This window comes from Mesoplodon bidens (genome assembly GCF_964165515.1).
Source record: "Mesoplodon bidens genome assembly, chromosome: 11".
Taxonomy (NCBI): domain Eukaryota; kingdom Metazoa; phylum Chordata; class Mammalia; order Artiodactyla; family Ziphiidae; genus Mesoplodon; species Mesoplodon bidens.
Genome location: NC_138167.1, coordinates 20,402,397 through 20,474,485, shown reverse-complemented (window position 1 = coordinate 20,474,485; position 72,089 = coordinate 20,402,397). Strand labels below are relative to the sequence as shown.

Below are 72,089 nucleotides of genomic sequence, written 5' to 3'. Positions count from 1 at the left end.
AAACAAATAAAAAGCAAAGATTCTTTCTTGCTTTAGCTCCTAAATTGAAGAATCTAATATTTATGGGAGAAGCTAAATTATATTGTCACAGGATTTTAAAATTTTATTATGAATACAAAATAAGCCAAACCAATAAATAGTCAGTTTCTTAATGTCACAAACGTATATCAACATTTGAATGTGAAACAAGTCCGTATTTCCTTTCTTGAATTATTCATTTTTGATTCAGATATAATGTCTGGTTTATGCAAATCAATGAAAATTTGTTTGCTGTGAGTACATTCTTTGGTGGTATACAGTTAGCCCTCCAGCGAAAGAAGCTATAATTTTACTTCTCAATTTTGATTTTAATCCACATAATTAAAGAATCCCCTAGATTATTAAAAGCAATTACATGTTCTACTGGAGGATCTATTGAGTCATCCTTTTGAACACTCATTATGGGAGTAGGTAGTGTTAAATCACAGCTGAGTTTAGGTACTATTTTTCACACAGCATTTGCATCTTTAAGTAATGGTGATTGTGAAAAATGCCTATTTTTGTTCATCAGAGTAAATGTCTTCGACTGACTAGTTCAATAACAGATCTGACAGGGCCTTTGGTGACTGAGTTCTCTCAAGGCTCATGCAAATGTTGGCTTGATGGGCTCCTCCCCTCCTCATTATTTTGAAAGCCTATTTGTAAATTGCAGTCTAACTCTATAACAGCAAATAACCTGGTTCAGCATGATCAGAATCTCGTATTTCTTGTCTACCCAAATCTGCCCTTTAAAGAAGAGGGCACATTCATCCATCCCTGAGTTGATCAGAATGAAAGAAGATTGTAAATGAATAAAGGTATATTTGAAAGATCTTATTTCCCCCATTAATTTTGTAACAAAGCTTAATGAACAGTATTACCTATACTCAGCCCTCACATATATATGCTTCTAATGTCACCTCATAAATGCTTTATGTGTTTTGGTTCCTGCCCTTCTTCAGATCCTCCTTAGCAAGTGTCTGATAAGTGCAAGTGCATCTTAAATATAACTCTTAAGTTCATTGCTGAAGTTAATTTCGTCTTCATTTGGCATTGAGTTTCTCTGGGGAGGGGCTACCTCTGCTATTTCCTTTACAACTTTCCTGATAGCAAGATACATGTTTGCAGTTGGGACTCAGTGGATATTACCACCTGTTTGCCCTCAAAACTTTATTAAGAAGAAGCAAAGAACTGAAAAATAAGGTTGGTTGGAAGCATGGGCTGAAGCCAAATAGTGGAAGGCCTTATCTGCCAGGCAGATTTGGACTTGATGACGTTTTGTGAGCAGGGTGAGTGGAGCCACAGGAGCTGTGCCAGAGGCAGCCAAGCTCGGGAGGTGGACGGGCCGTGGGGTTGGGGTGATGAACCAGGCAGTGCGCAACTGCTGAAGTTTAGGCAGGAAGAGTCAAAGGCCATAAATATAGAGTATAAATATCACGGTGAAGGAAAGCCTTGATCATTGAAGTCTGAAGGAAGAGGTGAGACTCACAGAGTAGAAAGAAAATATTTGAGCAAAAAGAGAAAGGGAGAATATTCTAGTATGCTAGAGGCATTAATGGAATTTCAGCGATGAAAATATTTTTGACAAAAAATTCATTTCTTCCTCACCAGGCTGAATAGTTCTTATTTTCCTCCCTCCCTTCCTTCCTTGTCTCTCTTCCTTCTCCTCTTCCTTCTTCAACAAACACTGCCAACAAATCCTACATTTTATTTCCCCTGGTTTCATCCACTTCTCATTTCCATGCCCCTTGGTGTCTCAGTATGATTTTGTTGACTGGAAACTGCCTTCCTTTGTCCTATTCTTTCTGCAAAATACATTATCAGACCTTAAATGAGTGACACGGAGAAGCTGAAGAACTTCTTCCCCGGAGATTTTTTTCTCAGATAAATATGCAGAATTTTACTGGATTTTTAAAGACTCCTTTTTTGTTCCGTGATTTCCCTGAACTCCCTTGGCAGAGGTCAGGAAGTTCTTTCAGGCTCTTCTATCTAAGATTTATGCCTATTAAATAACGCCTAAATCTCTGTAAATGTGACCTGAAGGGAAGTACGTGTTGCTTGCTTCCGTCAGCATAACCTGCTTCTCTTGCCACACCTTCCTTCCCTGCTCTGTATGTGCGTGTGTTTGTGAGGACGGGAGATAGTTTGGTGAAGGTAGGGTCCCTGGGCCCAGAGATGGGAGGCAAGTGAAGTGTCATTTATCAAAAGTATTAGCATATAGGGCCAGAGGACTGAACACACTCTTGTGTGTCCTAGTCTAAATTGAGTCACCAAGCAAAAAGCTCCATTAAGAGAAAGAGTTTGATAACCAAAAATAAGGGAGGCAAGGTGGCATCAGGAGAGTGGAGCTCTACGTATAGTGGATGCTGGTCTGAGAAGTTCCAGAAGAGTAATGCCTATATTGGAGTCATTCTTTAGGAGAGACCAGTGTGACTCAGTGAGGTGGCTAAATTTACTTAAAGGGTTGGAATGGAGTGGAATTGTCTTTCCTGGTCCAAAGTCACTGAAGTAATGAAGCTTAGGAAAAGCACCTCTCCAAAATACATCGTTTTTCCTCTGCAAAAAAAGGGGAGAAAATATTCCTTGTTTTATAACTCATCAACTGCTCTAAATCTTTAATCAGCTTTATTCCAGGAAAGGGGGAACTGATTGAACTGTATGATTGTCAAAGACAGTATATTCTTGGCAAATTGAAGATATATAGCTTTATGGTCTAAAGTTCAGTATCTGGAATCAAACAAACCTGGGTTTGAATCTTTGTCTGATATTTATTAGCTTTATGATTTGGGGGAAGTTGCTTAAACTCTGTAAGCCTCTGTTTAATAATCTATAAAAGGAGGCCAACAATAGTACTTATCTCTTAGGATTTGGGGGATAATTTAATGAACTAATGAACATAAAGTGCTTGGAACTATGCCTGACATACAGTAAATGCTCAATAAATATTATCTATTGTTATCAGTATGATTATTTTCAATCTAGTTTTTCCTTCTCTCAGATTAATATTGAATTGCTTCAAATGTCTTTATTATAAAGAGAGAAATGGGTTAAAAGATCATGTATACTCCCAAATAATTTTTTTCTTCTAATCTAACATTTGGTGGAAATTGTACAAATAAAACACTTAAAATTCAACACAATAGAACAAAGTATATTTTCTAAGTGGTCTACTGTTGGATCTGACTATTTCCAGACTCCATGTCATGGAAATAGAAATGCTATTCTTAAATGAATGTATTGATTTCTTTCTCTAAAATCTCAATATACTAGAGTCAGCTGTCTAATAATTTAGCAATACTTTTTCTTGTTTACTAGGTACAAATGACTTTAGCAGATGCTGTGTGAGAGATGAGAAAGAAATGAAAAATTGAATATTGTTCATGGGGCTCCTATTGCCAAGTTAAAGAGATAGAAGATAAATACACAGAAAAATAGAAGAAAAAGTGCAAATGAATATTTTAATAGATGAAATAATTTGCTATTAACTGGATTAGTAAAAGGAAAATAAGTGCTGTTGTTGTTATTATTGTTAACATTAAAAAAAATTCTGGTTAAATTACCCATACTCATGGAAAATGGAGACAGAACACAAAAGTGTACACTGATGTTCCAAGAGCCCTTCTTTTATTGTTTACTTTCCGTTTCAGGAACTTCCTTTAGTCATTCTTTTAGAGTAAGTCTATTGGTAGACAAATTCTCTTTGTTTTACTTCCTCTTATAATGTTTTGATTTCCTCTTCATTACTGAAGGATACTTTGGTTGGATGTAGAATTCTAGGTTGATGGGTGTTTACTTTCAGCACCTGAAAAATGTTGTGCCACTTCCTACAAGCCCTCATGGCTTCTGGTGAGAAATTCTGTCATTTGAATTGTTTTTCCCCTGTAGGTAAGGCATCATTTGTCTCTTGCTGCTCTTTGCCTTTGGTTTTCAAAAGTTTGACTATGATGTGTGTTATTGCAGAATTCTTTGAGTTTCTCTTTGGAGTTTGCTCAGTGTCTTGAATATGTTTGCATTGTGTCAAATTTGGGAAATTTTCAGCCATTATCTAAAAATGCTTTCTCAGCCCTGCTTCTTTCTCCTGTCCTGGAACTCCAATGACACAAATGTTAGCTCTTTTGTTGTAGTCCCCCAGTCTCTGTCCTTGTTTTTTTTTCTTTTCCTAGTCCATTTTCTCTCTGTTGTTCAGATTGGGTTATTTCTATTGTTCTATCTTCAAGTTTACTGATGTTTTTCTCCATCCTCTCCATTCTCCTGTTGGGCTTATCCGTTGAGTTTTTCTTTTCTTTTTTTGTTTATTGCATTTTTCAATTCTAAAATTTCCATTTGTTTCTAATTTATATCATCATTATAAAAAGTGCAACTTTCTATTGTTTTCATTTTTTTCAAGCATGTTCATAATTGTTGAAGCTATATGGCTGCTATAAAATCTTTGTCAGATAATTCCAACATCTGTGTTATCTCAGTGTTGGCATCTGTTTATTGATTTTTTCTCCTTCAAGTTGAGATTTTGCTGCTTCTTTTATGACAAGTGACATTCAATTGTATCCTAGACATTTACAGTGTTATGTTATGAAACTCTGGATCTTACTGAAATCTTCTGGTTTAAGAGACTTTATCTGACACTGTTCCAGAGGGGAAGTGGGTGGGAAGCTGCCTCCTCACTGCCAAGTGGTGGTAGATGTCTAGATTACCCACTTGGTCTCTATTGACACCCAGGGGACAGGGTGGGGGGGTAGTCCTATAACTGATAGGTGGGCAGAGGATTCAGGCTCCACCTGTGATCTCTACTGACATTGTGAGGGAGGGGCATTGTTATGGTCAGGCTGGGATGAGATTCTTGACTCCACTAAGGGAGAAGGTGTGCCCAGCAAATCTATAATCCCCTCTCAGCCTTTGCTGACAGTGTTGGGAGTGGGGCTGCACATTTTTCTGTCACCACTGGGGTGGTGTCAGTGGAGGCCACTTGGACTGCTACCCTCACTTTGTGGTAGCAAGGCACCTCTCCCCCATAGCACTGATGGTAGAGACCATGTGGGGAGCAGTAATGAGGCGCCTCTTTCCCTCAGGCCAAGGTGGTTGGGGTAGTGGCGGTTATAGTCTAAATGTTTTCTATCTTGCTTGGCTACTCCTTTCCTAGTCCTTTGGTTAGAGGCAATTGTCTCTTCTTGGGGCTTTTTTTCCTCCTCTTTGTGGGTGCCCTTTGGCACTTATAGGTGACTGCTTCTCTAGCAAAAAGAAAACCCAGGGAACTCACTTCAGTGTCTTTCCCCAGGTCCTGTGCTGGTCTGCCTCCTCTCTACCTTTCAAAGTCTTCTTATGTTTACTTTATATATAATGACTAGAGTTTTAGTTGAACTCCTTCTGTGCCTATCTTTGAGCCATAACTAGTGAATGTATAAATTGGTTCTGACTGTTTGTATTATAAATGATTCTTCAGTGAACATCTTTATGTCTAAAACCTTAGGATAAATTATTAGGAAAGGAAATACTGACCTGAAGTATGTGAACATATTTAAAATGTTTGATATATTTGCCAAATTGTTTTCCAGAAGGAACATACCCACATGTACTTTTACTAGCAATGTGTAAAAGTATTCATTTTAAAAGATACCCTAGCCAACTTTAAAAATTTCCTAATTTTAAAGGTGCAAATTGGTATGAGTTAAATTTCTACCATGGTTTTGACAGATATGAAGGATTAGCGTGATTTATTATAAAATAATCCACCAAAGAAAAGGTATAACAATAATATCACTTTTTTGAATGCTTAAAAAGTGCCAGGCATGCTGCTGAACCTTTAACATTTTATTCTCATAACAACTTAATGAGGTAAGTATTATGATCTTCATTTTTATGAGACTTGGAGAGTGGAGGTAATTTGCCTAGGTCACATAATTAATAAGTGGTAGACTTGAAATTTAGTCCAGTGTTCTCCAGCTCCAAATCCCTCGCATGGATTCACCGTGGGCAGCAATAGTGAGCTGATTTGCTTAAATGATTCATTCATTGTCAGAAATGAAGGACAGCATTAGAACATTCCTTCGTTCAGTATCAGCAGATGGTGTAAAGGAAAAACCATTCAATCTACTGATTCCAATTTCGATATACAACTATTAATACGTGGTGATGGAGAGAATCAATCAAGTATGCCAGATCTTCACCTTAATTGCAGGCTATTAAAAACCTTCAAATCAATATCTATGAATGATTTCTTTTGTGAGAACTGCTCTCTGTAAAAAGTGATCAGATCTGGCAGAAAACAAGCTCAGTTCTGTCAAATTGGGGTTTGGGTGGGGTTGGATGTGACTAATGCTTCAGTATTCTAAGGGATTAAAAAAAGATCTTTTGCTTTTTAAAAATTTTTACTCAAACTCTTTAAGATGGACTTTGATTACTATTAAAGCTCTACTCTGATGACAATGCTTTGAAATACTCAGCAGAATGAGCCAGCAAGATACTGCCTTTCCAATCGCATCTAATATAATGATTACAACTTGAATCAGAGCCAAGGGGATTATAACAATTGTCCAGGGTCCAATGGCAGGAAAACCGAGTTTTATTCCTCACATTTAGGCTGTCATTAGTGAAACCCTGTGGACAGTCTTGAGAGTTCAAAGAATGTCATAAATTACTGCAGGTGATCTTATGCAAAGTGGACAGAGGTACACAATTGCTGTAAAAAGAATTTTTATCTAATAATTTGGAAATCTTGTTTGAGAATATGTCTGTACACATAGATAAATTAGGCCTGAAAATTCCAGTTCAGCTAACTTACCACAGCTGATTAAGTTGACCCTAAATAGGGAGAGATCAGTTATTTCCAGTTGCTGTTCGGTGGTATCATTTGAACAGCCCAGATTTTGCCTTTATGTCACTTGTTGAAAGGGATGGTGTGTGGAAACGATAAGGCCTTGTTAGACATAAATCAGATTATAATAAAAATACTGGAATCCAACTTTAATGCCTGTTGTTACTTGCAATGGGATTTTGATAAAACACAAAGCCTATTATATCTAAAGTTTGAATATTATGTTAATCAGAATTCCTGCTGCTAATTTCTATTTTTTTATTGAATTTTTGTTAATTAATGCACAGTGTGTTTATTTAGAGAAAAGACAATATCTTATTAAATAGCTTTTTCATACAAACACAAAGGGAAGATTATTTGACAATCAACCACAAACAGCATGTATGCATCTGAGAAAGTGTTTGGGGGAATCTTTTGCCCACAAAGTATTGAAAGAGTGTTTGTTTATGCATATATTATATATAAAAATATAAATATATGTATATATACATTTGTTTGTTTGTTTATTCATTTATTTATATTGCTTGTTCTCTGTTACTCTGGAAACGATTAAACATTTTCTCCAGGTGAGGAAGCCTGTTATCTCCAATTCTTCATGAATTATTGAGAAAAATGATATGAGTAACACTTCAGTTATCAACTCTATGCTAGGATGACATACAATGCAATTTGTTGTGACCTTGAACTGAAGGTTATTTCAACCCTGATAAAATTTGTTGAAAATAAAATTAGGAAATATAGTCAAAGCATGAAAAATGCTAAGAATCTGATTAAGTTTTGCTTCCTCTAAAGAGATGAGATTTTATGTGTAGGAGCGAAAGTGATTTACATTCAATACATATGTGTTTGTTGCACTCAAAATTGTAAATAAAGAATTTATTTTTGGAAAAATAAGGAATGTAAAATTTGGAGAAATAATATATACAAATAAAATGACTCACAACATATTCAGTGGCAGAGCATACCTGTCCGTAGTTCACAATACTTGTGTACCGTTGAGATATATATGTGTGTATATATACACATACTTTTAACTTTGGAAGATGAGAAAATTTGACACTATGTTTTGTTATATGTATTTTAACCATTTTTGGAGAATCAAAATATTGGTGAGTATAGCTGTAGAAAAAAAATTTATTTCCATGCTATTGGGAAAATAAGTGAACTACTGGGAGAATATATTTACAACTTACATATTATATCACACTTAATATAAAAGAATACCTACAAATTAATACAAGGAAAAATAATCCCATTGAAAAATGGGCAAAATATATGAGGTAATCTGAAAAAAATTGAACCTCAACTGTAATCAACTGTAATGAATGAGATATGATATATTGCCCATTGAACTGGTCCCCAAAATGTCTAATATCCAGATCTGCTTGGTGACAGTATAGGGACATGGTTGCTGTTGATATAAGTATAAAATAGTATAGCTTTTAGAAAACAATTTGACAGTATATAAAAAATGTAAATGTATATACCCTTTAATCTCACACTTGGACATAAAGAATTTGTCCTATAGAAGTATTCATATACATGCAGTAAGTTATATGTATATGAGTTTCATTGCAACCTTATTCATAATACAAAAAGGAGTGAAAACTAAATGTTCATTTATAGGGTAATGATGACAAAAATTATGGTTTTATAGACTGCTATGAATTCATTAATCAGACAACTTTATATTAGGACCATACAATTTATTGTCCAAACTAGGCTACTTTTGATAGTGAAAAAGGGCACTGTTAATAGTTAATCCAGGAAAATAAGATAAACCCAGACAAATGTCCAAAACACAGTGTTAGGTAAGGAAAAAAGAAAGAAAGACAGAAAGAAAGAAAGACAGAAAGAAAGAAAGAAAGAAAGAAAGAAAGAAAGAAAGAAAGAAAGAAAGAAAGAAAGAAAGGAAGGAAGAAAGAAAGAGGAAGGAAGGAAGAAAGAAAGAAAGGAGGGAGGGAGGGTGGAGGGAGGAGGGAGGAAGGAATATATATTTGAATCTTCCAAAACTAAAACTCTGGGTGTGCATATCTGTATAAATGCATAAAAAGAAGCATGGAAAAATACACACTAAACTGCTAATATTTGTTAACTTCTGGGAAGGACCATGGAATTAAGAAGAGTGAAGGTAAACTTATTCTTTTAAACTCTATCTACATATGTATTTTTTTTACAGTGAGCAATCATTTATAATTATAAAATGAAATAGCAATAAAAACCTTCCAAAACTTGACTATTAAAAAAACCCTCCAGTTCTGTATGCATCACCCAATAGTTTAGTTTTGTTAATTGTGAGGATTGCTTTGGCTGATATGGTCACCTCCAAGTGAAGATCCTACAATGTCTAAGTACAAAGCTGAAGGCAGTGGAATCACTTTCAACAAAAACCTTCCTCGGTAGTAATGAACAGTGAATGTTTTGTTGCTCTCAGATAGACTAGAAAGGTACAATTATGAATAAGCACAAATTTTATATTATGTTGAAGAATTTAACACAGTTTTATAGGCATTAAATGCCAGGTGAAAACTGTTTATAACTTAATTATTCTTATGAGCCAAGTTCTAATTATAGTGCCTTATATGAACTTCTGTGTTGATGGAAACAGTTCAGACATATCTGACTGTGCTAGTGACTTCCTGATGGAAAAAACAATAACTAACTGCAGGGTTCTTTCCATAGTAATGATTTTGCTGGTCAATCCGTTAGGTCTTTGGAACACCACAACTGACAGTTACGCTAGACTAGAAGTTTATTCATTCAGTCTTTTACCATGTGCCTGGTACTGTTTTAGGCACTGGAGGTACAGAAAAACATTAAAAATCCCTGCCCACGAGGAACTTATTTTCTAGCTGTGGGAAAGTGGGAGACAGATACTAAACAATAAGTGAAATAAAAGTCTATTAGATTGTGGTGAGTGTTATGGGAAATGTAAATCGAACAGAGAGTGGTGAGAGGGAGGGATGTTTTATTTTTAAATAAAATGATAAGGAAAGGAAAATATCTGAAGGAGGTGAGGGAGCAAGCCAGGAGGATAACTGGGAAACAAGAGGAGCAAGTGCTCAATGTGCAAGCGTACCTGGACACTTAGGAACAGCGAGAAGGCCAGCATGTCTGCCCCAAAATGGGGGTGGGGAGGGCTTCCCTAGTGGCTCAGTGGTTAAGAATCCACCTGCCAATGCAGGGGACACGGGTTCAAGCACTGGTCCAGGAAGATCCTACATGCCGTGGAGCAACTATGTCTGCGAGTCACAACTACTGAGCCTGCGTGCCACAACTACTGAACCCTGCATGCCTAGAGCCTGTGCTCCACAACAAGAAAAGCCACCTCAATGAGAAGTCTGCGCACAGCTAGGAAGAGCAGCCCCTGCTCGCCACAGCTAGAGAAAGCCCGCCCATGGCAACACAGCCAAAAAAAAAAAAAAAAAATGAGGGCAGGGAATGGACTTGAAGAACTGAGGTCAGAGAGGCGAGAGCCTGCTCTTGTAGGGCCTTGTCAGTCATTATAAAGACTGACTTTTAACAGAGCAAGGTAGAAAGACACTGAAAGATCTTAAGTGAGAGTGAGATGATTTAACTTACATTTTAACAGGATCACTGTTCAAGCTCTTTCTTCTATCAACTGCTTTCATCCATTTAAGAAGCCAACTCTCTAGGGTTCTGATTGGTTATTAAATTCTTTTATAGCATGTACTTCCAGGGAAGAGTAGATAAAAGGTATGTTTTAAAATGTACTTATATTTAGTTCTTAATCTCAAATAACCACAAATGAAAATAACATTAGACGATTTTATCCAGTTCACGGAACAAGAAAGTGAAAAGGTTTTACTTACATATACTTAGATTCTAAGGAGAAATTCAAAACAATAGGCATGTTGTATAGAAATTAAGAGACATCAAATCTCTTAAATCCATCTTTATTTGTTTATTTATTTTTTCATCTCTATTGCCTCAGCCTTGGTTCAGGACAACGACATTTCTTCCCTGGAGGATTGTGGTAATCTCTTCCTAACTGGTTAGGGTACTTTAAACTAAACTTCCCTTCTGTTGATGCCATAGTTCAGATATCATTTCTTTTCTAATGTACTATAATGGCTTCTCCTAACCTGTTTTTCTGCCTGCATTCTTGCTCTGCCTTCAGTACTTTCAATTGTGTCATCACAGAACTTTTTCTCTTATGGAAATGTTATTCTCAACTAAAATTTTTCAGTGGTTATATAGAGGGTTCAGGTTAAAGCTGAACTCCTTAGGATGGCAGAGAGGCTTAATGTCTAGTCTCACACTATCAATGTTATCTTTAAAGAACTACTCAAAGCTTCCTGAATGTGCTATGGTTTACCTTGATTTCATGCCTTTTCACATGCTACTTCCTTGGTTCACTTCTACTTGTCATTCAAGACTCAGGCCATGTGCTGCCTCTTTTTGGGAAGTCAGGGTTACCTGCCTTTCCTATAGGCAACCACAGTACATTTTGTAAATATTATAACTGTTGATTTACTCCATTGGTTTATATACTATTTGAGGGGAGAGTCTAAATATTATTTGCCTTTGTATTTCCAAGACCTAACATGTAGCAGATGGTAAATAAATGATCGCTGCAGGAGATAAAGTACCATGAAGAAAGTAAAGAGGGAAGATTTGTATGTAACTTAAACATGACCTCTGTCCTGGATTATAAAGAGAAATGCAACAGAGATGCCAAAAATTGACTGAAGTTATATGAGGCAAAAGAAACTGGGTCAGCACTGTTCCTTGCCCAGAGTTCATTAGCTACTTAAAATAAATCAGAATATTGAAGCAGAACTTGCAAGTTATAGCTGCCTTTACTATTATTGTCATTAGTGTTTCAAATGAAGGTTTTTACAATTCATACATACATCTGTTAGATCTACATTTTAATGTAATTTTTTTCCTTAAAATTCCGAAGAGTATCATCACAGTGGCCTCTTGATAGATTAGACTAGAGGAAGAATTGCTCCTCTAATAGCTGTTGCTACATTGATTGAAGATCTTTCAGTAGATTTGCAAAGGAGATATGGGAAAGTACTTCTTGTGATAGTCAAAGTCTGTGACAGTTAAATGGAGTTGGGTATAGATAACAGAATGCATTTATTTAATTTAACAAATATCTGACCAGCTGCAATGGGCCAGGTGCCGACCTACGTACTGGAGATACAATTTTAAACTAAAAACAATGCTACCCTCATGTAACTTGTATTAGAATGTCTTTTCTAATTTCCATTCTGTAAATGAGTATGGGGGTAGAAATTGTGTGAGACCAAAACATTCAACAGGTCTGGTTTGCCCTTGAAAATGGAGGAGAAGTGGAAGGAATCTAAAAGCTTAGCTTTCTGTCATACCCCTGGCAATTCTGCAGAGTCAGAACTGAACAAAAGGAAACTTCATTCATACCAGTTTCCCCTGTGGGCGTGCTTCTGTCATGAAACAGAGACATGTTTACTTTCAACATAATATTTTGCAATTCTGCTTTGCCAAAGTTCCTTCTCCCATATATGGTTTTTGGTGTCTGTGTTGGAATTTCCAGAAACTCTTGGTTTTTTGTTTTTGTTTTATGATTTTTCATCTTCATGAACTAGGCCACTCTATATTTGTGTTAAAATATTTGAAAAGAGAGTAATACTTCCAGCTAGTAGAGTGACATATTGAGAACTTATTAAACTTGCTTAGTTTATATTGAATTCAGTGTGGAACTCAAAATGCTAAATAACTTATAACTTATGCAGCTAAGTTATAGGGTAAGTGAATAGTCTGTTATGGTACTAAGAAATTCTTTGTCACATTTTCCCAATTATTCCTTTGGCATTCATAAATATTCAGTGTACAAATCCAACTAAAGTAGGCAATTGCTAGGTCATCACCATAGCAGTAACTGGAAGTTACAGACCATGGGTTAAGTTAGTGAACGGGTACAAAGATTTGGTCAATTCAGTTGGAGGTATATGAAGTGAATTTGATTTTAGTCTTTAATTTCCAGGGAGAATCTGGTGGGATATTGCCAAAAAAAGGTTGAAAAGAATGATTCAGAACTAGGGTCATAAATAGCAAAGTGTTCTGGAACTGGTGTTCTTGGCCTGAAGGACAACTTTTATTGCATTACAATATATTTTTTCTATTACTCGAATATTTTTCTGTTATTATTACTACCTATTTCTATTTACTAATATATCTCTCTCCATATATATATATCCATATATGTGTGCGTGTATATATATATGTATGTGTATATATATATATACATATATATATATATATACATTCCCATTATTAGCCTGTTAAGATAGATCAATGGATTTTAAAAAAATGTTCCCAAATTTACCTCTTATTTGAAAGTGTTTGACATCCCACTTATTTTTGTCTCATTAATTTCTCAATCCATAACAAAATTTGCTCCCATGATCTTAACAATTGCCCATATTTATGTTTTAGTCAGTTTTCTCTCTTGGGCTCAGAGCAATACTTTTTGTAGCTTATAGGGCACCTCTGCTTGAATAGCCTACAGCTACCTCAAAACCTACCTGTGCAAAATTGCATTCATTATTATCAATCCAACCCCCAAAGCTGTTCCCATCTCCTAAATTCCTACTCTCAGACTTCACCATCCATCAGTCTACCCATAACCCAACTGAGAGTCATTCTTGAATACTACCTTTTCTCTTATTTCCCATATCCTAATGGCCAGAGAACCCTATAGATTTTAAGTCTAAACTGTCTCCCAACTCTGTATTCACCTCTTCATTACTACTGATGTTGCCTTAGTTTAGGCTTTACATGTGTACTCATACCTTTTTGCTTTTGCACAAAATCTTCTGTCTGCTCTGTGTACTTTTCTCCCTTGCCTGCCTGGCAGACTCCTACTAATTTCTAAAGTTCCAGATATCCTCTTCTGTAAAGCCTTCTAACTTGCTTCCACTAGTCTGCTACCCACCAGAGTTAGCATCTTCTTCCTTTCTGCTCCCATATCTTTTTTAAAATTTGAAGTATTGTTGATTTACAGTGTTTCAAGTGTACAGCAAAGTGATTCAGTTCATATATATATATATGACTATTTTTCAGATTCTTTTCTATTATAGGTTATTACAAGGTATTTAATATAGTTCCCCGTGCTATACAGTTAAGTCCTTGTTGGATATCTATTTTACATATAGTAATGTGTATATGTTAATCCCAAATTCCCAATTATCCCTCCCCCCTTCCCCTTTGGTAACCATAAGTTTGTTTTCTATATCTGTGAGTCTATTTCTGTTCTGTAAATAAGTTCATTTGTATCATTTTTTAGATTCCACATATAAGTGATATATGGTATTTGTCTTTCTCTGTCTTCATTTACTATGATAATCTCTAGGTCCATCCATGTTGCTGCAAATGGCATTATTTCATTCTTTTTTAAGGTTGAGTAATATTCCATTGTGTGTGTGTGTATTTATATATATATATATATATCTCACATCTTCTTTATCCATTCATCTGTCGATGGGCATTTAGGTTGCTTCCATGTCTTGGCTATTGTAAATAGTGCTGCTTTGAACAGTGGGGTGCATGTATCTTTTCAAATTATAGTTTTCTCCAGATATATGCCCAGGAGTGGGATTGCTAGATCTTATGGTAACTCTATTTTTAGTTTTTTAAGGAGCCTCCATACTGTTCTCCATAGCGGCTGCACCAATTTACATTCCTCCCAACAGTGTAGGAGCGTTCCGTTTTCTCCACACCCTCTCCAGCATTTATTATTTGTAGACTTCTTCATGATGGCCATTCTGACCGGTGTAAAGTGGTACTTTGCTGTAGTTTTGGTTTGCATTTTTCTAATAATTAGTGATGTTGAGCATCTTTTCATGTGCCTATTGGGCCATCTGTATACTCCCACATATTTTGTAACATACTTTTATATAATACTTACCAATTAAAATTATAGATACTATGGCCATACAGTAATAAATTACTATAAACTTTAGTAAGTTAAATTTTAACAACTCAGCCCCTGGCTACTAAACAAATACTTGTTGGGTAAATTAATGAATTAATTAACAAATCTGGCAAGTTGGCAAGTTGTTCATTCTTGAACAGAAAAGAGACACTAGCAAAAGAAGAGGGAAACATCTTTAGGAACTAAATTTTTAGGCAGGAAACTCGTGAAGTGTAGGTCCTGTTTCCATTGTTTCTTTTTCATTGGAGTAGGACATGTGAAAGATAAAGGAATCTCTGGGAAGGGAACTACTGGCAATGCAGTTAGTATTGATGAAATGGGCTTAGATACCTGTATCATGACTTAATATCCTGGAAAGATAGGCTCTTGGCTAGAGTGAGATGCATATTGCAAAATGGGGAAGAACAAACATGTTTTCCCAGAGGTTAGCTGACCTGTTCAAGAAGGTTCTACATTGAAAATGTAGAGAAAGCAAAATAAATTCCCAGATAAAGCCATGATGCTGATTTCTTTGGAGGAGAAAAGATAGGATATGGAAAGAAAAACAAGACTGAGGGAGCTTCTCAGTGATTCACATGAGAAAATAATTTAAAAAGACTGAAAATATTACTTAGAAATTCAAATACCAAAACACATGTAAAGCACATGGATTGTAAATAAAACGAATGCACGTTGCAAAATGTATACACATATGGGAAGTACTAAGACTTGTTGGAAATATTTTTATGAAACAGTTTATCTCATGCACCAAATAAATAATTACTAAAAATCTGATAGGGAATGCATAACAGTATGATATGTCAAGAAAATACACCTTTAAGGATATCCACAAAATATATACCTTACAAGTGGATGAAAGAGGCAGAAGTGATGTTGAACTGACTTTACAGAGGAAACAGATGATGTGTTCTTGATATAGTTTACAAAACTGTCAGAGAATCAAGATATAGTAGTAATGGGGATATAATCTGGCCATCTGCTGGAAGCCTTAGTCAGCCAAATACAGAGCATCTGACAAGTTCTTGACTTGCTTGATGAAAATTCTGACTCCCAGAGAGTGAAGGAAAATGTCAAAACTCATCCTTGAAGTCTCAGAGCCAGTATGCTAACATTTTGTATTTTTATAAAAAGGAAAAGAAAATGTATATGATTATGTGTTGGATGCATTTTAATACTTATTTTAAAAACCTCTATAGGGACACAGGGGGAACTGGTAACACTGGCTGCCTCTGGGAAAGAGGGCTGGAGGCTGGGGAACAGGGATAGCAGAGATACTTTTAACATTTTTTTTTTTTTTTTTGCTTTAGAAATTTTGAAGTGTGCAATTCTATTGCTTATTCCAAAGGTAAATTAAAATGATCAAAGACACCCCTAAAAAGAAAAAGTTCCAAATTAACATTTATGCTGGGTAACAGCGAAGGATCCTTTTAAGATAAAACATAACATTTTGCATAGCTTTTATTAAACCATTTATATTGTATTGCAGTCATATAATATGAGTAGACCTCTTAAGCAATTTACCAGATTAACCAGAGAATTCCCTGCTGTCTGGAAAATATACTATTTGATACTGAAGGCGCACTGGATGCTCCCAGCTGGGGGTCTCCCTTTCTTGTACTCATGCCTTTGCCTCTCTCCAAGTGGGGTGTGTGCTTAACAAGACTCAGTTGTGTGTGTATTCAAACCTGATTATGTCCATTATACTTGATATTTTAAAACATGTAATTTAATTAAATACTAAACTGATGAGATTTTAAGTGTGGAGTGAAAGAGTTATTATTTCTTATAAACTTATTTGAATGCTTTCGAAAGACTATAAAAATAAGATGTTAAAACAAGTGCTGTCAGGATAGATTTTGAGCAACACAACTGTAAAAGACTGGGAAAAGAATCACAAAAGTCTACATGGTTTTAGGACTCCAATACTTCTACAGTGTTGTTACCTTTTTACTCTATTTTAAATGAACTGAAAATAGAAATGATAGATGATGTGTTATGGCTCCACAAGAAAGACAATGCCAAATTCCAATCAGCAATCGAACAAAAGGACTTGATCCTCTGTGTTAAAGTTGGATGAGAGAATGTATATTTAAAGGTCTAAGTTAAAAATGTACACTTCAGTGTTTTATGTGTTATGATTTTCCACTTTAATAGTTTCTGTTTAGCCCACTGACCACAGACCTTATCCTGTGTTGACTTAAGTACCTGACTCTTCCACAGAACTCTTAACTTTAGAAGAGGGGCCATATCTTGTTCATCTTTGTAACCCTTGTGTATCATATGGATCTTAGAACACAGCAGATGGTCAATAAATGTTTGTTGAATAATTACTGTGCCAACAGAGTTGAAAGTGGCATATGTTTTTGCTTAGTCCTGATACTGGGGAGTTACCAGGTCTGTCAACAAAACTTGAGAAGAGTAGAGTAAACAGCCCCGGGGGAAAACTAAATTCAGGAGCTGAGTTAAGAGAAAGAATAACCAGGTTAATGGAAGGAGCTGGATAATCTCATCTTTGATCACTGTAAGAACTAAAATATGAAGAAAATTTAGTCAAAGCCAACAGAAAAGGACAAAGAAACAAGGGGGAAAAAATCAATATATTAGGAGTTCTGAAGCAAGAGTAAGTTCATTTGAAATGTTATGGCTCTATGCTTCTCAACATTCCTCTACTGACCTTCAAGATGAAATACTCAGAGTGAGCTTTCAACAGATGAAATTCTGGAAACTGTTAAGCTAGACCTAATTCTATAGGAGTTTGTCGGTAAAGGGAAATCAAAGTTTTCTTGGGAGAAAATAACTCAGTCATTTTAGAGTTTGTGATAACCAGGGAGGGGGAAACTTTTCTTAGATGCACACAGTAGACCAGAATTTCCCAAAGTGTGTTCCTTGGAACATGAGATTGCAATATTCTCTGTACTGCACAGAGTACATTTTCTTATTTATTTATTTGTTCTCTATTCTCTGTCTCTCCTTCTGGAATGTAATCTCCACAAGAGAACTGGCTCTTCTGGCCTGCCTTGCTCACTGCCACAGGCCCACGGATTTAAATAGTGCCTGGCACATATTAAGTGCTTCAGGAATATTTATTAAATGAAGGGCCAGGGAACAGCATGGAGAGGCAGGAACCCAGACAGCCCCAGAGACAGCAGGGACAGAGCTGCACAAATAGGATCACAGGTGAAGGTCATTGTGAAGCAGAAAGAGGCATCAGTTACCCAAACCTCCACCACCAAATGGGACATTTACTTATAAACTGAAAATAAACAGAGCTCCTCTTTTGCCCTCTACAAGGCACCACAGTAGAGACGCAAGGTTCAAGGCATAGATGCCTGGGAGACTGGTGGTAACCTTGTTAGAAATAGAGAAGACATATCTCTATGGAAGGTGAAAAGGCTCTTTAATTACTTTTATTGAAATTCTTATCTGCTTAGTTTATAGCAAAAAAAAGTTCGTTAGCTGGTGAACATAGTTTCAATAATTTAAAAATACAATTTATGAGACTGTTTCATAGTAACTGTAGGAGATACTTTATCACTCCTCTCTAAATCACTCAAACGAAAAGACGGACTCATTATGCAATCATCTAAGTACTCTTAATTAAAGAGATAATGTTCATATCATAATCTTTTAAAAAGATGACTAAGTTGTGAAACTTAAGGACAAAAGAAAGAGAAAAGAGTACTTCCTGCCTTTGCATATCTAATTCCACAGAGAGCAGTGGCTCTCAACGGTGCTAGAATCACCTGAGAATTTTAAGGAGCAAACCACTGGCGAGTCACACCCCAGAATTTCTGGGGGTGGGGCCCCAGCCTCAGAAATTTTTAACATGCTCTCTGGGTGAGTCTAATGTGCAGCCGGGCTGAGGACATGAAAGCAAGAGATGTGATGGAGGGGAGTACTGGAGACTGTCTTTTATGAGAGTAAATCTGAACTGTAGTGGGAAGTTGGAACTTAAATCCACATCCACAGTTTCAAATCTGAATGCTCTAAATATGAGATTTTATGTGGAACTCTTTAACTTCTCATAATATTAGATACTTTTTTCCATTAAGGATTCAATGTACTGATCTGGAAGTAAACCCTTCAGAATGACTAAGAACTGATCATTAGAGACAGAATGTCATCACACACTGGGAATGGTCACTATATAGCCAATCAGATTTTTTTAATCTTTTTGAGGTAAAGATTGTGAGCTGCTGAAATAGTTTATTAATAGAGATTATTCATAGAACATTATTAATTTTAATTTATTAAAATTATTTCTCTACAAATACTTGAAATTAAAGTCGTTATATATTTTGGGATGTTTAAATTGAACTCTGCCTAGTGAAAGGGAGACAGACCAGATGATTAGGGAAATCATTTTCAAACAAGAAAGCTTACTTATTTTATTCGTTAACCATGATTAAACTTTGCTGTAGGACTCTTGAAGTTGGTTCGGTGGTACGTGTGGCTCTGGTACTGCAAGCACACACGTTGCATTTTTAGGAAGATGGCTAACAGGCTGCCCAGTGTGGGTGTGGACAGATGCCCATTCCCTGACTGCTGTGACAGTGTGGCTGACTCCAGTAAAGGGCCACCCCATTTCCTTCTACTTCTCCTCTTCCCTGCCAATCAGCTTCCCCAACATCACTGTCAGTCCACTGGGCTACTGTTCTATCCCTACTCTAGACTGAATACTTAATTATATGCCAGGAACATACGCTACTGCTACAAGATGATACTATTGTTATCTCTGCTTTCTAGATGAGGAAAGAGGGTCATGGAAACGCAAGACAACTTCCCTAGTCACTCAGCTAGGTTGGTGAGTTGTAAAGCCAACCTTGGAGCTTAGGTCCGTCTGGCCCAGAAGTCCATCTCAAAAGCGTTCTATTTGCTCTTTCATCCTTTCACTGTGGATGGATTCCCAGGTCACACTCTGAGCTGCTGCCCACTGGAATCAGATCCTGTCTAGTCAGTCTGCGAAATGGAACATTTCTGCCCTTTCTTACTTCCCACTACCTGGATCAGTCACCCTGACCGTGGATACCACACCCAGGATACGTGGCATCTAGGAAGATCCCACTGAAGGAAAAAACTAGGGATAGGCAGGAAAATCAAAGCATGCCCCGCTGCCCACGACCTGTAGTTTTGCTTGAAGAGTGAGTCCATTGGTACTTTAGTCTCTCTCAGCAACAATTTCCTCTTATTCCCCCGGAGAAGGGATCATGGTTGCTTTCTGGCTATTGCCATTAGATTTTCCCTCATGCAATGGAGCTAGACACTTCTGCTATGATTTCTCCCATTGGAAGGCCCCAAGAGCCTTCTCCATAATCAGTAGATCAGGTCTCCCTGCAATCTTTATAACCAAATATTAAAAAGATATATATTTAAAAGCAAATGATGGCTGTTACCATTGCTTCCCTAAAAGTATTACAGTTCCATGAAAAGGAGGTGGCTGGCTTTTATCCAGCACTACAAATATTTCAAATTAGAACCATTGACTTATTGAATGCCTTTGCATAATTTACCCGAGGAAGCAAAAATTCACCCACTCAGAACCTGGTTAACTGCCAGGAGAAATAAATGTCACGCTCTTTAAAAAAAGAAAGGGGAAAAAATGTTAATTGTTGTTTATGCTGACAAGCACGGTAAATTAGTCCCCTAATGGCATAAAGGTCTCCAGTGTTGCTTAATCAACATAAAATTATTTGGAGGCTCAGAATATCTGGCTCTGTGAGTCACATTAGACTCCAATCTATTCTCATTTGCATCTGAAATGATACTGTTCACAAATGCAGTAGATCTTGTCTGAGGAGATGCACTTAGGTGAAGAGTTCTCTAAAGAACTTATTACCTTATAGTAAAAATATTTTGGATAAATCATGAAGATGATCAATTATATACAATTAAAATGCCTAGGAAAGTACAAGTATGACTTTGAATCAGGGTGCTAAATTAGTTTTTGTTACTGACAATCTCAAATATTTTAAAAAGAAACTTACTCAGAAGGTCCAGTTGCCCCAAGTCAATTTTTAAAGAAGTGCTAAGCACATTTGACCCTAGCTGCTGAGTCTTGGGCCTTATACAAGGCTCTTTAGTTGATAATAATATAAGGATTTTATTATAAGTAGGTAGATGCTATACGTAGATTCCATAAAGAAGATCCTTGAAGAGAATATGGTAGCAAGTATACTAAATAGTGTTTGTCCTTTGAAAAGCTTAGTAATAAAGCAAGTTGAGAATGAGTAGGAAATTTACTGGGACTCAAATCTTAGAACTTGGAAGGTGAACAAGAGAATCATGTTTGTTGATCTATTTATTATCATATTAAATTCCATACTTGTTTTCTTAATGTTTCATCACTGCATGTAATGTACCATACTATGGAAAATATCAAGTCAATGCCATAAAGTAAACATTCTAGACTCAGCTGCATTAACAGCTGCACAAATAGATTGAATACTAGAGTGTGTTGTTTAGGGACTCAGGTTGATGGAATGCTATCAGGAGTTAGCACAGTGGACACCTGGTGTTTTGCTTGCTCAGTGTTCCGTCTTCTTAAATATAACACTTCTGTCCTTTTGGGGATCACCCCTCCACTCTGAGTCCACATGGTTCCAATCAGGTGACTCTATACTTGACATCAGGGGTGGGGTACATGTTCCAGGCCTGGCCAATGAGAATTCAAATCCTCTTGGCCACTGGGATTGCTTCAGATTTGGCTACCTGACCCAAGTCAGGCCAATTAGTGTTCATCTCAGGGCTTCTGGAGCTGCCAGGAAAGATATGCACATTTGCAACAATGGGGTTGCTGAATTCATGGGATGTAAAGATGAATGAAGCTAATGGTAATTATTTTTAATGTTACACTTAAAATATATGCCTGGAAATAAACCAAAAATGAAGAAGAGCTTAGACATGGAGAGAAGCAAATACCTGAGGATGTTTGAACACTTGGATTCTGTTCTACCCAAAGCCCTTGAATCTCCCAGATATGTGAGTCATCATTTTTGCTTTTGCTTCAGCTACCATGATAGTATGTTCTCTCCCTTACAAATAAGTTATATTATTAATACACGTAATTCAGATAGTGGTAGCAATAAGTAGCTATTTTAAAAGTGTCAGAGAAATGTGATAATTAGGCAGAAATTTTAAAAGAAAAAATGTATGCACATCAAATAGCACACAAAGCAAGAATATATTTTTATTAGACCATTTCAAAATTTAGATAGGATTATAGAATGTTAGGACTATAGAGATTACCTCTTTCAACTTTCTAATTTTAAATTTATAAGTATGTAAACTGAGGTCCAGAAGGAAACATCTAAAATGTTCGGTAAAGGTTATTGACAAATGCTTCCATGTGATTATAAAAATGGAAGTGAATATTGGACTGCTGAAGGATCTTAAAAGATTACAATTTCTCAAGGGCACCTGTGAATATTAGGAACCAAATCAATACTATTTTTCATGCAGTTTAATCTAGCCTAATAGAACCTCTGGAGTGAAATAGAATGTGATTACTAATTTTTTAAAAATTTATTTATTTACTTATTTATTTTTTGGCTGCATTGGGTCTTCGTTGCTGTGCGCGGGCTTCTCATTGTGGTGGCTTCTCTTGTTGTGGATCACGGGCTCTAGGCACGTGGGCTTCAGTAGTTGTGGCACGTGGGCTCAGTAGTTGTGGCTCATGGGCTCTAGAGAGCATGCTCAGTAGTTGTGGTGCACAGGCCTAGTTGCTCCGTGGCATGTGGGATCTTCCTGGACCAGGGATTGAACCCATGTCCCCTGCATTGGCAGGCAGATTCTTAACCACTGTGCCACCAGGGAAGCCCCGTGATTACTAATTTAAAAAACAGTTATTTCTTTTCCCTTAAAAGTGTCTTTGCTCTTCCTTCAACTAGGAAATGTAGCTAAATTTTACAAACAGATATGCCTCCAAATACATGAGTCTGTTTATATAATATTAAGATATTAATCTAGTTTGTTTGCTCTTTAAAGAAATGATAAACACTAACCCTGTTGAAGTGGAACTTTGGTTAAAATTATAGTTAATTATAAATTAACTTTAATTTCTAAGTAACTATCAGTATTTTCCCATTACAAAGTTGACGTAGTCATGAGGAAAAATGGACATTATGGAGCCCAAACAGCTGGCTGACATAGATAGCTTTAACTCTTCCATAAACTGACTTGTGAAAGCTGGCATCACGGCAGAGAATATGACGACACTGCATTTGTCTTTAAAAATTACACTTGGGAAAAATAAAACCCAGGTGATTGGTACTTTGAAATATGTTTTGTTATTTATTTTAGTCATTTACTAACTTATAATTGTGAATCTGAATGTTTGTGGGATTATGGGTTGGACTTTTTATGGGCAGATTTGAAAGGTTTCAAAACAGAAAAGGAACTATTCATCCCATCTTTGAAAAACAACAAAACACAATGGAAATATTTCACACCATGTGGAGGTAATATATAAATATTGAGAGGATTGTGTCAATTCATTGGCAGTATAAACACAGGGCACACTTCCTACTCTTTATCTTCTGTGAAAAATATACATACTAAAACAAAGCTAAGCCCATTGTTAGATTTAATTACGAAAGGTAACAGGTTACAGCAAGTATGCTCTCCTGAAAAAATAAGGTTATCAAGTCTCATTTAAAATAATCATTGAAAGCTCAAAAGTTGAAAAAACACAACAAAGGCATGAACATTGATCAGAAGAAAATATAAATAGACATTGAATGAAAAAGACTGAAGCCACTCAATTCATGTTGGAAACTCCATGATTAGCAGCATTTTTGGTATTGATACATAGACCAGCGACTTGAGCTACTGTAATAATTTGGCAAATGATTGAGCACATTCTGTGTTGTTAAAAAGTCATTAAAATTTTGCTCGGCTGATTACATGGTAATTATACAGAAACTGTGGTATGGAAGAGCTATTACTAATAAGCATTGAGAATATAATGTGAAAAAATACAAATAGAAACAAACATGATTGTTTATATAATAAAAATGCTGGTAGTATTTCCTCTGTTCAAAGGGTCAAATGAAAATTTTCAGAAATTATGTGGAACTCAACATGAAAACCAGCTCAAATATTAACATGTTGCTAGTCTGTAACGGGCCCCAGACTAGAGCAGGGTTTTCACTGCTGTTTTGGTCTCTACTGTTCCATTAGGTATAGGCTTTAAGAAACAACTTGCTTCAGGTCACATCCTTCCTTAAAAAATCAAATAATATAGAAGTGAAAAATGTTAAAATGAAACTACTCCTTTATTCATGTGTGATTATTCTCAAAGATTTTTCTATATACATGCAAGCATATCAGGGCCAGGACTAGGGTATGGTAAGTGAGGCATCTAGGGTCTAAAATTTACAGAGATACTGAGAATTTTGTGCCCTAGGCATCTCACTCACTTCCCCATAGTCCTGGTCCTGAAACATGTGCAATTATATGTATACAATTTTATACAAATTTACGTACAATATATTTGAAATCAAAATGGGATCATAGTGTATGGGTGTAACTTGCTTGATTCACTCAGCAATATATGGCAAGCATCCTTCCTTGTGAGTATATATATAGATCTGTATCATTTTTTCAAATATCTGAATAATATGTTATAATCTGAATGTAGTATAATTTATTAAATCCTCCCTGTGCTGATGGACACATATCACTTCCAGTGTGGGAGTACTGCTAATAATATTACAATTTTATACACACAGTTTTGTGCAATTGTGTACTTCAGCAGGACAAATTATTGTCAGTAGTGCAATTGTGCATTCAACTAACATTCACATTTTGAAGGTTTGTGGGTACTGACAACTTTCCCTCTAAACTTCAGCAGTGTCAAATCAAACTTTCGGAGATGATGGAAATGTTCTCTGTGTTGTCCAGTATGGTAGCCACTAGTGACATGAGGCCATTGGTCACTTGAAATGTTGTTAGTGAAACTGAGGAACTGAATTTTAATTTTATTTCATTTCTTTAAAGTATTTATTTATTTCTTTTATTTATTTGGCTGCATCTGGTCTCAGAGCACACGGGCTCTTCATTTTGGCATGCAGGCTTCTCTCTAGTTGTGGCGTGCGGGCTCTAGAGCACGCCAGCTCAGTAGTTGTGGTGCGTGGGCTTAGCTGCCCCATGGCATGTGGGATCTTAGTTCCCTGACCAGGGAGCGAACCGGCATCCCCTGCAATGGAAGGTGGATTCTTAACCACTGGACTTCCAAGGAAGTCCCTTTATTTCATTGTAAATCTAAAATTTTCAGTTGATTGTCTTTGATTTTCTTGGTTTATGATCACTGGCTAGGGCATCCATAAAAACATTGAATAATAGGTGTGAATAAGCAGACTTTTCTTGTTCTGAGCTTTAATCAGAATTCTTCAAGAGTCACATCTTATGTGTGACATTTGTTGTTGGTTTCTGATAGGTTGTCTTCATCAAAGTAACAGAAAGTGCTAGTGGGCTACCCTCAAAGCCATTCTGTAACCTCTAAGTATGGATGCTGGAGAGCCAGTTACTTACTTCCTCTGTTAAGGGGAAGTCTGCTGGCATCTTAAGAGAGAGATCATTTGAATCCTCTTAAGGGTTAGGTATCAGTGCGTGTGTGAGTGCAGAGCTTGTTGGCAGTTCTGCTTTTCCTACATCCAGTCTTGAAGCCTAGAGCTGTGGCAGCCCTCCTAATAATAAGCAACCAGCATGAGAATGAAGAGCTGACAGCTAAGCATGGTCAAAACACAAGGCTGGAATGAACCTGAGTCCCGAGTTATATTTTTAGCTCACTGACCCAGTTCTGAGACTGTCTGCTTCTGAAATTCTTGTAAAATAAATACAAAAATGTTTTTATAGCTTAAACCACCATTCACAGAGTTTTCTGTTACTTTCCACCAGAGCATTCTTAACCAGTACTTCAAGTTAAGAACACTTTTTTTCTATTCCTAGTTTTATAAGTATTATTAAAACCAGAAATGAATGTCATGATCAATCACATATCTTTTCAAATATAAATTTCAAATAACAACAGCAAATACTTAAATAATGCCACATATGTGGAAGGCATTATTCTAAGTTTTCATATTTATTAACTAATGTAATCTTTATAAAAACCCTATGGGGTAGATACTATTATTATCCATATTTAAAAATGAGGAAATTGAGACACAGAGAGGTTAGGTAAATTGCCTAAGGTCACATAGCTAGTAAGTGACAGAGTCAGTATTTGAACCTATACAGTTTGGCTCCAGGGTCCTGGATCTTAGTCTACCTCTAGCACTTATTATAGTATTGAAAAAATGATACATGGACCACAGTATGTATTTCTCAATTCTATCATTATTTTATTATTAGTTGTCTTTATCATAAGAGTTACCAACAGAGCTATTTGACTGAACTAATGGCAAGTGAATATGAATTATTTTATTATTTTTATTATTTTATTATTATAATCATTATTTTATTATTTATAATTATTTTATAATTATTTTATTATTTTTAATTGAATTATAACTAATATACATATTACATTAGTTTCAGGTATATTACATAGTGATTCAATATTTTTAAATATTATGAAATGATAATAATAAATCTAGTCCCCGTCTGTCACCAAAGTTGTTACAATATTATTGACTCTATTCCCTTTACTATGCATTACATCCCTGTGACTTATTTATTGTATAGCTCGACGTTTGTACCTCTTAATCTCCTTCACCTATTTCATCTGTCCCTCAACCCCCTGCCCCTCTGGTAACCACCTGTTTGTTCTCTATATATGTGGGTCTGTTTCAGTTTTGTTTTGATTGTTCATTTGTTTTGCTTTTTAGATTCCACATATAAGTGAAATTATACAGTATTTGTCTTGCTCTGTCTAACTTATTTCACTTCACATAATATCCTCTAGGTCCATCCATATTGCTGCAAAGGGCAAGATTTTATCATTTTAATGACTGAGTAATATCCCATTATATATATATATATATATATTCTATTATATATATATATATTCTATTTTATATATATATATATATATATATATATATACCACATTTTTATCCATTCATCTATCAATGGACACTTAACGTTGCTTCCATATCTTGGTTATTGTAAATAGTTCTGCAATGAACATAGGGGTACGTATATCTTTTCAAATTGTGTTTTCATTTCTTCAGATGAAAACCCAGTAGTGGAATTGCTGGACCATATGGTAGTTCTATTTTTAATTTTTTTTAAGGAAACTTTATACCCTTTTCCATAGTGACTGCACCAGTTTACGTTCCTACAAAGAGTGCATGAGAGGTCCCTTTTCTCCACATCCTCACTAACACTTGTTGTTTCTTATCTTTTTGATAATAGCCATCCTGATAGGTGTGAAGTGGTACCTCACTGTGATTTTGATTTGCATTTCCCTGATGATTAGTGACACTGAGCACATTTTCATGTGTCTGTTGGCCATCTGTATATTTCCCTTGGAAAAATGTCTATTCAGGTCCTGTGCCCATTTTAAAATCAGATTGTTTGGTTTTTCTGATATTGAGTTGTGTGAATCCATTATATATTTTGGATATCAACTCTTTACTGGATATATCATTTGCAGATATTCTCCGGTTCAGTAGATTGCCTTTCATTTTGGTTGCTGGTTTCCTTCCCTGTGTGAAAGCTTTTTAGTTTGATGTAGTCCCATGTGCTTAATTTTGCTTTTTTTCCCCTTGCCTGAAGAGGCATATCCAAATATATGTTGCTAAGACCAGTGTCAAAGAGATTACTGCCTATATTTTCTTCTAGAAGTTTTATGGTTTCAGGTCTCACATTTCAGTCTTTAATCCATTTTGAGTTTATTTTTGTATATGGTGTAAGAAAGAAGTCCAGTTTCATTTTTTTTGAATGTAGCTGTCCAGTTTTCCCAACATCATTTATTGAAGAGACTGTCTTTTTCCCATTGGATATTCTTACCTCCATTGTCATAAATTAATTGACCATATAAGTGTGGCTTCATTTCTGAGCTCTCTATTCTGTTTCATTGATCCATGTGTCTGTTTTTGTGCCAGTTTCATAATGTTTTGAATATTGTAACTTTGTATTATAGTTCAAAATCAGGGAATGTGGTATCTTCTTTCTTAAGATTGTTTTGGCTATTTGGGGTCCTTTGTGGACCCATACAAATTTTAGGGTTATTTGTTTTAGTTCTGTGAAAAATGTCATTGGTATTTTGATAGGGATTGCATTGAATCTGTAGATTGCTTTGAGGAGTATGGACACTTTAACGATATTGTTTCTTCCAGTCCCTGAGCACTTTTTTTTTTCTGTTTATTTGTGTTGTCTTTAATTTCTTTCTTCAAAGTCTTCTACTTTCAGAGTATAGGTCTTTCACCTTCTTGGTTAGATTAAATTCCTAGGAATTTTTTTTTGCATGCAATTGTAAATGGGATTGTTTTCTTCATTTCTCTTTGTGATGGTTCATTATTAGTATATAGAAATGCAACAGATTTCTGTATATTATTTTTGTATCCTGCAACTTTACTGAATTCATTTATTAGTTCTAATAGTTTTTTTTTTGGTGGATATTAATTCAGTATTTTAATGTCAGTTACATAATTTGCTGTAAAAAGAGAGCACCAGTAAAATTCAATTGATCAAGCTTCAAAGCAAATCTTCGTTTTTCATACTCAATTTATTTTCTTAAAAAGTTTGATTCACAAATTCATTTCTTAGACTTTATTTTTTTCTGGGACTCGCAAGAATAATATCCCTTTCTTATTCTTCCAAAAGTTAGAGTTATAATAGATGAATTAAGGCAATTTTTCCCATTTCTTTAACATGTCCTTACTTTGGCCAGAATTTCTTTCTTTTTTTTTTAATAACTTTTTTTTTGTTTTATTCTGCATTTCTCATATGACAGTCCCAAACCCAACACTTGGTTTTGTTTTCTGCCTTTCTTATTCTGTCAGCATCTATGTCAACACACTTTTTCCCAGTAGCATATGCAATCTGATCCTCATCTGGTGGATACACATAGGCCCTCAAAGATCCTGGCTCTCCAGCACAGGAACCTGAGTCCTTCCTTTCGACTATACCCACGTATGTCTGTGCCTGGGGCTCTGCCTTGGTCCCATCACCTTTGAGGTGTCCTTAGGCCAGGAGCACCAAACACGTTATATGCCAACTCTGAATAAATACAGGGGGCTGCTTGGAGCCCAGGATTGAGGGTAAGATGGTAGGCTGTGTCTGGGTTCCATTACAAAGAATGCTGTGCTTGACTGGTCATGCCTGCCATGGCAACACCAACTAGACATGTCTGGAATGAGGATATTGGGAGAAGAGGCTACATGCTGGCCACAGGTTTAGAAAGGGACAAGGTGTACATTCCATCCCTACCTTAGGTGGTTGTTCTGTTTCCCAGGCTGTGTTGTCTCACTGGCCAGGAGGCTGAGGGGGCAGTCTAAAGACCATGAAGCTGCAAGTGGCTTCCCCAGGCCCTGGATAGGAGAGCATGAGCCCCAAGCTAGAGGGAGCTTGGAAGGGCAGCCTGTGCAGGGCCCTACAGGGGTCTACATGCTGCAGGCCACGCTGGCATTAGCTCCTTGTCCTCTGGAGTCAGTTTCATCCAGGCAAAGCCAAGCTGGCTGGCTGTCAAAGAGTCAGATACAACTGGGGGGTAAAAACATTTTTCCATGGCACTTACATAGAAGTGTACTGGCTGTCAAAGAGTCAGATACAACTTGGGGGTAAAAACAGTTTTCCATGGCACTTAATCTCTGGATACACTTTCCAAACTAAAACGGTTTCTCTTCTATGTGCTACTGAGAAATCAAAATAGAGTAAAAGGACAGTCTTACTTTAATCAAGTTCCAGAATGAGGACATACAGCTTAGAAAAGCACTGTCTCAGCAGAAGATGCAAGGATGTGTGTAAAAGAATGTTTCTAGAAAATACCAAAGGCACCAAATGTAACCCCAACTTTGCCTTCTGCTTCTCCTTGATGCCACTCCATACCCCAGGCGGGGAGACTACTTTGTCCAGCTGACTTTGGGAATGTCATAGTGCTCTGTGTGTCCAGGTGTCTGTTGAAGTCCTCTTCTCTCTGCTTGTGTGTATTAAATGGTTTCTTCAGGATTTGCCGCTTCTCCTGCATCTTCCATTTGCCGCTTCTCCTGCATCTTCTCGAAGGTTGCCTGGGCCGGTGTTCACATGTGCAGGCTGAACCGCTTCTCCTCCTCGTTCTTTTTGCTTGTTCCCATCGCATCCAAGAGTTTCACCTAGTCTTTGTCCTTCTTTTTCTTCTTCCGCTTAGTCATTCTGAGCTCTGCAATGCCTTTCAGCTTCAGAGGCCCCTTCTCCACAATTTCTTCCTTTTTCTCCCCTCCTCTTTGATCAAGGACAGTGATGCTTTTTTTCCTCTGTCATCCAAGAAAAAGTTGCATAGACAAACAAAAAAAAGGGAACAAGGACTTAATACTAATACTCCCACCTACTCCTGGGTTTTTATGTCTCATCTCTTTTCTGTCTTTACTCTGCATGACTCAACATATGTGGACAATATCTTAAAATCCTGTTGGCACTCCATAAATTAAAATAACAGAGCCCCAGGGGCTTCCCTGGTGGCGCAGTGGTTGAGAGTCCGCCTGCCGATGCGGGGGACACAGGTTCGTGCCCCTGTCTGGGAAGATCCCGCATGCCGCAGAGCAGCTGGGCCCATGAGCCATGGCCGCTGAGCCTGCGCATCCGGAGCCTGTGCTCCGCAACAGGAGAGGCCACAACAGTGAGAGGCCCGCGTACCGCAAAAAATTAAAAAAATAAAATAAAATAAAATAACGGAGCCTCCTGACAGCAGTAGTTATATAAGTAAATGTAAACCAAGATTATCTGTGATGCAGGGCACAATGGGGATTACTTTTCAGCTTTGTATAAGTTGACAATAGAGAATTATATTGATACTTGATAATCTTTAAAGGCATTTATTGTATTTTTCCTATTTCCTATTATTTATGTATCCATTGAAAGTATAGTGAATTCAAATTAACTAAGTATGAGTTGTGAAAAAGATAATATTAGTAAGATGACTCCAGTCTAACCATCATCACAGACTTATTCTTTACCATCACCTAAAGAAGATAAGGGTTTTTTTGTGTGTATATAAGTATAGTGACATTTAGTTCATAGATTTGTCATCATCATCTTTACTATCATTTCAAGATGATAATGTTAACATTATAAAATATCATAATCATAATTATCGCCATTATGTGAGATTTTGTATATTTATCATTTAATATAATTCTTTTTCTAGTGATTCTTTAAAAAAAATTATTGCTAGATGTATAATTAAACGTCAGTGAATCAAGCGTGGCCAAGATGGTGGAGTAGGGAGACCCTGAGCTCACCTCCTCCCACAGGCACAACAAAATTACAACTATTTACAGAGAAACTATTGATGAGAAGGACCTGAAGACTAGCAGAAAAGATCTTCTACAACTATAGATATAAAGAAGGAACCACAATGAGATGGGTAGGAGGGGCAGAAATGTGGTATTAGTCAGACCCATACCCCCAGGTAGGCAACCCACAAGTGGGAGGATAGTTACAATTGTAGAGGTTCTCCCCAAGGAGCTAGGGGTCTGAGCCCCACACTTGGCTCCCCTCTTGAGGGGTCCTGCACTGGGAAGATGAGCCATCAGAGTGTTTGGCTTTGACGACCAGCAGGGTTTACTTTGGGGAGAGCCAGAGGCCTGTAGGAAACAGAAACTCCACTCTTAAATGGTGCACACAAATTTTCACATGCTCTGAGATCAAGGGCAGGAGCAAGCATTTGCAAAGAACTTGGGTCAAATCCACTTGCTGATCTTGGAGAGCTTCTTGCAGAGGCAGGAGGCAACTAGGACTTACCCTGGGGACATAAACACTGGCAGCAGCCATTTTTGGGAGTTTATTCTACCACAAGGACACTAGTACTGGTAAATGACATTTTGGAATCCTCCCACTATCTTATTTGTGCTGGGACCCAGTTCCACCAACCAGCCAGTTGGCACCAGTCCTGGGACACCCCATGCCAAAGAGCTAGCCAGACAAGGACACAGCCCCAACCACCAGCAGGGCAGTTGCTTTAGGACCCCCTGAACCCCCAGCCTCCCTGGGACCTGGATCCATCCACCAGAGGGCCCAGGACCTGGTTCCACCCACCAGTAGGCAGTCACTAGCCTGGACTCCCAGGGCCCCACAATTAGTTGCCAGGACATGGCCCTACCCACCACTGGGCCAACACCAGATCCAGGACCTGTGGGCACCAGGCTTGGGACACCCTGGGCTCTGGTCTTACCCACCAGCAAGCCCACACCAACTTTGCATCCCTGGGCCACAGCCAGCCACCCCAGGACCTGGCTTCACTCACTAGTGGACCAGCAATAGCCCTGGCACACCCCCAAGGGCTCTGCAGCCAGCCACCTCATGACCTGACCTCACATGCCAGTGGGCCTGCACCAGAACTGGGATTTTGCAGGCCATAAACAGCCACTTGTAGCAGGAACTAACCATGCTTACCAGTGGCCAGCAGCCTCTGTACTCAGCAAGCCCTGCGGACTAACTAGACTGAGGGTCAGTCATGCCTACCAGCATGCCCAGAGTAGTCAGCCCACCACAATGAAAGGCTCACACAGCCCACATAGATGGTGCCTCTAGAGCATATAATGCTGGTGACCAGAGTGGAGTGTGCTGCTAAGCCCCATAGGACATCTCCTACATAAGGCCACTTCTCCAAGATCAGGTAGCCAGACTACCAAATACATAGAAATAAAAATGGAGAATTAAGCAAAATGAAGTGATAGAGGAACAAGATAAAGTTATGGAAGAAGAACTAAGTGAAGTGGAGATAAACACTCTGCCTGATAAAGAATTCAAGGTAATGATCATAGAGATGCTCAAAGAATTTGGGGGAAGAACAGATGAGAAGTCAGAAGTTTCTAACAACAAGTTAGAAAATATGAAAAAGAACCAAACAGAGATGAAGAATACAATAACTGTAATAAAAATTATACTAGAAGTAATCAACAGTAGATTAATAATACAGAGGAACAGATCAGCAATCTGGAAGGCAGAATAGTGGGAATCACCCAAGCTGAACAGAAAAAAGAAAAAAAAATTTTCAATGAGGGCACTTTAAGAGACCTCTGGAACATCAAGTGTACTAATATCAGCACTAACATTAGGAGTCCCAGAAAAAGAAGAGAGAAGATGGCAGAGAACATATTTGAAGATATAACAGCTGAAAACTTCCTTAACCTGGGAAAAGAAACATCCAAGGACAGGAAGCACAGGGAGTCCCAAACAAGATCAACCCAAAGAGAATGACACCAAGACACACTGTAATTAAAATGGCAAAAATTTAAGATAAAGAGAAGATATTAAAAGCAGCAAGAGAAAAGCAACTTGTTATGTACAGTGGACTCCCATAAGGCTATCAGCTGACTTTGCAGCAGGAACCCTGCAGGCCAGAAGGGAGGGGCACAATATATTTAAAATGTTGAAAGGGAAAAACCTACAACCAAGAATAGTCTACCAGCAAGGCTATCATTCATATTTGAAGGAGAGATCAAGAAGTTACAGAGACCCAAGAGCCAAAAGAGTTCATCATTATGAAACCAGCTTCACAAGAAATGTTAAAGGGACTTCTCTAAGTGGAAAAGACTATAAATAGAAATATGAAAATTATATAAGGAAAAATCTCTTTGGTAAAGGCAAATATTCAGTAAAGGTAGTAGATCAACCACATATAAAGTGAGTAGGAATGTTAAAAGACAAAGGTAATAAAATCATCTATATCCACAATAACTAGCTAAGGGATACATAAAACAAAAAAGTAAAATATGACATTGAAAACAGTAAACATGGTGGTGGGGGAATACAAATGCAGGATTGTTAAAATGCATTCAAACTTAGGTGATCAGGAACTTGAAATATATAAACACATATAAACTATATATATATAAACTTCATGATATATATATAAACTTCATGGTAACCACAAACCAGAATCAAAAATAGAGACATACACATCAAAGAAAAAGGAATCCAAAAATAACACTGGTCATCAAATCACAAGGAAAAAGAGCAAAAGAAGAAGAAAAGAACAAAAACGAACTATAAAAACAACAAGAAAACAGTTAACAAAATGGCAATACATGCATACCTATCAATAAGTACTTTAAATGTAAGTGGACTAAATGCTCCAATCAAAAGATATGGAGTGGCTGAATGGATACAAAAATAAGACCCGTATATATGATGCCTACAGAAACTCACTTCACATCTAAAGATTTGCACAGACTGAAAGTGAGAGGATGTAAAAGTTATTCCATGCAAATGAAAATGAGAAGAAAGCCGAGGCAGTAATACTTATAGCAGCCAAAATAGATTTTGAATCAAAAACTGTAACAAGAGATAAGGACATTACATAATGATCAAGGGATCAATCCAAGAAGAAGATATAACAATTGTAAATATACATGCACCCCATGTAGGAGCACCTATACACATAAAGAAAATATTAATGGACAAAAAAGGGAGAAATCGACAGTAGCACAGTAATAGTAGGGGACTTTAACACCACACTTATATCAATGGACAGATCATCCAGACAGAAAATCAATAGGGAAATATTGGTCTTAAGTGACACATTAAACCAGATGGACTTAATAGATGTATATAGAACATTACATCCAAAAGCAGCAGAATGCACATTCTTTTCAAGTGTACAATACATGGAACATTCTCCAGGATAAATCACATCCTAGGCCAAAAAACAAGTCTCAGTAAATTTAAGAAGATTGCAATCATATCTAACATCTTTCCCAATCAAAGAAATATGAGAATAGAAATCAACTACAAGGAAGAAAACTGCAAAAAACACAAAACATGTGGAGGCTAAATAATATGCTACTAAAGAACCAATGGGTTGCTGAAGAAATCAAAGAAGGAATTAAAAAAAGAGAAACACCTGGAGACAAATGAAAACAAAAACGCAATGATTCAAAATCTGTAGGATGCAGCAAAAGCGACTCTAAAAGGTATGTATATAGCAATATAAGCCTACGTCAGGAAACAAGAAAAATCTCAAACAACCTAACCTTACAACTAAATTTCTAAAAAAAAGAAGAAGAACAAACAGAACTCAAAGTTATTGTAAGGAAAGAAATCATAAAGATCAGAGCAGAAATAAAAATGAAATAGTGACTTAAAAAAAATAAAAAAGATCAATGAAACTAAGAGCTGTTTCTTTGAAAAAATTAAAAAATGGGCAGACCCTTAGCCAGACTCATCAAGAAAAAAATAGAGAGGGCCCAAATCAATAAAATCAGAAATGAAAAAGGAGAAGTTGCAATCAACACCACAGAAATACAAAGGATAATAAGAGATTACTATGAATAATTATACATAATAAAATGGACAACCTAGAAGAAATGGACACATTCCTAGAAACGTACAATCTCCCAAGACTGAATCAGGAAGAAATAAAAATTATGAACTGACCAATTACCAGTAAAGAAATTGAACTGGTAATTAAAAACTCCCAACAAAGTCCAGGCTCAGACAGCATCACAGGTGAATTCTACCAAACACATAAAGAAGAGTTAACACCTATCCTTCTCAAACTATTCTAAAACATTGCAAGGGAAAGAATGCTTCAGTACTCATTCTTCAAGGCCAACATCACCCAGATACCAAAACCAGACAAAGGTATCACACACAAAAAAGAAAATTACAGGCCAATATCACTGATGAATATAGATGCAAAAATCCTCAACAAAATACTAGCAAGGTGAATTCAACAGCACATTACAAGGATCATACAGAATAATCAAGTGGGATTTATCCTAGGGATGTAAGGATGTACAATATCCACAAATCAATCAGTGTGTCACACCACACTAACAAATTGAAGAATAAAAAATTATATGATCATCTCAATAGACGCAGAAAAAGCTTTTCAAAAACTTCAACATCTAGTTATGATAAAAACTCTCAAGGAAGTGAGTATAGAAGGACCCACCTCAACATAATAAAAGCCATATACGAGAAGCCTACAGCTAACATCATACTCAATGGTGAAAAGCTGAAAGCATTTCCTCTGAGATAGGAACAGGATAAGGATGCCCATTCTCCCCACTTTTATTCAACATAGTATAGGAAGCCCTAGCCACACCAATCAGACAAGAAAAAGAAACAAAAGGCATCCAAATTGGAAAGGGAGAAGTAAAACTGTTACTGTTTGCAGATGACATGATACTATACATAAAAAATTCTTAATACACCACCAAAAATCTACTAGAACTCGTCAGTGAATTTGGTCAATTCGCAGGATACAAAATTAATTTACAGAAATCTGTTGCATTTCTATACACTAAAAATGAACTATCAGAAAGAGAAACTAAAGAAATAATCCCATTTGTAAATGCATCAAAAAGAATACAGTACCTAGGAATAAATTTAACTAAGGTGGTAAAAGACCTTTACTCAGAAAACTATAAGGCACTGATGAAAGAAATTAAAGACAACACAACCAGATGCAAAGATATACCATGTTCATGGATTGGAAGAATTAATATTGTTAAAATGACCATACTACCCAAGGTAATTTACAGATTCAGTGCAATCCCTATCAAAATACCAATGGCGTTTTTCACTAGAACTAGAACAAATAATTCTAAAATTTGTATGGAAACACAAAAGACCCCAATTAGCTGTAATTTTCTCAATCTTGAGAAAGAGCATAAGTGGAGATATCACACTCCCTGATTTCAAACTATACAAATGAGGTACAGTCATCAAAACAGTATGTTACTGGCACAAAAACAGACACATAGATCAGTGGAACAAAATAGAGAGCCCATAAATGAACCCACACTTATATGGTTAATTAATCTATGACAAAGGGGACAAGAATATACAGTGGGGAAAGACAGCCTCTTCAATAAATGGTGCTGGGAAAACTTGACAACTACATGAAAAGAATCAAACTGGACTACTTTCTTATACTACATATAAAAATAAATTCAAAATGGATGAAAGACTTAAATATAAGACCTGAAACCATAAAACTTCTAGAAGAAAAGATAGGCAATAATCTCTTTGGCATTGGAGTTAGCAATATTTTTTTGGATATGTCTCTTCAGGCAAGAAACAAAAGTAAAATTAAACAAATGGAAATGAGACTACATCAAACTAAAAAACTTTTGCACAATGAAGGAAACTATCAAAAAAACAAAAAGGCCACCTACTGAATGGTCAAAAATATTTGTAAATGATATATCTGACATGGGGTTAATCTCCCAACTATACAGAGAACTCATACAAGTTGACATCAAAAAACCCCAAAGAACCTAATTAAAAAATTGGCAGAGAATATGAACATTTTCAAAAGAAGATATACAGGTGGCCAACAGGCACATGAAAAAAAAAAGCTCAACATTGCTAATCATCAAGGAAATGCAAATCTAAACCACAATGAGATATCACCTCACACCTATCAGAATACATATTATCAAAAAGACAACAAATAACAAGTGTCGATGAGGATATGGAGAAAAAAGAACCATTATGTATTGGGTTGGCCAAAAAATTCATTTGGTTCTAAGTAAAACAAAAAGACACATTTTTCATTTTCACGAAGAACTTTATTGAACAAAGTATTCACTAACCAAACTAACTTTTTGGACAACCCAGTACTATTGGTGGGAATGTAAATTGGTGCAGCCACTATGGAAAACAATGTGAGGTTCTTCAAAAAATTAAAAATAGAATTATCTTATGACCCAACAATTCCACTCCTAGGTACTTATCCAAAGAAAAGGAAAACATTAATTTGTAAAGATATATGCTCCCCTATGTTCATAATAGTCAAGATATGGAAGCAACATAAGCTCCAGTAGTAAATGAATGGATAAAGAATAAATTATCTATATAAAATTGAATATTACTCAGCCATGAAAGATAATGAAATATTGCCATTTGCAACAACATGGATGGACCCTAGAGGATATTATGCTAAGTGAAATAAGTCAGAGAAAGACAAATATGGTGTAATTTCACCTACACATGGAATCTAAAAAAACCAAAACAAATGGAGAAATGTAACAAAACAGAAAGATTCATATATACAGAGAACAAACTGATGGTTGCCAGAGGTGGGATAGAAGAGAAATAGGTGAGGGAAATTAAGAGATACAAACTTCCAGTTACAAAATAAATGAGTCACAAGTATGAAATGTATAGTATAGGGAATATATCAATAATTATATAATATCTTTGTAAGTTGACAAATGGTAGGTAACTAGACTTAATTGTGATGACAATTTTGAAATGTATAGAAATATTGAATCACTGCTTTGTGTACCAGGAACATAACATTGTTATACTTCAAAAACAAATATAATTCAAAAACAAAAACCAAACTCATAGAAAAAGAGATCAGATTTGTGGTTACCAGAGGTGGGGGTTGGTTGGGGGGTGGATTGGGATGAAGGCAGTCAAAATGCACAAACTTCCAGTTGTAAGATAAGTAAGCACTAGGGATGTAATTTACAACATGATAAATATAATTAACACTTCTGCATATTAATATATGAAAGTTGTTAAAAGAGTAAATCCCAAGTGTTCTCATCGCAAGGAAAAATTTTTTCCTATTTAATTTTTTATCTACATGAGATAATGGATGTTCATTAAACGTATTGTGGTAATAATTTCATGATCCACGTAATTCAAATCATTATGCTCTACACCTTAAACTTATACAGTGCTGTATGTCAATTACATCTCAACAAAAATGGAAGAAAAAAAAGTCTGTGAATCTATACAATTAATCCACATTCTGGATAAACACTACAATCTCAATCTGAAATAAATCCATGAATTATCATATGTCTTTGTATGTCTTTGGCAAATATACACACAAGAGATTATATACCTGTTATCTATTATGTAAATATAGGGTTTACTTTAGCTATGCCAGACAAAGTCAGAAAAATAAAGATGCTGTAGGCAGAAGGATTTATAACATCCACAGGGCCGGGGCAGGGGTATTAATAATGTTCACAGCCACAGAAGAAATTAGAAAGAGTAAGATGGACCACAACAATGAAAACAGTACAATACAGTGAGAGAAACTGAATAAAGGCAGCAAGATTTAGAGACTTGAAAGGGAGGCTGGGAAACATTGCTTTGGTAGAGAATACATGGAACCAAGTAAAGAACAAAATAAAAATAAGTTGGTTGAAAAAGGAGACATTCTAGGGAATTCGGGTAAGGAATTTGAGTTTGTTGGGTGTGAGGGTATTTGCAAATCCATATCTCTTCTTCCAGTTTCATACCTACAGGAACACAGATGGGAACCTAACAAGAAAAAAAAGGCAAGGTCTTTAGTTGGGGGCTTTAAGGGTGTTACCTCGTTATGATTATTCCTGAAGAGTACCAGCTTTCCATGTTCTTTAGTTTTTCTTTTGTTTCATAATGGCATTTGGGTAAAATTGCCTGTGTAATACCCTCCTAGACACATCAAGTTTTGGGAAAAACAATACTTTCCTCTTTATGTCATCACTTCATGGTGGGCCAGGCTTGGGCTTCTTGGTGTGTTTGGACCATTGTCATGCATAGCTTCCTGTGTGAGGAAATCTAAAATTAACTCTGAGTATGAGAGGGCACAAGTTCAAATCCAGATTCTAGCAGTGTACATTTTGGTTCTGTAAGCTTCTGTTTCCTTATATGTAAAATTTGGAAAACAACTGCACCTAACTCAGAGGTTGTGAGATGTGAAATAAGCATAGTGAATGGAACATAGTGAATGTTCAGTAGCTGATACTGGTTCCTTAATATGAACCATCATATAGCCATCAACTCAGTCTGTATCTACCAGTTGCTTTGCTTAATGGCTGAGTATTGTACTGATGGGAAAGCTCGTTCTGCCTAATCAAATGTTAACTTAATTCCGGGCATGATGGGGCATTTACCTGGTGTGCTAGTTAAGTTTAGAAAGATAAATAATGTTAGTGCATATTGGTGATAATATTAAAATTACTATAAATCAGGAAAAAAGTGTATTTTAAAAGACACCTATTGTTTGGAACTGCATAGAAACCAGTCAGTATGACCTTGTGACTCCATCAAGATGAGGTTTGGAGTGTCATGTAGTCATGAGACTACAGGATGAAGAGAGGCAGGGCAGTCAGGGGCAGAGGTGATGCCTCTGGGACCCTTCTCACCTAAGCAGATCCCACCAATATTTGAAAATGAGAGGAGATCAGTAAAGAAACGGATAATTCACAGGGCTGCAAGCAAAGCAGTTTGGGCTGATAGCTTAGTGGAATTATCATACTTTCATCGTTCTTCAGATCATCAAGTTCACAAAGCAAATGCAGATGGGCATAGCTTCTGTGGTTGCTACCACTTGATTGGAAAGACATTTACTGAGAGAGTTGCTTTGGCAAAGAAAGAGATAATTTCTTAACGTTTAGGACCATGGTTCTTTATCCCTAATACAAATGGTGCATCATAGTCTTTTACAGCTGCAATTTTTTTGACTCGTGAAAGAATGAAAATCTTACCTTATTTATTTTTAAAATTTATTTGCCCATGTTGAGTCTCAGTTGTAGCACGCTGGCTCTTCGTTGTGGCACGCGGGCTCTTCGTTGTGGCGCGCAGGCTCCAAAGCGCAGGGGCTCAGTAGTTGCGGCGTCCGGGTTTAGTTGCCCCATGGCGTGTGGGATCTTAGTTCCCCAACCAGGGATGGAACCTGCATCCCCTGCATTGGAAGGCAGATTCTTAACCCCTGGACCATGAGGGAAGTCCCTGAAAATCTTACTTTAAAAAGACAATAAATTGCTTAGATTTATTTTTGCTTTTAAAGTTCCAGTGATGCATTAACTTTAGTTAAAAGGGAACTTCAAAATCATTCTTTTATTCTATCTTGCCTCCCTTGTCTACAGATCTGTAATGTACTCAGTCTTCATGTGTAGTTTCCGCTAGTTCAGACTCAAGATATATTGTTTCCACTGTATTCTTTAGAACATTCCATGGCAGAGACATCAAATTAGTGTATATATTTTTTCTTCACTTCAACTATATTTAAAGTCTCACCAATTTTTTTTCTTCATCTTAGCTATATTAAATAAAAACATAACAAAAAAAAGGCAGGTACCAAATCCCTAATGCCTACTGTTTCCTTCTTATTTTTAAGAGAACTTCTTACAATAAAATCAGAATCAGAATATAAATGTGTCACCCAGAAATCTCTTAGCAGTATTGGTAGCTTTTCAAACTACACATTAAAATTTAGTCTTGGATTATTTTTTAACATATCTTAAGGAATCTGAAGAATTTCTTCACCTTAAGCAATTTGAGTAAATGGGATTTTGTAGGGTTTTTGGTTGGGATTTTCTCAATAGCCTCAAGGAAGGTCTGACTGTCTCATCCATCCTTCTGTAATTAAATGACAGGCATTTAGAGAGATGAGAGGCAGGCTGCCCACTCAGAAGCACCATCTCACCCTTCAGGAAGAGCTCCCAAATTAAGGATCCCAAAGATTCCACACAAGGAGCTACATAGAAAAGAAGGTGGTGCTGCAGAGGTGATCTGGATGCAGTAAGAAATGCAGAAAGATGCCCACAAATAAAAAGTAAGTCTATAATCTCTAACATGTGCTCTTCCTTGTCTTCTTTGGAGAATTTTAAACACTATTAGAGTTCACTCAACTGCTCTCCTCATCCAAGGCTGAATCACTGCTAATGTTTACTAAAGGAAAGTGGATTCTATCTCTTGGTCTTAAGAAAAATTAAGTTTTTTCTCAGTCTCAGTGAAAATGGTAGTTTTCCTAGTGGAGGAATTAGGTGGTATAAATTATTTTTGGGAAATTGAGTTTTATCTTGCAGTCTTGCTCTCTTCCATTTACTGGCTATTTGATCTCAGTCACTTTCTAAATCTCTGTCCACCAGTTTCCTGATCTATAAAACTGAGATAATAATAGTACATATAAGCACTTGATAATTGTTCTACATTAATAATTATTGTTAAATTAATACACTGGAGTAACCTCTCTACCTGATGACTTTTGGGTATAAAATGTCTTTGTCTGGTAGGTAAAGGACAGTGACATCAACATTGGGCATTACTGTTGGGTGTGGGATTAAGCTAGGGGTTGAGAAAAATGAAAACATAGTCCTGACCTTAGACACATTAAATTTTATTTTTGTGCATAAAAATATACAGTAAAAAAGTTGTTTTCAGTTTTGAAAATTTATTGAGCTATGCACTTTGTATACTATTAATGCATATTAGCTATCAATAAAAAGGTAGAACAAAAAATAAACAATTTCTATGATAATCCTATAATGTGGTGTGTGAAAAATGAAGACACTTATAGGCTAGTTGAAATTAGACATTAGAATTAATAGCTTCCCTTTTTTTTTTGGAACCACCACACTGATAATAAAGTAGAAATCATCATAAACCACCACTAACCTGGTTACCTTTCAAAAATTGGAGTTGGCTCCCAAATTGGATGAAAATATATGCCTATTTAGGGCTTCCCTGGTGGTGCAGTGGTTAAGAATCCGCCTGCCCATCATCAAAAAAATCTACAAACAATAAATGCTGGAGAGAGTGTGGAGAAAAGGGAACCCTCTTGCACTGTTGGTGGGAATGTGAATTGATACAGCCACTATGGAGAACAGTATGGAGGTTCCTTAAAAAAATAAAAATAGAACTACCATATGACCCAGCAATCCCACTACTGGGCATATACCCTGAGGAAACCATAATTCAAAAGGAGTCATGTACCACAAAGTTCACTGCAACTCTATTTACAATAGCCAGGACATGGAAGCAACCTAAGTGTCCATCGACAGATGAATGGATAAAGAAGATGTGGCACATATATATAATGGAATATTACTCAGCCATAAAAAGAAACAAAATGGAGTTATTTGTAGTGAGGTGGATGGACCTAGAGTCTGTCATACAGAGTGAAGTAAGTGAGAAAGAGAAAAACAAATACCTTATGCTAACACATATATATGGAATCTAAAAAAAAAAAAAAAAAAGGTTCTGAAGAACCTACGGGCAGGACAGGAATAAAGACGCAGACTTAGAGACTGGACTTGAGGAGGCAGGGAGGGGGAAGGGTAAACTGGGACGAAGTGAGAGAGTGGCATGGACTTACAAATACTACCAAATGTAAAATAGATAGCTAATGGGAAGCAGCCGCATAGCTCAGGGAGATCAGCTCGGTGATTTTTGACCACCTAGAGGGGTGGGATAGGGAAGGTGGGAAGGTGGGAGGGAGATGCAAGAGGGAGGAGATATGGGGATATATATATATATGTATGGCTGATTCATTTTGTTATAAAGCAGAAATTAACACATGATTGTAAAGCAATTATACTCCAATAAAGATGTTTTAAAAAAAAGAAATGACATTTTCACATTGTAAGGAAAAAAAAGAATCCGCCTGCCAATTCAGGGGACACGGGTTCGAGCCCTGGTCCAGGAAGATCCCACATGCCGTGGAGCAACTAAGCCCATGCACCACGACTACTGAGCCTGCGCTCTAGAGCCCGTGAGCCACAGCTACTGAGCCCACGTACCACAACTACTGAAGCCCACACGCCTAGAGCCCATGCTCCACAACAAGAGAAACCACTGCAATGAGAAGCCGGCGCACGGCACCCCAGCGAAGAGTAGTCCCCGCTCGCGGCAACTAGAGAAAGTCCACGCACAGCAACAAAGACCCAACACAGCTAAAAATAAATAAATAAAATAAATGTATTTTAAAAATAGTTAAAAAAAGAGAAAATATATGCCTACTTATAGGACAACCAAAAGAAATGACTTGCTCTTTTGTGTCTACACTATTTGAATATGGCCTCCAAGAAAGTTTCAAGAAAATAAGTCTTCCAGAGGAATTTGCTAAATTAATCTGTGACCCACTAAAAGCAAGAGAGAGATTTTCTTCTTACTCTAGCCGAGAAGTCCTGGGACAGAATGCCTGACCCTACTCTTATCATATGCCTCTCTCTGAACCAGGCATGGAGTCTAGGGGGATGGAGTTCTCACTGCCTGGCTTGTAGCATCACGGGGAGTGAGAGCACTGTGACCAAAAGTCCCCAAGGCAGCATGTTTGGGGAAGATGGTTTCCTCAAGGACGTGAAGATAGGCGGGCAATTCGTGTAGCGTGTAAAGAAGTTTAGACGTTCTCCTGCTTGATCACAATTTCAAAGTGGAGACGGGGGACTGATTTAAAGATAACAGCTGCAGTTTAGGCAGAACCAATGAGGACAGTAGCTATGGGGAAGAGATGTGATAAGAGTGGTCTGATATTAAGATGTAGTGTCTACAGAAGTGACAATGAACTAAAAGTAGGATCCAGGGTTTCCCCAGATATCCAGTTTGGGTGACTCGAGGATAGTGGTGACATTCTTACTGAAGAAAGAGATAAGAAGAGAAGTCAGTTGAGGCAGAAGGAATATAATGAGTTTTGTTTTGGACATTATAAGCTGTAGAAAATTATAATAAGTTGGGAAAATATAAGTGAAACCATACAGCAAAGTTTTTAAAAAGCTAGATTCTTTTGACAAATCCAAGATTTACGTAATTGAAAACAGAAGGAAAAGAGAAAGGAGAGTTCAGTAACTGAGTTTCTTCTGGCAAAACAAGTTCATTGTGTAGTCAGCTTTATTTGGGTAATGAAGCAGCTTTAGCCTTCTATCGAGAATATCTTTGTTTCACTGTGCTTTATCATTACTAAGAATACCACTTTAAAGAATATAATTTTTCTCATTCCAAAGTAATTCATACGTTTTAGGGACAATTTGAGAAAAGCAAAATAAAGCAGTTCATCATGTACAATAATAAATACCTTGACACAGTTCCAGGTTTTCAGTTATTAAAAATAACTTTTGCCATTGTAAGAAACAGCCTAGCAGTACAGAAGAAGATCACCTAATTACGATCACTTAAATTTCAATACCTTGAGTAGCCACTGCTAGTATTTTGACTATGTTTTCATGCATTTCATACACACACACTTACACACACATATATAGACATGTAGATGCAAATTTATTTAAATGGGGTCATATCACATATACTCTTTTATCATGGACATCTCTATATATTTTTAAATTATCTTGTTATTATGGTTTTTCTGTGTGTTCCTTCTTCTCTTTTTCATTTCTTTATTCTCTCTCCAAAACAACTTAATTATATATATATATAATTAGTTAAGTATGTATTTTGTAAATATATATGTTTATATGTGTGTTTATAATGTGTGATATGAAAATATGGAGGAATCAGTCATTGTTTTAAAATTGTTTGTGAAAACTAGGGTCATATTATGGACCCTTTTTGTATTAAGGGGCTTTTCCCCCTTAATAATACATTGTGAAAGTCCCTCCAAGTCAGTTGCATTAGGTATAATGTAAGAGTGTCTCATCCGCTTGAGAGCAACTTTCCTAAGAGCAGGGACAGTATCATATTTGTTTTCTGTGGGACCCAGTATCTCACAGCATAGAGCAGGGACTTGAGAATGAATATGCTGATATTATCAATAGTTTGAAGCCAAGCACTTGAGAATAAAAATATCTGGGCTGAGCAGTTTGTCAAAGCTTATTTATGTGAAGCATGAAGTAACTTAACACTCCACGAGACTGATAATACTTTTACTCCCATTTCACACATGAAGAAAATGAGGTGCATAGATTTAAAATCACTTTTCCAAGAACACAAAACCTGTGCATTGCAAGCTACTGCCCTCCACTCTCACAAATGCCGAATGGTTGTTTTGTAAAGTAAATGGTAACCATGATAAAAATCAACGTGCCCCTCTTGTAACTCATCTTGAGGACTCACACCACATTCTTTGCCTGGAGCTTTTCACACGCTTTTCATGCTTCTCCCATGGTCACAGTTTTCCTCTTTAGAGGTCTTCTATGATGTGTAGTGGACGTCAATTTTCACATTCCATTTACAGAGGAGAAGAATGAGGCACAATGAGGTTAAGTTATTTGATCAAATGACGTAGGAGAAGTCAGTAAAGGAAGGAGACAGAGAAAACAGACCTATTGATCCCCAGGCTAGAATTCTGCCTCCCAATTAAACCTGAATTCTGGAAAACCCCACACAGCTTAAGTTTTGTTATAAATGTGAATCTCAGCACTTAATTTATAGCTGTTAAGGGGAAGAAAAGCAGGAAATGTGGTGCCTGGTTTGGAGCTGGTGCATAGTTGGGAATACAGAGCCAGGCTGCATCTCTCCTGAGCTGCGTGTGCTGTGCAGATGGCCTGCATCAGAGTCTCCCAGGGAGCCTGTTGAAAGGCAGAGCCTGGGTCCACCCACTGAATCAGAATCTGGACGATGGAGTCTGGAATTTGGGGGATGCACTCTGTGGTATACACTTTTAATAAACATGTCAGATAACTTTCATGCATGCTAATATTTGAGAACAATTGCTGTGTCCTCCAAAGGACCCTCTTGGGCATCCTAGCTTAGTGGGAAAGGCAGCCATTTCCTGCACTACAGGCTCTTGGGGAAGTTACTTAAATTCCCTGATTCTTGGTTTCCACATCTATAAAATGGGGATAATAGCACTCACTAATGCATAGGGTTATTATAAAATTAAAAGTAATACATGTAGGGCCTCCCTGGTGGCGCAGTGGTTGAGAGTCCGCCTGCCGATGCAGGGGATACGGGTTCGTGCCCCGGTCTGGGAGGATCCCATATGCCGCGGAGCGGCTGGGCCCGTGAGCCATGGCCGCTGAGCCTGCGCATCCGGAGCCTGTGCTCCGCAACGGGAGAGGCCACAACAGTGAGAGGCCCGCATACCGCAAAAAGAAAAAAAAAAAAAAAGTAATACATGTAAAGATTCTGGCACTCAGTAATTAACTCTGAAGGGCATTCAGCCTAAATCATAATAAGAGCAAAATCTTGTGAAGGTATCTTAGAAAACATGAACCTGATTAATTTCATGTGGTTTTCGGTTGGGAAAGAATTTTGAAGAAAGGAAGTTAGAAATCCAGTGATATGCAGTGACTAACCCCTAATGAAGGTCAAGATTTTCAAAACCTATGTGAAGCACCATAACTCCCTCATGGCATTTTTTAGGAACAGATGGACAGGTAACATAACAGGAAAGCAGACCCAGGCACAGGCATGCAGCAGAAGAGGGCAGCTGTGAAGTACATTCAGATGGGGTGGTACTATTCAGATAATGGTGATAAAAGTATGTTGAATTAGGTGCCAAAACGTGAAGCAGTGATGCCAGACAAACTGGAAAAGAACAGCACAAATATAGGCCTCTGGGAAAAGATTAGGGTATGCCAAATTAGAAAAACAAAAAACACAGGACCCTCATGAATTATAACTTTGTGAATGCATGTGATAGAAAAAATTCATACATTTTCTCAAAAAGAGAAGCAAACAAAAAATGAAATTTAGAAGCAATTCTGATGAACAATGTGAGAAATTTTATCAAGGGAGCTTTTTCAATGTGACTAGGAGTAAGTCACCATCTCCCCTTTAGCTTTAGAGATCTCAACTGTGAAAAGAGTAAGTAATTGCTTCTTAAGGCCTGTTTCAGTGGGAAAATCCCCTGATTCCGTAATAACATAATAAAATGCTGGCTTTCCTCTAATTTTGTTTAAGTCCTATCTGAATTAGGAATTTTAACAAAAGATCATTTCCTTGGTAGGTTTCCTATGTTGTGCATCTTGTTTTATGTTGTATTATGCATTGTTCCTTTCTACAAAACCAAGTTAATCAAATTGTGGGAAGAAAATATGAACAGTTACCATTTTTGAGTGCTTAGGCACATAGGCTCAACTCACTTAGGCTTAGTTAACTTAGGCTGGGCGCTTAGTTAAATCCTAAAGGTAAGTATCAATGCTATTATGATGCCCATTTTATTTATGAGGAAATTGAGGAGCAGGTTAAAAATCACCAAGCTGGTCAGGGTCAGAGGGGGCATTGGACCCATGCCTCAGTCTATGTACTAATTACAATTTGGAGAGAGGGAGGGACCACTCCCTGTTGTTCAACGTAAAGAATTTAGGAGGGAAGGTCTTGATTCCATCAGCAACTGGAGAAACCTTAACTTGTGTTAGATTCTGTTATACATCCATTCCTGTATTTGCCCTGCTTTCTATTCCTGGAATCATCCCCTCAGAGACCCAAAGGGTAACATTACAGCAATGAAGTGAGCCATCTGTCACTGAATGTTTTGGCTACAAAGTTTTATTTTGGATCCAGTAGATGAAGGGGGCGGGGTGGTGGTGGGGAAGATCTGACAGGGATTCTGCAGGGTGAAGTCCAGGGCAAAGGTCTGGTAATGACTTTGCCTCCACCCCTGAAGGGCTTCCACCTGCCTGCTCCTTAAGTTTATTTTGATGCTCTTGGAAATATTAGCAGGAAATGATTCTGTCTACTGTCATGCTGCTTCACTTTTGTTATCTGGAATGGAGGAGAACTTACCTGATGATGTAGAGGGAAAAGAAACAAAATGTTTTAAGCGATGGGGCTTCCCTGGTGGTGCAGTGGTTAAGAATCCACCTGGCAATGCAGGGGACAAGGGTTCGAGCCCTGGTCTGGGACGATCCCACATGCCGAGGAGCAACTAAGCCCGTGCACCACAAGTACTGAGCCTACCCTCTGGAGCCCGCGAGCCACAACTACTGAAGCCCACGTGCCTAGAGCCCGTGCTCTGCAACAAAACAAGCCACCACGATGAGAAGCCCACACACCACAACGAAGAGTAGCCCCTGCAACTAGAGAAAGCCCATGCGCAGCAACGAAGACCCAAGGCAGCCAAAAATAAATAAATAAATAAATATTTTTTTAAAAAAGAAAAAATTCCTTAAAAAATATTTTAAACGATGATAAGACAATTTTCAGTCTGTGGCTAAGAATAGTTAGAATAGTTTTTATTTTTAAAATTAAAAAATTATGCTTACGTTTAGATTCCCCAAAGTTATTTTTGAAGCAAAGCTTTTTGCTTTGATAAAGATTCTTCATTAAACAAAAAAGTGTGGAATTTAACAAGGCTTGCATTTCAGTTTAGGAAGCCAAGATAGGTAACGCATTTAAAAAAATTGAATGCAGGAAGAAAACTTCATTATACTTGCATGAATACATCAATTATTAATCAAAATCAAAATCCATGTTTAATGACCAGAAAAAAAAAAAAAAAACTTCCTGACACTGGCCTCAGAGATGGGCTTGAGTGTACAGGAACCAGGGGATGTACTTACCAGGAAACTAGCTAGGAGCAACTTTTGTTCCAGCCATACAGAAAAAAGCACCTCACAATTCTTCTATTAACTTCTCAGCTTTCAGCAACGTGGTAATTTACCATTTATAAACCTGGGCTCATCTTAATAACCTCATAGGTTTGGGCATACGGGCAATATATAGGCATTACATTGGTTTAGGATATCCACCTAGAACACCTCAATACCATGATTGCCATCATCTCTAGGCAAATAATTCACAAAGCATTTTAACATTTGCTAGTACCTTGTTGTCCACCTGCAAGAGATAAAATCGACCCTTGTGATAAAGGAGACATGTCATTTTAAATAAGCAATTGAGTAAAATAAATAATGTGATATATTTTTATCACATGTAAATGGAAGAACAAAGTGCATAAAAGTGGCATGGCAAACAAAGGGAATTCAAAAGATTTACAAGGTTAGCCAGGAAAGAACCAATTATTCTTTGCACAGAGTAGGTTTTCTTTTCAGGTGGTGTGAGGCTGAGAGAGCTCAATCACAGGGGTCCCTCATCTCAGCAGAGAGGGAGTTCCTGACATTCTGCTTACAGAGTAGCCAAAAGCAGTGCATACCTGGTCAGGGAAAAGCTACTACATTAGTCCCAGAGGAGCCTGATGGGTGATAGAAGGCAGCAAACAGAGCTGCGTCAAGGGCTCAGGACCTGGGGAACAGGTCAGGAGATGAAGTGCAAGATGGGTCCAGGCTGATTTCAAGACATTAGCTATGAATGAAAGAGAGGATATAAAGGTATTGTCGAATTAAAAGTGGGGAGTGAGCAGGACAGCTGTGGCCTCTTATTTTTTGTAGAGCAAGGTTGGATATTTTAGCACGTTTTCTAAAATCATATATTCAGGAGAATTGGTTGCTGAAGAATTGTTGCTACTTTCTTCAAAGGACCATGGCTGGTTTCTTTAAGATACTTCTTTGGAGTGTAAACAGTACGCCATTTAAACTTTGCAAGTTTCATGTCCAGAAATTTAGACATAATTCTCAATATTATTTCTTTTTTTTTAATTTAATTTTATTTTTGGCTGCATTGGGTCATTGTTGCCGTGCGCGGGCTTTCTCTAGTTGCAGCGAGCTGGGGCTACTCTTCATTGGGGTGCACGGGCTTCTCATTGTGGTGGCTTCTCTTGCTGTGGAGCACAGGCTCTAGGCGCGCGGGCTTCCATATTTGCAGCACGCAGGCTCAGTAGATGCGGCTTGCGGGCTCTAGGGCGTGCGGGCTTCAGTAGTTGTGGCGCATGGGCTTAGTTGCTCCACGGCACGGGATGTGGGATATTCCCAGACTAGGGCTTGAACCCGTGTCCCCTGCATTGGCAGGTGGATTCTTAATCACTGCGTCACCAGGGAAGTCCCTCAATATGATTTCTAACTGCTTCTTCCTATACTTACAATATCTTTATCTTTTGAGGATATGACAAGCCTAACAACATTTTTATTAATTCTACTGGCTAAGTGTGGTAGGCAGAAATATAAAAAGGGTCCCCCAAGATTCCATGCCCCCCAATCCCTGGAACCTGTAAAAGTGATGTATTATATAGCAGAGTTAACCTTTTGAAAGGGAGATTATCCAGGTAAGTCTAATCTAATTACAGGAACCCTTAGAAGCAGAGAGCTTTCTCTTGCTGATGGCAGAAGAGGAAGAGAGTTGCAAGGCAGGAGCAGGAAGGAGTTCATATACTATTGTTGGCGTCACAATGGAGGGGGTCACGTGACAAGGAATGCAGGTGGTCTCTAGAAACTGAGCCTTGGGCTAAGAGCCAACAAGGAGATGGAGGCCTCCACCCTAGGTAACAAGGAGCTGTCTTCTGCCCACTGTTTGAATGCATTTGGGAGCAGATTCCTCTCCGGAGCATCCAGATAAGAGCTCAGCCTATGTGGCACTTTGACTTTGGCCTTGTGGAACCCTAAGCAGAGAACCCAGCCAAAACCATGAGACTTTCAACTTACAGACCTGCAAGATAATAAATGAATGTTGCTTTAGGTTGCTAGTTTGTGGCAATTTCTCACCCAGCAGTAGATAAACATGTTATCTGTTATGTCTAGACAAATGGGACTCCTGGCTGATGGAATAAATAAACCTCATCTATGCATTCATTCTAAATTTCCATGATCCTGTAGCTTCATCTTCTATGACATTTCTTCACTGGCATTCATTCTACTTTGTTGGGCACAGGAGTATGATGAGGCTTTGGTGCGCTCTTCTCTGACAGCCTGCAATGAATGAGGCTGCACTTAACTGCGCATCAGCTGGTGCAGGATTTAGCTGCTGCCTAAACAGTCAGGTTCCCCTGCTGCCCTGTGCAGTGAAATCACCCAGATGGTAAAGATTAGCCTCAACTGTCTCTCACTCCTTGAAATTCTTTTCATTTACTGGGATAAAATGTAAAAAAACAAAAACAAAAAGCAAATTCATCACAGGCTGCTATGATTGGAGTGTTGCAGATGGAAAAACAACTCTTTAATATCAGGCAGATTTTCAAAAGGTTACTGGGGAACGCAGCACTTGCTGCTATTGCACTTGGACAAATGTTCTGGAGAGTTTGTGCTGCTTACATTTTCATGAGGGAGCTGTCATTGGATACATCTCAGTGTGAAAGAGAGGCAAAGCCAACTAAATCTGGAAGGTTGTCCCACCTTCCCTTTAGAAATGGGACATTTGAAACCTTTTAAAAATGTGAACAGAAAAAATGACCTGCTTTGTTTTATCTTCCTTCTCTCCTCGTCCTAAGTGTGAAGAGGCAAAAGTCCAAGCAAAAGCTCTATCTTTGGGCCTGATAAACTAATGTCAAGTTACCCTTAAATGTGCTTAGAAGGACACAGCCCCTATCTACTGGGTAGAACCATGGGGTAGCAATCATGAGTCCCAGTCCCGGATCTTTTCTTATCAGAAAATTAGAATTTTCTCATCTCAAAAATAGGGAAAACAATACTTATCTCCTAGGGCTGTCGTGAGTGTTAAGCAGGAAGTGTTTGGAAAGCCTTTAGCACTGTGCCAGGCAGTTGTAAGGGCTCCATGGATCAGCTTTTGCTGTTATTTTTACTTCCTGCTTCTCTGGAAAAGGCACAGAGTTGTGTGCCTGGAGCACACTGGTTAATTCCTGATATGGCTCTTGCAGCTCAAGATTTAATTCTTTTAGCCTCCAGTGAGCAATAGCTAAGCAACACAAGAATTACAGGACCCTCTGAAGCTGGAGGGTTATTAACTTAGTTAAAATGTGCCAAGCACTTTCAAATACAGCACTACTTTAAGGGCTGTGTTTAGAAACGATCCTGATAGACATATGACATTCTGTGTACATGATTATATCTTTGGAAATACACACCTAGTTGACAATCATTCTCAATTATAATATAGGTCGATGTGGAGAGTACACAGCCTTATAGCAGGACTTTGAAGGTAACTAATGTCTATATCAGATTTTATAGTTTATAAAGTGTTCCATAGCAATTATTATAATAGTTCTTTTAGGTTATAATAAAGCATCATCATCATTATTATTATCTCCATTATATGAATGACATTAAGATTCAGGAAGGTAAAGTGACTCACCCGAAGTTCTTCATTAAATTCCTAGGGAATAAGATTCTAAATTTTCTCTCTAAATATCTTCCTGAAGGGCAACTTACTTCTAAGAAATTATTGATACACTTAATTGGGGAAAGACAGACTAATTATTTTATGCCACCAGAAAACCAAATTAGAGATTATCTCTATATAATACAATGATTTGTAACAATCTCGATTGGTTATCAAGACAGGTAAATTAAGAAATCAAAGTTACAAACCTTCAATGTATCTGTACATAGAATATAGTTGAAGAATGGAGTGATGGGCTTCCCTGGTGGCGCAGTGGTTGAGAGCCCGCCTGCCGATGCAGGGGACACGGGTTCGTGCCCCGGTCTGGGAAGATCCCACATGGCGCGGAGCGGCTGGGCCCGTGAGCCATGGCCGTTGAGCCTGCGCATCCGGAGCCTGTGCTCTACAACGGGAGAGGCCACAACAGCGCGAGGCCCACATACCGCAAAAAAAAAAAAAAAAAAAAAAGAATGGAGTGATGTTGTATTTGCAATATTTAGAAGGAGGGTGGAACCACGCAGTGGGTTTCCTAGGCAGTTCAATTTCTTCCTTTACTCATCCACAGCATAAACTTTAGAGAAAAGAGAGACACATTTTGTCATTTACTTTCACCTCTAATTGTATATCTGTGGTTATGGAAAAATAAACCTCTTGCCTGTAAATTCAGAGAGCTGAAAAAAATTCTGGAGTCGTAGCCGCTTAGAAGCTCATTTATAACAGATCCATAATTTCAGCATCGTGAAGTCACTTCATACAGATCTATCTCTTCATCTGTTTTCCTCCCTCTGTCTACATTTTGAAACAGACGGAATCTCAGTAATAAAACCACTAAGGGCAATGTTACTACTATAAACATTGCCAGAGGAAGAAGTCATAGACTAACCCTCTGGAGAGTGTGTTTGAAGAATGGGTAACCTTACCCCATTTCCTTGGTGATACTGTTAGAAATTACAGATTGGTTATGTAATCAAGATATTTGTGTTGTGCACCCCACTAACTAACCAGCTGTTGCTTTTCCTCCAATAGATATATTCTCAGTTGCTACCCAAGCATCAGTGTTTTCTGTGATTCCCCAAGCACAGGGCCTTGGGCAGTTGTTTGCAATTTGCCATAGGTTGCCTTGCATTAACACATACATTTTTATATCTGTGATAGCAATAGATATCTACATATTTAACTCTAGTGCAGTTTAGAACGATACCGCTAAACTTCCGTGGACTTCTGCCTTGAGCTGATGAGATTTAGATAATCTGACACAGTTAGTGAAATCAAAAGGCATCTATCACCTGGGGAAAAGCATAGGTCTTTTAGATAAGTATAAAAGTAATCATAAACCAGGGCAATCCAATATGTTCTTTCCTTAGGGGTTGGGGAAGGATGGGGGGTCATTTCAGAGTATTCTGGTTTGCACTATAAAATAGGTACCCAGAGGAGGCTGTTGGAAGAGCTGAGCTGTCAGCAAACGTTCTGCTCCTTGGTCTCTCCCTCTCACTCAGTTTGTGGTATATTTTGATGTTATCAGAGCATCTGAGTTAATGAGGAGTTTTGGTCTTTGTGATGACAAGGAGAAATGTACTATGTACCAGGTCTTATTCTGGAGCTGATGAAGACCAGGGAGTTGCCTGACCAATGCCAAATATCAGTCAGGAGGACTGAGCATCCAACGAGGCAAGAGCAAGAGTCCAGGACCCTTTCTCAAGTGGACCAAAGGGCAGGGGGCTGCCTCAGCGACTTGTCCAGATCAGCCCACACGGAACAGGATGTGAAATGGGAGTTTTCCTGTTGCATCATTGGGGGATTAAAAGCACCACGTACCTCATGTTCTACATTTAGACCGACAGCAGCAGGAAGGCCAGCTACTACCCCCAGGGTGTAGTGGAAAGTGCCAGTGCTGAGAACAGTCCAACCACCTTCCCTGCTTTCCCTCCCAACTAAAGCCCCCAAGTTAACATGGGGGGAGAGGGAACTAAAATGCTGCCTTTAAAAAGGTGCTGTTCTTGTGCAGAGAAGTTATTCTTTCTGCATATATACATTATCACCTCCCAAGACAAGGAAGGGAGATCCCAAGATAATTGCCAAGACAGTTTGTGGGGTAGGGTGGAGTGAGGGTGGAGAGTGGAGTGAGGGGAAGGGGTACCTGAACTCTTCTGTGCTCTCCAGCCCCCGTGGAGCACATAAGTTATCAGTTGATTTCACGCCCTGGATGTAAGAAGCAGTGGCTAAATCAATACCACTGAACCCATTTGCAAGAGCAAAGAATTTTTTTATAAGTTTTCCTAGGCACACAAGTAGATGAACTGCTGGGATAGATTATTCCTCTCATTTCTAGAAAACAGAATAGGAATAGATTCTTTCCACTAGAACAGAAAGAGTTTATTTCTTGTCATTCTTTATACTGTTTAATGCCCAAAGAGTAAGGCAACGTCTGTAGTTATTTGGATAAAGTGTTGCCACTGAGATTGCCTGCTTTTTGATTTAAAAAAATACATTTTCTTTTTTCTTGATCAAGGAAATTTTATCTGCCTTCCTACTTCCAACCTGACTAAATGTGATCATCAAGTTGCCAAAATAAGTTACCTTTAAATTGAGAGTTTTATTGGAACAATCAACATAGATGGCTACCACAGTCACACTATGAAGGGCCACAAAGACATTGCCTTGAATGCTCGGAGGAATTTCTGGAAGAATATAAATTTTACTCCCACATGCTTTTGATTTTATTGGCAACCATAACTTCTGGAATTCCTAATAAAGAAGAAAAAAATGGTTATTTTTAGTGGATGCTTTTAGAAGAAACAATTTGACATACTCTGCCAGCAGCCTTAAAGGCTGTGCAGGTGCCTCGTAAATACCCAGGTTTCACCTATGTTAGGAACACATTTAGTGCTTTGATGCTATTAATAATACAGACATTTACTATCCGGTATGACTCCATAGGAGAGCTTACATCAAGCACACTTAGATCACAGGATCTAAGAAAAGCTGACTTTTGGGTACACTTAAAAAAACAAAGTGATGAGATATACTCTTGGCTGTGGATTAGTGACTATTCATAGATATCAAAGGTTTTTCTTTTTTCTGCTCAAGATCTTCTTATACGAAATGATGCGTCATTTTTTGACCTTTATATATTTATATATTTGAATATATATATACACACATAATCATTTTCAAAGAAGTTCACCATGTTTTAAAACTACTGTTTTCTAGATTCCTTTTCCATAGACTTTTTTTTCCTCACACGTCAATGAAGGTACTTTTAAAAATAACTATAATGAAACATTTGCAGTGAATTACTAAACTCTTCAAAGGGATTCTTTTTTCTCTTTACTTCTGGGTATTCTGGAAGGGTTTGTTTGCCCCTGTCTAATCCACCTCTGGACTCTCCAGGCTAGCTGTGAGAGTAACCTCAGGCCACAGCTCCAAACTTCTGTGCTCCTGACTAGAGGAATTAAAAAAAAAAAAAAAAAACCTATGCACCTTTCAATCATTTTAAAACCGACACCTATATTTTTAAAAATTATATTTAAATAAATTCTTTTTTTGTTACTAGGAGATAGAAAGTATTGAACATCTTGTAAAATGAAATGAAGATTGAGCTGTAATTGGATAACTATTTCATGATATGATTTGATGAAATGCATTTTAATTACCTTATGAAATAAAGCACATGGAACAGCAAAGAAAGCATGTGAAATTTATAGCCATGGGGTTTTCCAAAGTATCTTAAATTTTTTGGTAGTCCTGCAAAGCACTCTAACTACAATCAAAAGAATCCATGTCCCTGATATATTTCCTCAGTTGTTTTGAATTCAGAAAAATTACAAAATGGGTTAATATACCTTCCTTTTAATGCAAGCCTCACCTTAACGGATAAATATATAAAACCGGGAAAGATAGGAGGCCCTGCTTAATATGCCTTAATTAATCACGAAGGAGTCTTCTCCCAGAACAGTCTTTCCCTGTATACCTTTGTTTGGGGAATTGGACACTTTTACACCCCAGGGAAATGCCCAGTAGTGAGATGTGGTGTATATGTGTATATAGGTATGCCTTTCTTCTGTAAAGTGGGAGAAAGACTGTGGAAAGGTACCCTCATTCTCAGGCAAACCAATTTTTAGAAAGAGCACATATGAAAGTTGAAGATCTGGAAATTGAGTCCCTTAAAATTATTTGTGTATACAAACCCCTGAGCATTTGCAAAGCCCAATGTAAAGACCAATTATCTAGGCAGTATCTTCCTTGATCTCTTACAAATCTCTTTTACAGTTTTACAAGGCACCAAGGAAGTGAGTCTCAAACTACTCTTAGTCCTTGGTTTCCTTGTTGTAGTGAGGTTGGCTAATTAATAAACGTGAATATGACAATGTCAAGATTCAATGGTGTGCTGGTAAATGTGTAACAACTGGCTCTTGGGGGAAAAGGAAGCCTGATTTATAGCATTTGCCCATTTCTGTGGTGCAAATACTCCCACCATGGTCTATTTCAGGCTACACCATGAAGTCATCTGGCTTGCAAAATTCCTGAAATTAGCAGTCAGGTCTCAGGCTCTCATGAGCTGGTCCGAGCCAGTTCCAGCACATCAACATGTCATGATGGATTAATTACGCTGTTCTGATCAGAATCAGCTGGAGGGGCAGTGGGTTTGCGGTCCCCCAGTATTTTTCAGTATGCATGCTTACCTTAACATACTTATACAAAAGCAACACCTCTCTTCTGTTTTCCACTTGACACCTCCCTCTCCATCTGTACCATCCTCTGCCCTTGTACCTGGAAAGGTGACTGACCTGTCCTTCCTTGGTGACAACCCTTACTGTGGTTTCCTCCAAATATGTACAAACCACATGATGCTTCTGGGACCAAAATTAGACAATGAACATATGTCTATTTTCTAATATGTTTTAGAAAACATAGTTGTTGTTAAAATGTCTTGTTTTATTTCTTTATCTTTGCAATTTGGGTTGTATATTTTGTGTACTTATAAAATACTATTTGAACATGAAGATACCATTATACTTAATGAGTGTTGTCCTCTTGATTTAGTCCCTTGGAAGCAGACCCTGAGATAAGTATTTGAGTGCAGCTTGTGTGGTACAGGAAACACCAATAGGGGAGCAGGGAAATAATACAGGGAAAGGAAGGCAGCCAATAAAAGGTGCATTATTAAGGCAGCTACTAAAGTGAGTGACTAGTGCTTACTTCTCTGGGTAAATTCTAGTGAGCAGTGTAAACACAAGCTTCAGAATTACCCTGCCTGAGAGGCAAGGAGTTGGGACATGGTTGAGGGCTGCTTCGGAGGTTGTTCACTCCTGGTCCTTCCATTTTGTTAGGTATGTGGGCAGGTTGGCCCTCAGTCCTCAGGCCAGAGATGCAAATATTGGCAGTTGGAAAAGGCCCAAGCACACTGAAAGGTCAAAGAGTAAGGGTGGACACAGACAACGGCTGCTGTGTTTAAACACTTTCACCAAATATGGGTGTGCTTTGTTAGTACTGTTATTTTGTCTAGAATCTCCAGTTTCTTATACAGCATGTGCATGGCACCTAAGGAGACCAAAATCAAATCAATCACATCTGTTGACCAGGGCTTCTTACATTAGGTGGATGTTCCTATGAGAATGTCATAGGGAAACAGTACCAAACACAAAAGCCAGAGACCCCACTTATTCTTTTTTGGCTGTGCTGTGCAGCATGTGGGTGGGATCTTAGTTCCCCAACCAGGGATCGAACTTGCACCCCCTGCATTGGAAGTGTGGAGTCTTAACCACTGGACCTCCAGGGAAGTCCCGACCCTACTTATTCTTTAACGCATCAAAATTTGAGAGTGTTTAGAAGCTGATTCCCAAATACTGGAAGAGGAAAGTTTATTATGAAACAACCATTTGGGGTTCTATGGATCCTGGGATGCCCTCCAAGACCTCCTTTCTCTGGAGGTGTGGCAATCTCAGAGAGCATGGAAGCTCCGTGCCCCTTCCCACATACCGTGCCCTATGCATCTCTCCCATCTGGCTATTCCTGAGTTTTATCCTTTTATAGTAAACGGATAAAACTAAGAAAATGTTTTTCTGAGTTGTGTGAACGACTTCAGCAAATTAATCAAACCCATGGAGGGGGTGATGGAAACCTGTAATCTATATATAGCGGGTCAATTGAAGCACAGGTGACAACCTGGACTTGTGATTGGCATCTGAAATGTGTGTGTGGAGGGGGAGGGGCAGTCTTGTGGGTTTAACCTGTGGAATCGGATGCTACCTCCAGGTAGATAGTGTCAGAAATGAGTTGAATTGTAGGACACCCAGCTTGTGTCCGAGAATTGCTTGGTGTGAGGGAAAAAACCTACACATTGGAATTGGTGTCAGAATCTCAGAAGCAGATATGTGGATGTTCACTGACTCTGCTTAGGCATTTTAAAGAGGAACTCTTCTCCCTTTGTCTGTGACACAGTTTAATAATATTTTGCCTCCTCCTCACTCCTGTCCTCCAATATATGTCTTACTAGATTCTCTGCCATAAACACGGAGTATTTTTAAAATTTCTTTTATACAGACTGTTTTCTTAAAAATTAAATTAGAAATTGTGCTAGTTACAGCAACTCTTCCAGGAAGTCTTCCCTGACTTCACATCTCTCTGGCTTCCTATCCTCCAGTAGAGGCTTTCCTCCTGTCACTTGCCACTTGTATGGAAATGATGTGTTTTGTAATGGTGGTTCCTGCAAGACTGCAGGCTCCACCGGGCGTGGACCTTGTTTTCTCATCTTGTATCCGCATCCTTGAACAGTGTCTGGTAAATAGTGGGTATCAATATATACCTACTAAACAAAACCACATTGCTCTTTAGGAGGATATGAAAGAAAGTCAGGAAGATAAACGTTCTTTATGAAACAAAAACATTTATGAGTCCTTTTGAAAAGTGAATGTTCATTTTATAAGCTATAAAAGCTGATAGACTTTCATAAACTTGCATTTGTCGTTAATTCCTAAAAGGATTGATTTGGTTAGTGTTCCTGCAGCAAAAATATTCCAACTATGCATGACCTTGGACCAATCACCTATGTGTGTCTGTGTGTGCTTTTTTTGTTGTTGTTACATCAGAGAATGAACATGGGCCTTTTAAAGCACATCGTAGACAGCAATATGATCTCTGATGATCAAGATCATCATAAAGGCAGTTTGACAATAAATCCTTTAATTCAAAGGACTTTTAGTAAAGATTACATCATTTGTTGAAAGTCACTAAAGGCAAGAGAAAATAAGAGAGGCTAAAAAAAAGACGGTGAACTCGTTAAAAATTTCATCCTAACAACTTGTATAAAATTATGCAAAAAGGAAAATGTTGGTCTGATGACCTGAGAAATTCCCTTTGTGGAATATGACTAAGAAATGAAAAATTTTCAAGAACGGTTTATGGAAATATGTTTTGTTTCGTTACTGTAGAGTCACACCCTGTGTGCTCAAAGCTGCAGAAGTTATTGGGAGGTGTTAAAAAAATTTCTTTCCTTGGAGAATCATAAGACTAGGTTTAAAACCCCTCTACTGGGCTTCCCTGGTGGCACAGTGGTTGAGAGTCTGCCTGCCGTTGCAGGGGACACGGGTTCGTGCCCCGGTCCGGGAAGATCCCACATGTCACGGAGCGGCTGGGCCCGTGAGCCATGGCCGCTGAGCCTGCGCGTCCAGAGCCTGTGCTCCGCAACGGGAGAGGCCACAACAGTGAGAGGCCCGCGTACCGCAAAAAAAAAAAAAAAAAAAAACCCTCTACCTGATGGATCCTAAGAGTGGTCTGGCTTAGACTGGAGAACCCTTTGAGTTTTCTTCAGTCCTCAGAATCTGTGATAGTGCCTGTATATTTCAAGTTGGATTAGAATAAATTTATTTCAAGCATAAATTCATCTTTATAAAAAGAGAAAAGTGCTGCATTTCAGTGATAATGCTATATTTATTTGAGGCTCCTGGGATTCAAAGCGATATGAATCTGAATCATATAGAAACCATAGTATGCAAATGAAGTAGTTGAGATGCTGGAACTCGCTCTCATGATATTAAAATTAATCTTACCAGGGGATGCTGAATGTTAAGCCGGGAAAAAATGTTCTCAAATGAATATTTGATTTCATGTTAGAACAACAAAAATCATCATTTTGTATCTTTGATTTTGGCTGGTAATTTCTTGGGATAAAACAAGGTTTTCTCCCTCCCCTCAGCCCCCTTTCTTTTTTGCCCTAGAGGTTACCTGTTAGTTCTTAATTTGGTAATATTTTTATGCTGCCCCTGATAGGAGCTCATAAAAAATAGAGGAATTGCTGAGTCAGTGACAGCGTGAAAAGCACAGTCATCTCCCTTTGTGTTTACGAAGAGGAGGAGGAAAAAGAAAGAAGAAAGACTGTATGAAAACATCAGCTTTTAAAGAATGGAAAATGATTAAAGTGCTCTTAAAAATGGCCAGATTTGTAGCTGAAGGACTAACGGCCCCATTTATTCACAGAGGAGGCGCGGAGGAGTTATCTGCGCTGGCTAGTGACTCATCCCGCGGAGCTGGAAGGTTCGCCTGAAGATGGGAGAGTAATTTAGTTTCTAGGATGTTTCACTCTTCTTCAGTTTACTCACAAAGGTGCTAATTAAGGGAAATTGTTATGGTGTTATTTTTTCACTTTAACATCTGTTCCTCATGAGCTGGAACACAGAAAACTAAGTCATTACGTAGAAGCAGCCAGGGGAGCTGGATGGCAGTGATTCTGAGTCATTGTCATAATAAATTAGAGTGTAAACCAAAGGCCTGTGTGTGAAAGGATCAGAACCCTATAAATCCATGAATTTCACATGTTCGGGTAAATAAACTGTTCACGCCAAGATTTGGAACCACAGCAGCCTATCCAGTAAAAAAAACAGCTTTTGCACAAAAGAGAGATGAGGAAATACTGAGTACATTTTCACTTTTTTTTCTTTTTTTTAGAAATATGAATAATATTTATGCCTGGCATTGTTCTAGGTGCTTCACAGGTGTGAACTCCTTTAATTCCCACAGCAACCTCAGATGTAAGGTAGGTATTATTATTATCCCCATTTTACAGAGGTCAAACAAGCAAGCACAGGCATGCTGCCATTTCAATGAGGCATGAAATGGTTAAGTAATGAGTGGTGAGTCTAGGATTCTAACTCAAACAGTCTTACAACTAAAAATAAAATAAAATATCTTTATGTTTATTATACTTATATTTAGAGAGAGAAACAATCAGGACATATTGTATAATAGAAACCTGGTAGTCCTTGAATGAAGAGTATACCTCAAACTAACCCAAGTATATCATTCAAGTTTTGCCTAGCAAGAAAACATATTTAGAACTTGGAATTAAAAACCTCCAGAAGGTAGTACCGTGCTATTTTGATACTTGCAAGAGTCTCCCCTACTTTATGTGTATTCCTTCCCCCACAGCTCCTCATGCCACATTTTATATGACTTCAGGCGTGAAACACTAATTTGAATGTCCAAACTAGGATCCAGGGGAGAAGCTACTATAAAAGGTTAAAACAAACTCTTGCTTCCGTTTTACACTGCCTGTGGGGAGCTATCAAATATCTAAGAGGAGCTGTAAAATAATACTATCCTGATGATCTATTTTCCACTACTATATATAAAGCCCATACAGTGTTAATTGTTATGGCTGTTTTCTTTGCCCATATTGTAGAATGCAGGTCATACAAAGGGACGGTGAAATCTAGTAACTTTTCACTAGCTTTGGGAAAAAGATTGATGGAAAATCATTTGTAGTACAGAAAAAATGCTATTTAAAAAAATATGGGTCCCAAGTAACTTATGCAGCAAACTTGGGAATCTATAGAAACTGAAGATTTTAAGTGTTTGATAAAACTCTCCTAGAGTGTGCTTTCAGTTTCAATTTCCTGTCTATAGGAAACTTTCCTCTGCTGTTTCACTGTTTGTGAAGAAAGTAAGATTTTATCACCCTTTCATTTTCATTTGTGTCTATTTCTTGGCATAAGGAAATCATTCTCTGTTGGTACCATATTATTTATTGAATAGAAATCAAAAGGATCCTAATTAAGCTTCTAAATTACAACTTTTCAACTTCTGAAAAATGTTATTTATTTTTACTTATTGGAAGATGGTTTGGATACTATCAATCTCGTATGTAGTACCTACCATCACATTTATATCATAGTTCATTCCTACTGTTGCCATAGATGATTACAAAAGGGATGGCCAAAGCTTCTCGTCTAAATTATATAAGACAGATACAGAATACTTTTGGAAGCTATATCAAAATTATATTTCCATATCTTCTTTGGCATATAACACTTTTTAAATTTAGTTTTATATTTATTTGTTTCCTTTATTTACTTATCCCAGTGTAAGTACTCAGATCTTCAGCTGTTTCTGTTCCGGGAAGTTTGGAGAGGCTATTTGTTCAAGGTCATTGTGTTACTATGTGATGGCAGGAGATGGTTTCTGTCGCTTACTCCGAAAACATTTAACCTTTCTCCAAGTAGACCCTGATGCGGTGTATGTTTCAACTTTCCTCTATTCAGTCACATACTTCATGAACAGCCCCAACCTGAGCTGAAAGGGAAGAGTCATAATTGCTTTAGCTGTGGACAAGTGATGCAGTTCTGGCCAAGGAGACAAACATTATTATTCCCATTTCACAGAACAAGTGATGGGGCTCAACTAGAACCCAGGTTCCTGAGCCCAAGGCCAACCATTGTCTTTCTTCTACACATGGGATCACCTATGGAAAGGATGCTTATTTTTAATAATGTGTTTGAATATTTATTTACCATCTGTACTGTTGTATGTTGCTGCATAATAATCCCAAAACTTTGTCACTTGCAACAACAAACATCTATAATCTTACATAGCTTCTGAGGTGCAGGAACCCAGGAGGGGCTTAGCTGATGGACCTGGCTCAGTCCTTCTCATATAGTTGCAGTCAAACTTGACTCAGTACCAAGAAATTTTGTGGCAGCTTCCAGAAACAGAGAAAAATAAAGATACAGGGATTTGAGTTAAAAGTTCTCTTAAATTTTCCCTCAGTCTTTCTATTATATCAAAAATTTCCCAATTATAATTTGTGACATCTTAGGGAAAAAGAAAATAGTTATTGTAAATTTCCATATTTAGCATTTATCATACTATATTACAATTATTTATATAATATGTAATAACCTACATTGTTATATATAATGATGACTCTCCTTTTAGACCAGGGCTCCTCAACACTCCCAGCAAATTTTAATTACTTAAGAGCTTTTAAAAAATGTTAATAACATGGGCCCAACTCCCATCCAATTGAATCAGAATCTCTAGGTATGAGTCCCAAGAATCATTAGTTTTTAAAAGCTTCCTGGGAGATTCTAATATATACCTAGGGCTGAGAACAGCTGTTATCTTAATTAATTCCTTTTTTTGTTTGTTTATGTTATACACACTTTTGGGAACCTCAGGAAAACTATGGATCTTTCTCCATCGATAAATGTGATCTGTCCATTCATGAAAATTTTTTGTATAATTTCAAGGGATTGTGCATCCCTGATTTAGACTGTGAGCTCCTCAATGGTAGTAACTGTGTTTTTTGATTTATGTGTATTTTTGTAGGAACTTTTCTCTGCCCTTACCCACCTCTATTTCAAGAAGTGAGACTTTGAGTCTTGGCATAGGACAGACATGTAGACCAATGGAATAGAAATGAGAGTCTAGTAATACACCCACACACTATGGTCAACTGATTTTTGACAAGGGTGCCAAGACAATCCAGTGGGAAAAGAATAGTCTCTTCAACAAATGGGGTTGGGATAACTGGATATCCACATGCAAAAGAATGAAACTGTACTGCTACCTCACACCATATACAAAAATTAATGTCAAATGAAACAACAACCTAATATAGTTAGAACTATAAAACTCTTAGAAGAAAACATAGGCCTAAATCTTTGTGACTTAGGATTTGAAAAGCATTCTTAGATATGATACCAAAATCAGCAAAAGGAGAAATAGATAAATTATACTTCACCAGTATTTAGAACTTTTGATCATCAAAGGATGTTATCAAGAAAGTGATGAGACATCCTACACAATGGGAGAAATTATTTGCAAATCATATATCTGATAAGGGTGTAGTATTGAGAATATAGGAACAATTCCTATAACTTAATAACAAAAAGACAAACTACCCAATTAAAACATGTACAAAGCACTTGAATAGGCATTTCTCCAAAGAAGATAGACAAATGGCCAATAAGAACCTGAAAAGATGCTTAACATCATTAAGCATTAGGGAAATGAAACTCAAAACCACGGAAATACCACTTTACACCCAGTAGAATTACTACTATTTAAAAAAAAACAAACAGACAAAACCCCCTAAAACCCATAAAAACTGCGAATAACAAATCTTGGCGAGGATGTGGGGAATTGGAATGCTTGTACATTTCTGGTGGCAATGTAAAATGGGTACACCCACTGTGGAAAACAGTTTGGTGGTTCTTCAAAAAGTTAAACGCAGAATTATCCTGTGATCTAGCAATTACACTCCTGGGTATATATCCCAAAGAACTGAAAACAGGTACTCATATACTTGTACACGATGTCCATAGAAGCACTATTTACAGTAGCTAAAAGGTGGAAACCACCCAATGTCCATCCACTGACAACAAATAAACAAATTTAGGATATACGCATAACACAGTATTATTTGGCCATTGAAAGGATACCTGCTACAATATTGAACCTCTAAAACATTGTGCCGTGATTTCATTTATGTGAAATGTCAGGAGTAGTTAAATACATAGAAACAGAAGACAGGTTGGTGGTTGCCAGCGACTGGGGGATGTGAGAATAGACAGCGACTACTTAATGGGTGAGGGAGTTTCTTTTGGGGTGATGAAAATGTTTTCAAACTAGATAGGGATTGTGATTGCACAACATTGTGAATGTATTAAGTGTCGCTGAATTGTATACTCTAAATGATTAATTTTATGTTATATGAATTTCATTTCAATTACAAAAAACACAGAGGCAGTCCCAGACAAACTGGCAAAAGCTGATCATCTTATTCCTATGTGAGAACATTTGTATGCAAAATAACTGTCTTTGAGTTATTCCTTGAAACTACGTAAAATACTTACTGGAACACACTAAGCGCTCAATAAATATTAGCTGATATAAAAAATAGAAGTGGGAGTTTGAGGCAGTTTATAGAGACATGATGCAACACAAACTCTGTATCCTTGGCCCCTAGCACAGTTTCTCATACGTGGTACACAGACTCTTAATGTTTTTGAATTGATCCAACTGGGAAGTCTCTTTTCTCTAGAGACATACAGGAATGGGCTATATATTGCATCATTTCAGACCTCTGAAGATTTGCTGATGTGTGCATCAAGGGACAATGAAATTTGGGCAATAACTATTACTCCATACATGAATTCATGTAAAACATTGAAATATTAATGCAATGGAACAACTGATATGGCAGGAAGAGCCATGTTTAGCCTTCTATGAATAATCTTGTACAATAAATCATTTGTCCTCTAGTCGAGAACTTGAACTAAGTAAATCCATGTGTAAACTCTGGGAGTCTCCTCAACTCTAACAGCACAGAAGTCAAAGAAAAGGGGAAGAATCTCATCCCTAAATACAATGGACTTTACTTCAAATAAGGCAATGATACTTTTCCAGATTGTGAGATTTCTGAAATTATTTGCTTCAATGCTCACAGACTCTTAAACTAGGCCAGGATCCATGAACAGTAACAAGGTCACTTGTTAATCTGTTACAGATAGTATTTTGTGCAGAGGGAACTATGCTACTATGTTTAGACCTCTACTCTTATTTTTAACACTACTGCATTTAACAACACATTCCTGGATACTAAATTAATGAGCTTTCCACACATATTCAGTACTTTCCTCTGAGAAGCTCAGAATGTGCTGTGCATTAAGTGAGACTCATTACAGTTCTCACATGGTTATTGTTATACCAGGTTGAGAGGAATAATTACAGTATTTAGTTTTGTAATCCCTTCATTTTATGAAGCAGATATTTCACAGCTCAAACAGGATCAGCAATGAGGTTATTTGTAGGTGGATTTCTGCTTATTGCCAATTCTGACAGAGTAAATCCACAAAAAGTGCATTACAAGGAATTTTTGATTTCAGTCACTCTATCCTTCCCTCAAATCTGTTCCCAGTCTCTGGTCTTAACCCATGTCAATGCATGCCACCAGTGGCCACCCAAATATTCAAGGTTGGAACCCAAGAGTCACTGTTGATTCCCCCTTTTCTTGCATCCTGACACCCACTCCATTGTCAAGCCTCATCTCTTCACTTTTGTCCATCTCCTCTGCCCCGTCTTAGTCCAGCAGCCCACTTCTCTTACCAAGGCTCCTGCAACAGGCCCTCTGCTTTTGCTTTTGGCCTCCTGCAGTCTGTTCTCTGTAAGTCAACCAGAGCAATCTTTGCAGAACCCGTCACTTGGGTTTCTGCCCCTCACACTCTTTCCAGCTCAGTACCAGTTGTGCTGGTTATTTTCCCCAGGAAGTGCTTCCCATCTTCCTACGTGGCCAACTCCTCATTTAGCCTTGAGTATTCTACCTAAAGTGGGTGTCCACCCCCAATGCACAACAGCCATTATTATCTTTCGGCCCTTGTTTCTTTCATAACATTTCCAGTTTTATAATTATTTTATTATTATTTGTTTATTTGTTAGCTTTTCTACCTTTAGAATGAAAGTTGCATCACAGTGGGGCTGCATCTTACTGACTGTGGTATCTCCTCCAGCTTGATCAGTGATCCTGGTCACTGCTTAAAGAATGAATGTGTCACTTCTCCTGGGTCCTTCCCACTTCCTCTGCCTCTTCTTCCACAACCTCAGCCCTCATGCCTCTGAAGACTCAGTAGGAGCAGGAAGAATGATTGATAGAGGTTAAATACTCTGTCTTATTTGCCACCAAAAGAATTTTCTCTTTTCTTTTCTTTTTCTTTCTTTCTTTCTTTCTTTCTTTTTTTTTTTTTTTTTTTTTTTTGGTTGTGCCATGAGACTTGCAGGATCTTAGTTCCCTGACCAGGGATCGAACCCAGGCCCTTGGCAGTGAGAGTGTGGAATCCTAATCACTGGACCACTAGGGAATTCCCAGGATTTTCTTATATATTTTTGAAAACTTTTCTTTCCCACTAAACATATGCGTGGGTAGGAAAGATGAGGGTAGGGAAGAGGAGTGTGGAAGAGTTTACATATTTTCCCCTGCAATGCAGGAGATGTAGAAATGAGAAGGGGAAAATTTTTGTAGAAAGTGCAAAAATTAAGGAGATTGGTTCAAGAAGGCGGAGTAGAAGGACGTGCTCTCACTCCCTCTTGCGAGAGCACCAGAATCACAACTAACTGCTGAACAGTCATCCACAGGAAGACACTGGAACTCACCAAAAAAGATACCCCACATCCAAAGACAAAGGAGAAGCTGCAATGAGACGGTAGGAGGGGCAGAATCACAATAAAATCAAATCCCATAACTGCAGGGTGGGTGACCTACAAACTAGAGAACAATTATACCACAGGAGTCCACCCACTGGAGTGAAGATTCTTAGCCCCATATCAGGCTTCCCAACTTGGGGGGCTGGCAACAGGAGGAGGAATTCCCAGACAATCAGACTTTGTAAGCAAGCAGGATTGGATTGCAGGACTTCGACAGGACTGGGGGAAACAGAGACTGACCCTTGGAGGGCACACACAAAGTAGTGTGCACATCAGGACCCAGGGGGGAAGAGCAGTGACCCGAAAGGAGACTGAACCAGACCTACCTGCTAGTGTTGGAGGGTCTCCTGCAGAGGCAGGGGGAGGTTGTGGCTCACCACGGAGACAAGGACACTGGCAGCAGAAGTTCTGGGAAGTAATCCTTGGCATGAACCCTCTGGGAGTCTGCCATTAGCCCTGCCAAAGAGCCTGTAGACTCCAGTGATGGGTTGCCTCAGGCCAAACCACCAACAGGGAGGGAACTCAGCCCCACCCATCAGTGGGCAAGGGGAGTAAAGTTTTACTGAGCTCTGCCCACCAGAGCAACACCCAGCTCTACCTGCCACCAATCCCTCCTATCAGGAAGTTTGCACACGCATCTTAGAAAGCCTTATCCACCAGAGGGCAAACAGCAGAAACAAGAAGAACTACAATCCTGCAGCCTGTGGAATGAAAACCACATTCACAGAAACATAGACAAAATGAAAAGACAGAGGACTATGTATCAGATGAAGGAACAAGATAAAACCCCAGAAAAACAGCTAAATGAAGTGGAGATAGGCAACCTGCCAGAAAAAGAATTCAGAATAATGATAGTGAAGAAGATCCAGGACCTCATAAAAAGAATGGAGGCAAAGATCGAGAAGGTGCAATAAATGTTTCACAAAGACCTAGAAAAATTAAAGAAACACCTAGAAGAATTAAAGAGCAAACAAACGCAGATGAACAATACAATAATTGAAATGAAAAATACACTACAAGGAATCAATAGCAGAATAACTGAGGTAGAAGAATGGATAAGTGACCTGGAAGACAGAATGGTGGAAATCCCTAACACAGAACAGAATAAAGAAAAAAGAATGAAAAGAAATGAAGACAGCCCAAGAGACCTTTGGGACAACATAAAATGCAGCAATATTCGCTTTATAGGGGTCCCAGAAGGAGAAGAGAGAGAGAAAGGACCCGAGAAAATATTTGAAGAGATTACAGTCAAAAACTTCCCTAACATGGGAAAGGAAATAGCCACCCAAGTCCAGGAAGTGCAGAGTCCCAGTCAGGATAAACCCAAGGAGAAACACACCGAGACACATAGTCATCCAACTGACAAAAATTAAAGACAAAGAAAAATTATTAAAAGCAACAAGGGAACAAAAAAATATACAGGGGAATCCCCATAAGGTTAACAGCTGATTTCTCAGCATAAAGTCTACAAGCCAGAAGGGAGTGGCATGATATATTTAAAGTGATGAAAGGGAAGAAATTACAACCAAGATTACTCTACCCGGCAAGGATCTCATTCAGATTCAACAGGGAAATCAAAAGCTTTACAGAGAAGCAAAAGGTAAGAGAAGTCAGCACCACCAAACCAGCTCTATAACAAATGCTAAAGGAACTTCTCAGAGTGGGAAACACAAGAGGAGAAAAGGACCTACGAAATCAAACCCATAACAATTAAGAAAATTGTAATAGAAACATACATATCTATAATTAACTTAAACGTGAATGGATTAAATGCTCCAACCAAAAGACACAGGCTCGCTGAATGGATACAAAAACAAGACCCATCTATATGCTGCCGACAAGAGATGCACTTCAGACTTAGGGACACATAAAGACTGAAAGTGAGGGGATGGAAAAAGATATTCCATGCAAATGGAAATCAAAAGAAAGCTGGAGTAACAATACTCATATCAGATAAAATAGATTTTAAAATAAAGAATGTTACAAGAGACAAAGAAGGACACTACATAATGATCAAGGGATTAATCCAAGAAGAAGATATAACAATTATAAATATATATGCAACCAACATAGGAGCACCTCAATACATAAGGCAAATGCTAACAGCTATAAAAGAGGAAACTGACAGTAACAGTAATAGCGGGGGATTTTAACACCTTACTTACACCAATGGACAGATCATCCAGACAGAAAATTAATAAGGAAACACAAGCTTTAACTGATACAATAGACAAGATATATTTAACTGACATTTATAGGACATACCATCCGAAAAGAGCAGATTACACTTTCTTCTCAACTGCACACGGAACATCCCCCAGGGTAGACCATATCTTTGGTCACAAATGAAGACTCAGTAAATTTAAGAAAATTGAAATCATATCAAGCATGTTTTCTGACCACAAGGCTATGAGATTAGAAATCAATTACAGGGAAAAAACATAAAAAACACGAACACATGGAGACTCAACAATACGTTACTAAATAACCAAGACATCACTGAAGAAATCAAAGAGGAAATCAAAAAATACCTAGAGACAAATGACAGTGTAAGCACAACGATCCAAAACCTATGGGATGCAGCAAAAGCAGTTCTAAGAGGGAAGTTTATAGCAATACAGGCCTACCTCAAGAAACAAGAAAAATCTCAAATAAGCAATATAACCTTACACCTAAAGGAACTAGAGAAAGAATAACAAGGAAAACCCAAAGTTAGTAGAAGGAAAGAAATCATAAAGATCAGAGCAGAAATTAATGAGATAGAAACAAAGAAAACAGTAGCAAAGATCAATAAAACTAAAAACTGGTTCTTTGAGAAGATAAACAGAATTGATAAACCTTTAGCCAGACTCATCAAGAAAAAGAGGGAAAGTACTCAAATCAATAAAGTTAGAAATGAAAAAGGAGAAGTTACAACAGACACCGCAGAAATACAAACCATCCTAAGAGACTACTACAAGCAACTCTATGCCAATAAAGTGGACAACCTGGAAAAAATGGACAAATTCTTAGAAAAGTATAAGCTTCCAAGACTGAACCAGGAAAGAATAGAAAATATGAACAGACCAATCACATGAAATGAATTGAAACTGTGATTAAAATTTTTCCAACAGACCAATGTCCAGGACCAGTTGGCTTCACAGGCGAATTCTATCAAACATTTACAGAAGAGCTAACACACATCCTTATCACACTCTTCCAAAAACTTGCAGAGGAAGGAACACTCCCAAACTCATTCTATGAGGCCACCATCACCTGGATACCCAAACCAGACAAAATACTATAAAAAAAGAAAATTACAGACCAATATCACTGATGAATATAGATGCAAAAAACTCAACAAAATGCAAACAGAATCCAATATGATCATACACCATGATCAAGTGAGATTTATCCCAGGGATGCAAGGATTCTTCAATATATGCAATTCAATCAGTGTGATACATTGTATTAATAAACAGAAGAATAAAAACTATATGATCATCTTAATAGATGCAGAAAAAGCTTTTGACAAAATTCTACACCCATTTATGATAAAACTTCTCCAGAGAGTGGGCATAGAGGGGACCCACCTCAACATAATAAAGGCCGTATATGACAAACCCACAGCAAACATCATTCTCAATGGTGAAAAACTGAAAGCATTTCCTCTAAGATCAGGAACAAGACAAGGATGTCCACTCTCACCACTATTATTCAACATAGTTTTGGAAGTCCTAGCCACAGCAATCACAGAAGAAAAAGAAATAAAAGAAATACAAATTGGAAAAGAAGAAGTAAAACTGTCACTGTTTGCAGATGACATGATACTATACATAGAGAATCCTAAAGATGCCACCAGAAAACTACTAGAGCTAAAGAATGAATTTAGTAAAGTTGCAGGCTAAAAGATTAATGCACAGAAATCTCTTGCATTCCTATGCACGAACAACAAAATATCAGAAAGAGAAATTAAGGAAA

At 37.8% G+C, this 72,089-nt stretch overlaps 1 pseudogene across 1 annotated transcript; it reads right to left on the bottom strand.

Annotated features, from left to right (window-relative positions):
- Nucleotides 1-29,525: 29,525 nt before the first annotated feature.
- LOC308625154 lies at nt 29,526-59,419 on the bottom strand (annotated as a pseudogene). The gene is made up of 3 exons: nt 59,324-59,419; nt 55,233-55,400; nt 29,526-30,169 (listed from the first exon to the last, which is right to left on the bottom strand). The product of its transcript is annotated as an uncharacterized misc_RNA (transcript).
- Between the last annotated feature and the right edge of the window lie 12,670 nt (nt 59,420-72,089).